Source organism: Ptychodera flava, chromosome 5, assembly GCF_041260155.1.
Source record: "Ptychodera flava strain L36383 chromosome 5, AS_Pfla_20210202, whole genome shotgun sequence".
Classification (NCBI taxonomy): domain Eukaryota; kingdom Metazoa; phylum Hemichordata; class Enteropneusta; family Ptychoderidae; genus Ptychodera; species Ptychodera flava.
The window spans coordinates 42857097-42919420 of NC_091932.1; the positions used below are offsets into that span (position 1 = coordinate 42857097).

Genomic DNA, 62324 nt, shown 5'->3' on the forward strand with positions numbered 1-62324 from the left:
ACAGTTTGAGTAGCATGGGAAACCAATCGGTAGGCCAGTACGGGACTATGGGAGTGGCTTTGCATCGATCTGCCACTATCTTGGCAAATACTTTCCTAGAAGAAGTACTAGAGGGATCATGCTATCGAGAAAATCCCCATCAAGTTCACACCGAGTACTTCACAAAAACTCGGCAGACAATCATAAAGGAGAGGTATGGAGACCTTTTGTTTGCGACTGTCTCAGGTCACAAACAGGTCTATATAGGGTCTGTCCCAAATGGCACAATGTGATCCATAGTGGACTGGCATAACTTTCACTCTATATGGGAAGGAATTTCTCCCTGGGAGGAGCATCTGCAAGACGTTGCGAATGCATGGAAGTGAAGTGCCTAAACCAAATATTGTGAAGTTGGCACCAATTCAAGGTATCCCAAACTAGGTAACACAGGGTGGGTGACCACATGCCACCTAATGTTTGTTGATATATTACACTACCACAGTAGAATTGTTGGAACATATCAAATTTGAGTCTGAAAATATTTCAAGGCGGAAATACCACCATCATTTCCAACCTATTACTATAATGGACAGCGTGACTCTTGGTCCACAAGCCTGAAATAGTTTGATCATCCAGATGCGCGCTCCCCATCCCAGAAGGACGCATAAGTTAAAATTGTGACACTTGCTTCGGAGGACATAGTTTGCCCCTACCCCCTATTAAGCGTATTGTCCCTCGATAGAAACAGCTGGAGTGAAACCTCAGAGTGGTCTGACTCTGCATGCCCCGCAGATGGCCTCCACAGGACAAGTAGATAAAGCTGAACAGGTCTTACACGAAGCCCGCCCGGGGTATAAGATGAGCCACAAAACTCATCAACCACAAGAGACCGAAAAACTCTTTTGCTGTGATATGCATCATCACACATATGTGAAGACGGAGATTTTCATGTTGAGAAGATTTTGAGTTATAGGAAAAACTAAAATCTTCTATCGAATCCGATGTCATACCTGTGAAGTGGATGACTTAAGCCAGAACTAGGATTGACTTGTTCACACTGGAAACCTAAGTCAAGGGCTGTCACCAAGGTAACATGGGTAATGTACAGAGTTGAATGGGGTGACAATGCACGGACCAGTCAACCGTCCAGGTAAGGATTTACCAAGGTTGACAGCCCCTGTCGTTATGCTATCATAGGCACCTAGTGAAAATCTTCAGAGCTATGACCAGACCGGATGGCATAGCCACAAACTGGTATGGTATACTTGCTGGCCTACTGAAAACTTGAAGTAATAAAGTTTGAACACTGAGTGTATGGGTAAATAGAAATCTGCATCCTTGAGGTTTATCATAGTGGCCCACTCCCCTTGTTGGAGAGTGTGTCGTGTAGACTTTATACCCTCCATATGAAAAGTGTCCACCCTGATGTAAGAATTCAGATGACTGGGGGTCTAAAATGGGTCTCCAGCTGGCTGTTTTTTGGTAATCAGGGAAAGTGTCTGTAAAACCCAGTCATTAAATGCGAAGGATGAACCGCCTGAATAGCCCCTTTTAGCAGGAGGGTATTGACTCATCAGCATAGGAGGAGGGGATGAATCTGTGTTCCTACAGAAATTGGCAGGGCGAGCAGTGGCTGGTCACCATAGAGATACGATGAACCTTGTGGGACACAATATCGAGAATAATCGGCTTGTTGTAATTTTCTTCCAACGGTGGGTGAAAATACAGAAGGTACCCCATAAATGGTACTGAAGGAAGCGGTATGGGAGGACACTTGACTTGAGTCACTTCCTTAATTTGCACATCCCTGATCTAGTGAACAATAGACTTGTTCGGAAACACCAGCCCTGACCCGAGGTAAGGGCTGGTTTGTCGAGTGAAAAGTCTGCAGAAGTTACCTGTCTTAGAGAATGTCAGCCACAGTGGCCTGCAACTGCTAATCAGCAAGTTTCTGCTTCAACAACTCCTCATTCTTCCTCCCTAAGAATGGAGTCGAACTAATAATTAAAAACAAGGGAACTGTGCCAGGGTAAAAGATGAGTACGCTGAGCTGCTTCATAGTTTGAAGGGCACGTTCACAAGCATATGATCCTGCACCATGAGCACCTCAGTCGCAATCACGCAGCAAGTCTGCTAAACCAGGAGCTGAGAAATCAAGAGTCCTCAGCTGAGGAAACAACAGACTAGATTTCAATTTTGAAACATAAACTTTTCCACCTTGTCAATATTATGTCTTCAATTGTAGTTCTAACCAACAACATACGGCATCCAGTCGTCTAGCAGAGAAGCAACAGACAGAACCGCTCGACCCAATCCCCACTCTCATAAAGAGTGGTTCATTAACTGGGCTTAAAAAGTTTTTAGAATTTTCTGACTTCGACTTCTCCATACATTGTAGAGTTCGGAAGCACTCACGCTCGCACGCTCAACTATCACACATCGCAGACAAACTTTATCGAAGCAATGAATACATACATTGCTTAAACTGGGCGAAAGATAGCCTCGGCGACACTTCCGTCAACCAGCAGAGCTGTCAACCTAGGGTAAAGAATACATGATGTCTTCAATCGGAGCTCGAACCCACAACATATGGCACCCAGTCGCCTAGCAGTAATGTCAGCTTCAGATTATGGAGTATGCTTTTCACATCTGCTGAGGTACAGTAGAGCTTGTAATTATGTGAAGACTTCTGAGTGAGAGACAGCTTATTAGTAAAAAAGCTGGTGAGGCAAGGATTCTCAGAAAGTAGATTATTTGAATTGTTCATCTAGTTATATGGAACACATTTCCGTTTTTCAAATGATGAGTGACAGCATTTCCTGAGTATTTGTGCTACTGACAAATAATTTGGTGGCTTTGCCAAACAAAACTCCATTTGTCACTTTTGGTAACTCATGATGGGTGTAACATGCCAAACAGGTATGCTCAACGGGTATTCCAGTCACAAAGCAGGTACAACGACTGAGCAAATGAACCTATTGTTATTTCTTTGTTTCTCAGATATAGAAACTGTTTACCTTGAGTGATACTGGTTATTGGATCCCTTTTGATATCATATTTATATCGTCTGGGGAAACTTGTTAATATACCAGATATACTACGGAGTGTTCTGAACAACTGTTGGTACTGCATGGTGACTTCACATGGTACTTTGACAACTATTGCTTCTGGACCATTTTATATGACATACATCTGCCGTATTGGATAATACTGAGTGGTCTTTTTTCATAAAATTTTGGTGAAGATAAGGACTTTCACAACAATAGCAATGGTCACACTTCACATAGAGAAAGTAAAAATGAGGGCATTGGTAAGACATGGTCATCACTTTTATTTGCCATTGTACGCATGATGTTGGGAGAAGTCAGAAAATAATATGTCGGGTTTTCAATGTATTTGTGTGTGTGTGTTCGAATCCCATTAGGGCCGTAGTAAAAATTGAATATTATATGTGTACCAGGCTACCAGTGGGTCCATAGTATAACAATGTTGGTTAAGAAGTTGGTTTTATAAATTTCCGCAAGAGGCAAACCTTATCCAAAATCATACTGGATCACCTTTCTCTCTAACGCACAGCCCTGAGACACAACGCAGAGTTGCAGGCACCATGACAGTCCCAGAATTTCCAGCTGTCTTGGTATAAAGGCAGTCTCAGCAGAACAATGTCATCAAATGTATCATGACAAACACCATTCGCAAGATTTGATTGCTTTACAGAGTAAAAGCATGAATAAATGTTGAGGAGTGCTTGGGTAATTGAAGAGTGCAGGCACTCTGCGCTGTAAATGTATTGTACTGCAACTTAATTAGCCTATGCTAGCCTGTTTTGTGTCTCCATATAGTTTTCCTCAGGTGCAAGTGTCTATAGTTACTGTATTGTCAGTGTTGTTTTTTTTAAATGGACATGCACTAGGTCCACATTTCTGAGCACACTTCTCTCTGTAGTTGCATGATCAGGATGAACTGAACCATGGTAAAGCATGAACGATTTGAGTTGGTGCATAACTGTCATAGTTATTGTTGCTTGACAAAAACGATGTAGCCACCAGGGAGGTGTTCCCTGCCCTTTCATGTGACCTGTTATGGGTAATTTCTAACTACTGGTATATGACTTTGAGGACAAACTTTAAATCATTAACATAAACACCATTGGAAATAATTTGGGATAATTGGGTGGTGAAGTAAAGTCGCTTTAACCTGCAAATGTAACTTTATCTGGGTTTTTTTTCAGTTACACAATTTTTGTCAAGATTAATTTGTAATATTACAACATTCAGCTATATGGCACCTATTACTTTTGAGAATTTTCAAAAATATGAAGATCCATTTATCCAAAATTAGTTCTAATCGTGTTGATAGCAACAAAATGAAATGTTACGACAACCAGAAACCATTAAAATCAGAATTTCACATACACAATGATATTTAAGCCATAAATTGAAAAAGGATATATAAGAAATGCCTCAATATGTGGCAAAACTGGGATGTTCGTTATTTACATATGAAAGAGAAATGTCCCTAACGGAAACTAAAGCCTACGGTAGACGAGAGTAGATCTACGGACGGTCTGCAGTATACTTTATGTAGATCTACATCAGGGTTGAGTAGATGAAGACCCAAAGTAGTTTGTCTACATGAAGCTTTGTCTACAGATATTGTCGACCCAGACATGAATATGTCTACAATTTGCACAATCTTCATCTACACTGATCTACAATCCAATTTAAGGGAGTTTCATCTACAAAGTTCACTTAGGCCAACAAAGACTCATCTACTTCTTCTTCAAAAGCACCATCTTGTTTAAACTAAATCTTAGATAACATCTACAGCACTGTTTCTTGCTGTATGTACTATGTCCAACATCCAATCCCTTCAAATTCTATGATTCGCAAACTGCAACCTCCATGGCAAAAGGCATATCAGTAAAAGACAACACGTTTTACCTTACATTTGAAAACATACTGTACAACATAAGAGAGAAGAAATTAGTGAATTAATTTCCTTTTCAGCAAAAGTCACTCCTGTTTAACTCAAGGAGCACAAATGCAAAATATCACAGGGATCAAAACTACTGTTTTGTGATAAAGTTAAAAATATAAAGATTTACATGTAATTAATCTTTGAAAAAGTGACTTTAAGTGAATCACATTGAAAAAGAATGAAAATCAACATGTTTTCATTGATACTTTCTTCAGATGGGTCAATACAGTCGCATGTAATTTGTTAGTTTAATAACTCATTAACTTTAATTTCCTCGGCTTGATATCCAACAAATAATCAAACGAACCTGTTTGATATCCCAGCTGATTTTAATGACAATTTTTGTTGTAAAACATAACATCAAAACCTTCCTCGTATAAAACTTTCAAAGTATCATTAAGTCACCTCTGAATCGTTTGAAAATCAGTAACCACGAGCTTATCTTTCAGTCAACTTACAAATAATTGTATTGATATTTTTATCATTGCCAACGTAACATGTACAATCCTAGATAAGATTACATGTAGTGTTACTTTAGCAATGGCATTTCAGTACATGCATAACACGAGTCAGCTTTAAAAATTACCAGTACTGCTTTAAGTAATTTCTTCACCTGGACGATGTATTCGGTTGCATTTGCATGGAGAGTTCGCGTTTGGACTGATCTCCCCTACCTCTCGCTCTTTTGTAGTGAGCAAATGACCTTGTAACTTGCTTCGATTTCCGGGTCAACTGTGAGAGTTGACCTTGTGCGCATGCGCAATCAGAAGGCGCCATGTTTTCAATGGTTCAGCATATCAATGCATATCGGGGAGAGAAGCCAGCCTGCTCATCAGTTGTACTTTAACAAAACTTATTTTTCAAGCACATTTTCGTCATCTATACACCTTGGAAACATCCTTTAAGCGACATAAATTCTGATATGCATAGAAAGTGTTCCGATCGAGAATTACATCGGGTAGAGAGATAGGTTGGCAATAATAAGTTGACGGCGGCAGTGCCTCTACACTGTCAGTACTGGTACAGCGGTAACAGTAATGCAACTTAAAGGTAGGCCCGTGAGGATAGGCAAGGTTTGTTGATCGTCTATTTTAATACCACGACGATGTGAAGTTTGATTGTGTAACATGTAGAATATTTCTGTTCTTATTTTTGAATAAAGCGCCATTGAATGTACTGAAATGCTTCAAATTGTATGCAGTATGTTCTTTTATAATCATGTATGTACGTACATTATAACAGTTGAGAAAGATTTTGAAAAATTGAGTGAGCCTGCACGATGTTCTACTTTCTATTTTGAACTGAGTACCACCCATGATCGATCTTTGAATGATTGATTTTTGCAGCGTGAGATCTTTCATGATATGCAAAGGTCCATTGATAGCATGGTCCTCAGTGAAGTTGCCACCAAATTGCATCAAGAGGATGTAGTTGTGATATGCAATATTGTGATACTCATCGTGAACTGTAGCCCTAACCTATGCTACACCATGGCCATTGGTCAATTTTTAATGCCTAAAAATTCATTGACATGTTAACATACTTACATTTTCATTTTCAACACTTTTGCATGATCTCCATGCATCATTAATTTCTTGTTCTTTTTTTCTACGCCACATCTTATATGTAATTTATTCCATCTAGATCTTGTCTGCCTTTCATCTACCTTATATCTACTCTCTAAACTATGACCTGATTAATGTGCACAAAAGACGATGAGGCAGTAGATCAACATCTTGTCTACTATTCATCTACCTGAGATCTAAATTTCATCTAATTTTTCATCCACATTTTGTCTACATTTCATCTACTCTCTGAACTATGACCTCATTAGTATGCACAAAAGTAGATGAAGCAGTAGATCTAATGCCCAATTAAAATAAAGTCTACTGTAGATTTACTGTTGACTAAATTTAGATCCCAATCTTCCGTAAGGAGTATTTCCTGAATTTATTGTCTATAATAGATGCATGGAATATATGAAATATGATGTGCGAGTGAATATTATTTGTCATCGGCAGTGTTTACTGTTTGTTTGCGTCCATTATTGTAACCTCGAAGTATTTCAGTGTACACCAACTTCAGTAATTTTGGACGACACGTCAGTTGTCGCTGACGTCAAACAGGCATTCGATTTCTCTCTCTCTCTCTCTCGCCTGTATATTGCAGGCTGTGAGAAGCCACGATTCAACAAGAAATGAAGCATAGAAAGGAATACTACAAAACGAGTATTGCCAGTGGTACCATTCACAGACCATTCACAGACCAACAAACTGGTAATTTCAATCTTTTACCAGATCGAGAGTTTTTTGGTAAAGAGCGATGATAAACCTGCTGCCAGACGATGATCAAGAAGTCGAATGGTTTTTGAAAATATTCTACGAGGATCTGATAAGATCGAATTTCATAAATCAATGCATTAATGTTACGCATGAGAGTTTACACTCTCAGTGAGTCCGCCACGGGTTAAATTTCCAACGACGAAGTCCATAAACTTGTCGCTGATAACGATCCTCACCCTCTCGATCCCGATGCTGTAGATGAATCCAGCGTTTTCAAAGGAAACAAACCTTGGTGAGTTGTTTCCCAGCTGATTTGACCTCACCACGAGTTAGGACACCATGTCATCATGGACTCATATTACACTTCTGCCCCGTTGTTTGACCATCCCAGCATGCATAATATTGCTGCCACGGGAACCTACAACTTACAAGATGAACGCCTTAGGTTTACCAGATGAAATAAACAATGCTGAGAACTATGATCCACATGTAGCGCCTGATGCTGACGGCAAAGAGTGATGGCCACATGGTAGTTTTCTCAGTATTTCAAGATGGCGCAATGACAGTGTGTGCATTCAAAGACACAAAAATGGTGAAATTTATAAGTACGACTGTCAGTACACGTAGACCAAACAGAGAGTAACTGAGGCGTCAATGTAAAAATAAAAGAACCGGTGCTTTTGAACAAACCGCAGTAACATGCCGTATTGTACAACCAGTACTTTTTGATGTGGATTTGACCGATCAACGGCTGGCTCTTACGACACACAAGTTCAATCATCGCCACGTTAGCATAGAGCATAGAGCTGTGTTTTATTACCTCGAGCTGAACAGGGCACTCATGAACGCTTTCAACAACTGGCCATTAGTTCATGGAGACGTCAAATTGTTTTGCGCTCAAGTGGCAAAACAGCTAGTCAGTAATTTCTCATCAAGCAAACGTCCCCAAAGAGCAACTAGTCTGGCGGCACCAGTCTCATTCCTACCAATTGTTATGTAGGTCATTCCCCCCCCACACTCATCATGACCTGAGTTCAATTAGTCTAGAACATTCTCAAGGTCACTACCCTCAATGACCTCACAACCTTGAATTCAATTAGTCATGTTTGGAATGTTCTGGAAAGTTGATTAGTTGTGTAAGGGAGATAATTTTAGAACAGTAATTAGCATGTCAATAAAAGTTCTAGATTGTTCTTACATGCCTTTATAAAAGGGACGTGCACAGCTTCCAGTCAGACTTTTGGGATCGTGTCTCTTGTGTGTTACTAAACTCCAGCAGTAGTCATTCTCAAGACTTTCAAGACCTTCACTGCCAACGCTGGATTTATACTGTGGACTTTGTGCAGCTTCAAGCCTGCAAGGACTGTTCATTCATCCAACTGACTGTTACAACTCTGAGACTGGAGCTTTGCCATCCCAGCTGAGATAAGTAGTCTGTACACTTTTAAAGCTTGTACTCTATCCCTGACTTAGCAATTAGTTTTATTTTCGTAATAAATTTTGTTTAAACGTTAACTGCTGAGTTCACCTTTTGTTCGTTTCTCTGCACGTAACAAATTGGGGGCTCGTCCGGGAGACGAACATTTTGAGCCGTTTGACAACATTTTGCCAGCCTTTTCAAAACTACTGTATACTGTGAACTCAGCGAAATTTAATCATGGCGGAATTTAAACCAGAGGAAATGGATGACCTTGATCAGGACACATTTGATTCCCTCAGAAAAGACGACCTCATAACACTGGCCAATTTCCTTAAAGTAGAAGTCAAAAGATCTATGCGCAAGAGGGAAATACAGTACCGTATTGCCAAACATCTAGTTGATTTAGGCCAATTTGAGGAATCCACCCTGAAAGATTATGAGCCCGAGTCTACCTCTGAACTCAGAAAATTAGAATTAGAATTGCAGACAAATTTGGAGATCAAGAAACTAGAATTACAAATGGAAAAAGAGAGACAGGCATTAGAAAAAGAAAAAATACAAATGCAATTAGAAATGGAAGAAAGACAGAGAGAGAAAGATAGGCAGGAAAGATTAGAAATGAAACGTTTAGAGCTTGGACAGTCAGGAAAATTCTTCCCTTCAGACAAGTTTGACATCACTAAGCATTTCAGGCTAGTTCCCCCTTTCCAAGAAAAGGATGTTGATAAATATTTCCTTCATTTTGAGAAAATTGCTCAGAGTCTGAGTTGGCCTAAGGAGTCCTGGTCTATGCTTTTGACAGAGTGCTTTGGTGGGTAAAGCCAGAGAAATTTACATTCAGTTGTCAGTAGAGCAGGCTTCAGATTATGATTCTGTGAAGGAATTAATTCTCAAGGGCTATGAATTGGTGCCTGAAGCTTACCGTCAGAAATTTAGGGATTGTGAGAAGGTAAAAGATCAAACTTATGTTGAATTTGCTCGAACAAAAGAACAACTGTTTGATCGTTGGTGTTCTTCTGAAAAGGTAGTCAGAATTATGACAAATTACGACAACTTGTTTTGATTGAGGAATTTAAAAGGTGCATCCGGAGTGACATCAAGACGTTATCAATGAACAAAAGGCAGATACATTAGAGGTTGCTGCACGTTTGGCCGATGATTATTCATTGACCCACAAATCTTCATTTCTCAGCAAACCATCCCAGTCCTTTTCCTACAGAAACAATGCAGGTAAATTTAACTCGTCCTTTTCATCCAAGAATTTTTCAAAGGACAGTAGAAAATCAAATGACAACAGTTCACAGAGTTCAAGTAACACTCCCACATCATCAGATCCCAAGTCTCAATCTCCTTCTGACAAACAGTTCGGTACACTTCTTGTAATTATTGTAAGAAAGACGGCCATTTAATGTCAGAGTGTTTCAAATTGAAAAGAAAACGTGAAGGTCAAAGTGGTCAAAGTGGATCTAAGCCCACCGGCTTTATTTCTTCATCAACTCAATTAGAGTCTAATAATGTGTGTAACACATTTTCTGAGGTTAAATCCCTCTCAACCCCAATTAATGAGGTCAAGGTCAATTCTTCTCAAGATAGCATTATGGGTATTTTCGAACCATTTATTCATGATGGTTTTATATCACTTTCTAGTGATTTCTCTTCCGCTACCCCTGTCAAAATTTAAGAGATACCGGGGCTTCCCAGTCTCTTTTGTTGGCAGATACCCTGCCGTTTTCTGAAAAGTCATTTTCAGGTTCTAAAGTTCTTATTAAGGGGGTAGATTGTCATGACTTTATTCCTGTTCCTCTCCATAATGTCTATTTGTCTTCGGACTTTGTTTCTGGACCTGTGACTTTAGGTATTAGGCCTTTTTTGCCTTTTGAAGGGATTCACCTTCTTCTTGGAAACGACCTTGCTGGGGACAAGGTCATTACTAATCCACTTGTGACTGATAATCCTAGTTTAGATCAGGATCCAGAGCCAATTGAACAAGAGATACCCGATTTATTTCCTTCATGTGCCATTACTCGAGCCATGTCAAAGAAAACTTCTGAGAATCAAAATACTCTCAAAAATAATGTCACAGATGTTGACTTAAATGACACCTTTCTCAGTCAGGTGTTTGACACGGATCATTCCGTTATCCCTCGTGGATTTGAAACTTCCAGTAAAACTTCTGCTGACCAAAGTCAGACATTTTCTAGATCAAATCTCATTGCAGAACAACACAAAGACCCAGATATTTTGTCTTTGTTTGACAGGGTAGATGATGAAGGTAAAACTTCAGATAGCTCTGTTTCCTATTATACACAAAATCTGGTATTCTCATGCGTAAATGGAGACCTCCAGATGTTTTGGTTGATGACGATTGGGCTATAAAACATCAAATTGTGGTTCCAAAGCCCTACCATGCTGAAATATTGCGCCTGGCCCATGAAACCCCCTGGGCTGGTCACTTAGGAGTCAGGAAAACTTATCATAAATTCTCAGTCACTTTTATTGGCCTAATCTCAGGCAGGATGTAGCACATTTCTGTAAAACTTGTCACACATGTCAAATGGTAGAAAGCCAAATCAGACCATTCCAAAGGCCCCTTTACAGCCAATTCCTGCATTTCAAGAACCATTTAGTAGGATACTAATAGACTGTGTTGGGCCCCTACCAAAAACAAGATCAGGAAATGAGTACATGCTGACAATAATGTGTACATCAACTCGGTTCCCAGAAGCCATACCACTGAGAAATATAAAGACAAAGACTATAGTGAAAGCTTTAGTCAAATTTTTCACTTTATTTGGCCTCCCTAAATGTGTCCAGTCCGATCAAGGCTCCAACTTTATGTCTGGAATTTTTCAACAAGTAATGGATCAGCTAGGCATTAAACAGTATAGGTCATCCGCCTATCATCCAGAAAGTCAGGGTGCTCTTGAGCGATTTCATCAAACTTTGAAAAACATGATTAGGACCTACTGTTTTGACACAGAGAAGCAGTGGGATGAAGGAATTCATTTTCTGCTCTTTGCTGTTAGAGAGTCAATTCAAGAGTCTCTTGGTTTTAGCCCATTTGAGCTTGTATTTGGACACACAGTCCGTGGCCCACTTAAGCTCGTTAAAGAGAAATTCCTATCAGACGATGATGATTGTCTGAATATTTTGCAATATGTGCTCAGATTTTCGTACAAACTCTCTAAAGCATGTGAATTAGCCAGAGAAAATCTTGAGTCATCTCAGCAGTCAATGAAAACCAAATATGATAAAAACACCTCAAAACGGAAGTTTGAACCAGGTCAAAGGTTCTTGTTCTACTTCCAATTCCTGGCAAACCACTCCATGCTCGTTACTTTGGGCCATATCTAATTGATAAGAAATTAAGTGATTTAAATTACATCATAATAACACCTGACAGGCGAAAACAAAAACAGCTATGTCACATAAATATGCTTAAGCCATATTTGGATAGGGATAATCCTACTATAACTCAGCCTGTCAGTACCGTCAGTTCTGGCCATTATGAAGATAGTGATACTGAAACTGACTTGAGTGAAAATACTCTAAACTCAAAGCTGGGCTCGGTCAAGCTTCAGAACTCAGAAATCCTGGAGAAGCTGGAGTCTACAAAGTTGGCACACCTCCAGCCAGAACAACAACAGCAGGTGAAAGAACTGCTCCACGAATATAAACACCTGTTTCAAGATGTTCCAACGAGGACAAACGTCATCTATCACGACGTTGATGTTGGGGACAGTAAGCCTGTAAAACAACATCCATACAGACTGAATCCAACAAAAGCAAAATATCTCCAGGAAGAAGTCAAATACCTGCTGGACAATGACTTTATTGAACCCAGTAAAAGTAACTGGAGTTCGCCGTGCATACTTGTTCCCAAATCAGATCACAGTTATCGTATGTGCACGGACTTTAGGAAGGTCAACACTTTAACAAAGACAGACACTTTCCCAATCCCGAGGATTGATGACTGCATCGACCGAGTGGGAAAAGCCAAGTATGTGACGAAATTTGACCTACTGAAGGGATTTTGGCAAGTCCCTCTGACGGATCGTGCTCGTGAAATATCCGCCTTTGTTACACCAGACGGATTGTTCCAGTACAAGGTGATGCCATTCGGAATGAAGAACTCTCCGGCAACGTTCCAACGGATGATCAACGACGTCATATCCGGGCTAGACGGGTGTGCAGCCTACGTTGACGACGTCGTCCTGTATAGTGACACCTGGGAGGAACACATCAAGCTCATGCGGAAGTTCTTTGAGAGACTGAGCAAAGCAATGTTGACTGTCAACCTTGCCAAATCTGAGTTTGGTTGGCAAGGGTAACTTACCTCGGACATACTGTAGGACAGGGTGAGGTAAAACCTGTTGATGCTAAAATCAGTGCCATTTCAAGTTTTCCCATACCAAACTGCAAACGACAACTGATGCGCTTTCTCGGTATGGCTGGTTACTACAGAAAATTCTGTCCAAATTTCTCCACAATTACTGAGCCTTTGACTAACTTACTTAAAAAGAAAGTAAAGTTTGTTTGGTCGAGCAATGCCAACAGGCATTTGATACACTTAAAGCCATACTGCAAAGTGCTCCAGTGTTGTCTGCACCAGATTTCACTTTGCCATTCAAATTAGCTGTGGATGCTAGTGATACGGCTGCTGGTGCTGTTTTATTGCAAGAGGATAGTCATGGTATAGATCATCCTGTTTGCTATTTTTCACGCAAATTTAACAAATCCCAGAGAAACTACTCTACAATTGAAAAAGAGTGTTTATCTTTGATATTAGCTTTACAGCATTTTGAAGTTTATGTTACTTCTTCAAATCAGCCAATAGTGGTTTATATTGATCACAACCCTCTTGTTTTTCTGCAGAAATTCAAAGGCAAAAATCAGAGATTGCTAAGATGGAGTTTAATGTTACAGGAGTTTAATCTTGACATTAGACATATCAAAGGCAGAGACAATTTAATTGCAGACTGTCTCTCTCGTATTTAGAGTTTATTGTTGTTCACTTTCAAGAAATTTTACTTTAGAGTAAAACAAAATTTGAGTACTTAAATCCTTTCAAGATTACATTTGTAAAAGAAAGATTTTTCTTTGAAAAATTTTCTTTTTTTGAAGAGGGGGTGTGTTATGTAGGTCATTTCCCCCCACACTCATCATGACCTGAGTTCAATTAGTCTAGAACATTCTCAAGGTCACTACCCTCAATGACCTCACAACCTTGAATTCAATTAGTCATGTTTGGAATGTTCTGGAAAGTTGATTAGTTGTGTAAGGGAGATAATTTTAGAACAGTAATTAGCATGTCAATAAAAGTTCTAGATTGTTCTTACATGCCTTTATAAAAGGGACGTGCACAGCTTCCAGTCAGACTTTTGGGATCGTGTCTCTTGTGTGTTACTAAACTCCAGCAGTAGTCATTCTCAAGACTTTTCAAGACCTTCACTGCCAACGCTGGATTTATACTGTGGACTTTGTGCAGCTTCAAGCCTGCAAGGACTGTTCATTCATCCAACTGACTGTTACAACTCTGAGACTGGAGCTTGCCATCCCAGCTGAGATAAGTAGTCTGTACACTTTTAAAGCTTGTACTCTATCCCTGACTTAGCAATTAGTTTTATTTTCGTAATAAATTTTGTTTAAACGTTAACTGCTGAGTCACCTTTTGTTCGTTTTCTCTGCACGTAACACAATGTTGAAAGAGTTGGCCATCGAATGGTTCAAATCCGAGGGAGTTGTTGGATGCATGACGTGTCAACGTGCAGGGCGCGATAGTAGGCCATATGGAACGTTCTGATCACGTTCATGAGACAAACAACTGTTGCCTCACTTGCTAGTTAGGGAGCCGTCATTATTTACGGCCTAGGGGGTCGGAAGAATTGCTTTAGAAACTCCAAAATTTTGAGTAACCCCCCTGCCAACCATGACGTGTTTGAGTAACCCCCCTCTCTGCTACAGAAATTTTGAGTGACCCCCCCCCCCCCCCAAAAAAATGGGAAAGTTAAATATCTATACAGTAAAATGGATTGCTGCTGTGACAGGCCCTGTACAGACCCTGATTAAACCCTGTGGTATAGGTCTGTGTTGGAAAGAGTTTCCATTGCTGTGACAGGGGCTGATGACATGCAGTGTTCTCCGTAGGTTTTTTTTACTAGAGGGCGAAGACCACAAGCGGCCCGCGGGGGAGGTCAGGAGGGGGTTGTCCCCCCTCCTGCCCTTGGAGCTTTTAAAAATAGAGATTAAAATGGTACCGGTGTTATTTGGTGGCACTTTGTATTTTTTCAGATTTTTTTCGTATAAAAAACTCAAAGGAACAGAAATCTGAGACAGTATTCCAAAACTTATATTCCAGTTCACTTAACATGAGGCTTGCCACGTCGAATAGCTGATCATTTTCGTCTGAAGATCACAATAACGTGAAACACATAGTGTAATGAGATTTAGTTTCTACTTGAAACCACCTGTATTATAATATATATATATATATATATATATATATATATATATATATATATATATATATATATATATATATATATATATAATATTATATGTGTGTGTGGGTGTGTGTGTACATATACCAGGTATGAACATACATATCTCAAGCATACATATTGTTTCTCTTATTGTAGTATTAATTCATAACTTCACTAAATGCTTCAGTACATATCAACAAAATTGAGTAGCCCCCCTTACTTGTTATCCACTTTTGAGCAACCCCCCTTGTGGCTTTCGATGTTTTGAGTGACCCCCCTCAGATTCCTCCACACCCCCCCAGGCCATAATAATGATGGCTCCCTTACTAATGTGTCGCGCAACCACGTTACAGACAAGCATGTTGGCGAGAGCATAATGTGTGAATGTCTTTGACGGAGGATGACGGGAGAACTTAACAATAAACGGACTGAACTTTTTCCGGTATTCCGACCCTTTATTACGCAGTTTACATGAAATAAATAAGCATTCACTCACAAACTACCGGTGAGTATGATGTACTTTTGTGTATGGCTGTAAAAGTGAGTGTTCCAGTCTAACACGTTTCCATTTAGTGAACAATCAAATTACTACAATGATGCAGCCGACGATTACTAGATGCGATCACAGCCAGAGCACTCCCTTTTTGGCAGAGAGGAGTCAGTGTGTTTGAAGTCATATATGAGTAGCTAACGGTCAATTTCCCCGGTCTTTCATCCATCAAAATCGTGACAAAATTAATTTTAAATTGTGCAAATAGGTATTTGACTTCACATACGGCCCCTCGCTTTACAAACCTCAATATATCAACACAGTAATGATCATATGTCAGCTCAGGATAGTTTCAGTGATAACTGCTCAGCTGACAGTTGCCGACCAACACCACAGTGTTAAGGGGCCACTTGCAAAAGAAAATGCTTGTCCGTCAGAGTGAAATATCATCCTAACAATCATATTTCTATGCAAGCAAGTGTGTAAATTATCAAAATTAAGCATTCATAAATGAAGAAGTGAAAGAAGTAGTGAGAGTACTGAATCATAAAACAACGAATTCCTCATCTGTGTTCAGTATAAAACTCTACACAATCATGCAATTTTTAGCCAGTAGTTGTTTGCCGCTGTTGATGTGATTATGACTTCAACATTTTGCATCAGAATTTTGCATCAGTGTCTACACGAGCGTCTAGCTGGCAACCCTGACAACACGTCAACACAAAGTGACTTCTAACAATTCTCCTACAATGGCTTATCTCTGCCTGGCAATGATCTTACTGGTACAGTGTTTCCAGATGGCTACACAGCAGTCTATATGTAAGTTATACAACAAGACCGTCAATGATTGCTCTGGCAGAAGCTTTAAACAGGTTCCAGAAAAATTTCCAGTGTTTGCGACTCATCTGGATTTGTCAAAGAATCATATCAAAGAAACTGGTTCTGCTTCGTTCCAAGGGCTGAATCAACTGCAACAACTGAATCTATCATATAATGAGATCTCGTTACTCAATGATAAATCTTTCAGCAGACTTTCTTATTTAGAAATCTTAGACCTGCAGAAAAATTCACTGAATCATATTCCTGAAAAACTACTTTTTCATCTCACGAACCTTAAGACTCTAATCCTGTCAAAAAATGATTTGAATAAGTTGTCTCCAACATTGTTCAATGGTCTTGGACTGTTAAATGCATTGTACCTTGATAGAAATGGAATTTCAACTTTACCAAATGGAATATTTCAAGATTTAACAAAGCTGACCGTGATTAACTTGGAAGACAATAAATACGGTGTTTTTCCACAAAGACACTGCAACCATTGGTCAAAATTGAAGAAATTGGTATTTGGAATTGCTTTTTACAACAACTGTAGGGGAATGGATCTGAGACACTTTAATCAACTAGAAGAGCTCAGGCTTACAGATTTGAGAAATCGAAGATTAGAGATTGATGAAATAGACATTTACAATACCGTTCATGGATTAGCCCAAATGTTTCAAGATATCGGTCGGTTCAAAATCAAGTCGCTACATATTCATGGTGTGATGTATCAAAGCAGGGAGATCACTGATACTACCTTTAAAGGGCTTCGAGAAGCAAGCCTTGAGATACTGGATATTTATTCTACCTTCATACTTATACCATCACCTGGAGTATTTCAGTGGCTACGAAATTTAACAACACTCAGCATAATACACTGCAACCTTGTTTCCATTTCCTATGGAGTTTTTGATGGCTTGCAGGGTTTGGTCACACTAATCTTGACATCAAATCATTTATCAAACATAACAGAATTGTCTCAGAGTATTGCTGACCTTCATTAGCTGCAATGTTTATATCTTGACTCAAACAAATTTCCTGACACAATCCCTCAAAATATCTTTGAAGAAGTTCCATCCTTGGTGGAGATAAACCTATCGCACAACGCTTTCACAGCTATCCATCCTGACAGTTTCACTTCCCTTCCAAATCTAATCACTCTAGACCTGTCTTACAATCATATTCAATATCTGCCTCATGCTGTATTTTCCTTACTTCCTTCACTGAACGCACTCTACCTGAAAGGAAATGACATTTGACTTTGAATCAAATCCAGATGGCACTGATTCCCTAAAAGGCCTAAACACGCCTTCAACAATTATCAGTAAATTTTTTACATCCAGCTGTCTTGTACCAACATGTTCCATCACTCCAGTACCTCCATATTGCTGGCCCCACACCTAATAGCATGCAAGACCCCTTGAACATCTACACTCTGCAAAGAGCCAATCTAACAAAGCTTGAGGTAATAGACATTCAGAGTACAAAGATTGATACTTCACCATCTGTCTGACTTACATCTCAATGATGACAATCTCAGCAAAAAAAATTCTGTGCATGTAACATGGAAAAATATGAAGACTCTTAAATTCCATGACTGTACCTGGTCAGAAAATAAGGAAGAACTGACAGCTCTTTTTAAGCTGTTTCCAAATCTTGAGGTTCTGTCTCTTACAGCCTTTGATACACTTCTATCCATTGATGTACTTCCAGATACACTAACAAATCTGCATTCCTTGAATATTAGTTTCAACAAAATAACAAAGATTGACACCAATGTGCTGAAGTCACTACCTAATCTGAAGACTTTGACAGTCTATCAAAATCCCTTCTCTTGCTCAAAATGTGAAATGAAAAGTTTTGTCCAGTGGCTTAAAAATGACAAAACTGTCTTTTTGCCAAAAGCTCCTCAGTGTGCAACACCTGAGGAAATGGAAGGAGTTTCCCTATTTGCATTAGAATTTGGATTAGAATGTGACTTAGTAATAGTGATCTCTGTTCCAATCATATGTTTTGCAGTTGTTTTATCTCTGACAATAGTAGTCGCCATTCGATTTCGATGGCACATACGCTATTTAATATTCATGCTGAAACTACGACATGGTGGTTATCAGCTGCAAGTAAACAATGAAGAAGAACCAAGAAATAAAAAATATGATGCATTTGTGGTCTACAATGAGCATGATGGAGAGTGGGTTATGCAGCAATTGGTTCCTAACTTAGAAAATACGGATCAACAGAACTTCAAGTTGTGTATCCATGAACGGGATTTTATGCCAGGTGATGATATATTTGAAAACATTCTGAACAGTATTGAGAACAGCAACAAAACACTGCTCATACTCTCTCCTCACTTTGCACAAAGTGAGTGGTGCTACTTTGAAATGAGGATGGCACAAACCCAGTTATTTGAAGAGAAGAAGGATGTCATATTGATGGTGATGCTGCAGGAAATCCCAGATGATATGATGCCACGGGTGCTGCGGAAAATACTCATGACAAAAAGTATCTTGAATGGCCTGAGAATGACTTGGGGAGGAGGATGTTTTGGCAGACAACTGAGAATGGCACTGAAGTCTGAGAGTAGAGTTAATAGAATTGCACAAGAGTGAATGCAAGTATTATAGCTGATACAGGTATATTCTAATATTCTTAATAAAATAATAGGTCGATGATAACAGTGGTTCAAAATTAAAGTAAAATACCAGTAGCTCTTGTAGCATGTCAAGGCATAGAATAATCCTGTAAGATGGAAAATCTTTATCCATTGAGGGATCTTTGAATGAAAAGCCAGTCATTGCTGTTCATGACTCACTAATATCATTATCCAATGTCATTATCCAAGATTCATTTAACAGTACTCAAGGATTTGTCAAAATGTGTCGAAGGTCATCTTAAGTCCTCCTAAAGTTTTCATAAATATTACTGGTCAATATACAAAGAGACTAATGTCCAGCCCTGTAGTTGCTGATCTATGAGAAAGTAGGTTAAGCTTATTTTTAGGTCTACCCATTTTTTGCAGAGAAAATTTGGTGCCAAACATCAAACTTCCTGTGCTTGTAGTTGCTTATGTTTGAAAATAGTCAATTTTCATATGCAGCAATCCCAAGATATGGAAAAAATTGTTGCTGTTTTGCAATAATATAGGATGCATATTGGTCAATATGCAAAAAGAAACCAACCTCAAGCCATTTCTCTCCTGCAACCGCTGTCCGGCAGCTTTAATGGTATACGTTACTTTGATGTCTTTTATACTAAATGATTTATGCTATCGTTAAATCTACATTTTTGTTAATCATTAGGGGCCAAAGCTAACTGGGCATTGGCACATATTGCACGGTTTTCATCATTATATAAGTCCACTTCTTCAATTCTTCTTCCGTAAATTCTTTGTTGCCCCTATCTCAAAAACCACTGCTGCTATTAGTAGGAAACTTCACAGCTTGTTTTGTAGAAGGGAGAACTGATGCATGGTATAGTTGAACTTTAATTAGTCACATTACCATGGTGGCCATCTTGAATTTTGTAAAATCGAAAGATTGCTTATCCACAAAATTACATGTCTAATCCACTTCAAGTTTCTCATGTAGAATACTTCCACTTAGTCTACTAAATTTGTACCATGAACATTCGCGTGACCTTGGCTACTATATTGATTTCAAAATTTAAGACTTAGTGTTTGAACTGAATTTTTTCTAATATCATCAACAGCAGGAGTACTTGCAAGTTTGCAAAAGGCATTCAAATTGGCGTAATGCTTTGGCAGCCATACCATTGCTATTTAAAAGAAACTGCGATAACCATGCAATAACATCTAAAGATCTTCATCCGAATCAACAGACCAAATGGACAGGTGCAACACCTAAATATCTTGCCGATTTTTTGTATGACTTTGAATAACCTTTGAGCTACTTTTGAGTCGCCCCATACTGCTAGATGTTTGGTTTTGTTGAATATTGATCAGTACAGTTCTAATTGTTTTTCTCTAAACTGGGGGATCAGCTATGATGACCTTTGACCTTCTTTCATGTAACTGACAAGAACAATTATTTTGTCTCGTTGTATATTAACCATAACGCAACAAAACCAACCTTTTTCAAAAAAATTTGATGACCTTTGACTTACTTTAATATATCTCATCAACTATCAGGCGACAGTTCTTGTTTTAGTTGGATGATAACTAGTAATAGTTGAGCTGTTTTCTCGAAAGTATTGAATGACCTTTGACCTACTTTTGTGTATCTCAGCAATTTTAAGGGTTTAATTCTATAGTTGTGTTTTTGTTGGTTACTACTCTTTGTGAGGCAGGGTTTTTTTCTCTTTAAAAACAGGATGCTGTTTGAGCTATTTTCATGTATCTCAGCAACTACAAACATTAGAAGTTTGGTTTCTGTGTTCTGTTAACAGTTTATGGCTAAAACTACTTCGAAGAATTTTCAAGTGATGTTTAACCTACCTTCCTGTGCCACGGCAACTGCGACAATTACAGATATAGTGTTAATTGACATATGGTACCTACTCTTGCTGTTCACTTTCAGAACAAGTACATTTCATTAATTATGTGTATACTGGTATGTAATTTAAGGCTGACAAATAGAGTTAGACAACTTGTTCTGCTTTCAAATGGAGCAGTACAAACCAAACATTCTGACCTAACAACTCGCCATAAATTGCTTTTGTTGCCAATCGCCACCACCCTTAGCCTTAGCAATGCTGCTTGCAGCTTTAATTTGTTACTGTTTCTAGTGGAGGGTAGTGTTCAGACTGACATATTCGGACTGCGCATAAGCTTTACTCAAGTTGACAAAAATGAGGTAAACACTTTATCAACGGTACTATGCTATATTTGATTGTTTTCTATAGATGTGTAATAATATATTCAGACTGATGTATTTGTATGAATTGAAGCTTAGTGACCAATATCATAAGGTTATTTCCAAAATACCGGGATTTATGTCCGAGTATATCGTGCAGTGGAGGTAAGCTTATTGTCGCGTCTCGGAAAACACCGAAGCGTACGATGTACGAGGCCATAAATTTGGGACATAAATTTGGGAATAACCTTATTATTATACACCTTTTTAGTCCAATTTTACAGGAAGGAGTCGAAATTAAGGCGTCTTTGGATGCTCGTTTCGCACTGTACTGAGCGATCGCGAGCAGACTGGCAATGCGTTGAACGCGTGCACTGCGCAGTGCTCATGGTAGAAACTGTATGTCAGCAGTATAATTTCACTAAAATTCACAGGTTTAGGACTGACCAGGATTTAATTTGTGAAGTACCGAATCCTAAGAAGTATACATTTTTGTGAAAAATGTGAAATTTTCTCTTCTTTTTCCCGTGTTGACGTGGTGTTTTAAGGTCAAAGGTCAAATAGCGTCCAATCACACCTAAAGTTATTGTCTCCGCGTCAAAGTTATTTGGACTCCGCGCTTCTTATACCGAAACTTACTGTACGACGAAACTCCATAGGTTACAGACGCAGGTGTATAATACCAATGATAAAATACTCCCATTCGATTATATATTCTCTTGAATCTTTATGACACAATCAGACTGATACATTTGGACTCCTTTTTAAGTTGATAAATATTGAGGAAAATACTCCATTAATGATACAGCATTTCATCCTATTTTGATGGATGCAGTGTATGATACAACCAGACTAATGTATAGGACTCATACTCAAGTTGAAAAATATCAAAAAATTGCATTAAAGCCCCAGTATTTGTAACTTTTAACAATTTTTTTCATATTTTTGATTAAAATGACATCCTCAGTATGTGAAAGTAGACCATAATTAATACTGAATCGCATGGTTTGCATGCCCAGCCCGCCTCACGATTAACAGTAAAAGGAGTGAAAAATGACTTCTTGTCCGGACCAGAAGTCAGCTTTGTTGACACACGAAACGAAACGTAATCACACCACCGCGCATGCTCAACCACATCTACGCAAGTTTTACTGTGGCGTCCGTAGAAACCATACGCTCTTCAAAAAGGTCTGGTCCATCGAAACTGGAGACTCAGCTAAAAACGCGCGAAAGTTGGGTGAAATACCGGAAAGATATAAATATGTAAGTGTTTACAGATTGTTCCGACTATAATGAGCCTTGCAAACAAACGTCTTGAACAGCTAAACTAACGACGGAGGCAGTCGATTGTAAGCTTCATGCAAGGCACTGCACGTTGTGACCGATGGTACGGAGATCAAGTTTGCTGAATGAATTGAGAGAGAAAAACATATATGAATAAAAATTCAACACTTCACCATTGTAATCATTGAACTAGTCGTTTCTTCCATTATGGAGTATAATGAAAATTTCGTTGAAAATAAATGACGGGACTGATTCTGCTCCGTCTACTCAAACGAAGTTTTGTGTACGGCCAGGCTACGCTGCAGGCAACACAGCCTATCAACTTCGCATATCGTTGCCGTACGGCGTAATTGAAAACGCTCAGAAAGGAAAAATTATATCTTGAATGCAGTACAAAAGTCTTACTTATTAAATTTAAAAGTATTTCAAAATAATATCGAACGTAACGGGTATCTAATCCTCACGGGGACTACAGTCGTACAACAAGTATCGGCTAGCTGCGATGCGATGGAAGTTCGAACACAAGAGAGATCCCGGCCTCACTGCAAAGTCGTCCCCTGCGCACCCGGCCCGACAGCAAACTAACCTCTTGGTTTGATTCTGTTCTTTATATTTTTGTATAAAATTCATGATACATATCTGACTTTCACAACTGTACAATTTGCTCAGGCTGTAGTCTACAGACGATCGGAGGGAGCTAAGGCAGGCCCCAAATTTGCATGGACAATGCCCGGGACAATTATAGACGCGGCGCTCGATGAGAAAGTCATTCACATAAACCTAAATGAAGTGATCAATACAAAACTTTTAAACATCACTGGTTCTGAAAATTTATGATCAACGGTTCTGACCTACGGAATTTACACTGCGACGTTGTTTTTTGTGTGTTTGGCCAGCTACTAGACCTGTAAGGCTGTACTACATGGAGGTAGTAGACTGTTCAAGTGCAGCGGGGTCGGGCCGAGATTGGTGTGGGGCCTGCAGCAAGGTAAAATTGACAGCGTCCATTGCAGAATGCCCGCGTGTTATCCTTTCTCGTTTGGGAGGAAATTTACCGCTGTATTCAGAATGCCTTTTTACCAGTATAAAAGCTCAGTAACTGATGCATCAAGAGCCAAGAGTCTGTAAATTTCTTAGCAGTAGCTCCATTGTTTTTTTCTAAATTTTCGCTGAGATACAGCAGTGCGTATACTGGTCCCGATCGTTCTGACTCAGGCGTTCACAGCTGTTTAGGGAGCCGTCATTATTTACGATCTGGGGGTCGGAGGAATTACATTAGAAACTCCGAAATTTTGAGTCGCACCCCAGCCAACCATGATGACTTTGAGTAACCCCCTCTCTAACAGAAAGTTTGGCTTACCTGAGCCCATGTAATAATATGTAGATATAAAAGCTCACCTAATAAGCAGTCTCCGACCATTTGGATGGGTAGCATGTCAATATGGTATGGTTAAATGTCCAAATGGTTGTTGAACTCAAGTCAAATAAAATATATTTCTGATAATATAAAGGATGAATTCACAACAGTTCAGTTTTGTCCCAGATCCTGTGCACTTATAGTGATATCTGTCGAGAACATTTCTCCATGACCCGGCCTCTCCTTCCAACCCTGGTAACGACTGCAGAAAACTACTGTGTGACATCATCATCACCACTGTTGATCCTCATCTTTAATGTCGCTGGTGCCATTGCGTACATGAACAACGATATCATTCTCATCGTCACTATCTTCTCTTTCATAATAAGTATTGCTAGTAGTAGCACCTACTTGTAGTTTTTTGCCTTGCTTCATCTAGTTGATATTTATTTGTACTGTTAGAGTATTTATTTTCTTTTTATTTAATATGTATCAGAGTAAAATATATATAATCAACTAATCATTATGTCATTGAGGACAGAGTAAGACAAAGAAAAAACATTTTGAGCACCCCCTTATAACTTTCAATTTTTGAATGACCCCCAGGTCGTAAATACTGACGGTTCCCTTACTTGCTGCCAAAGGCCATCGCGTTCACTGCATTCGACAGCCTACCGTACATTGCCAAACTATGTTGCTTCGATTTCGCAATCACCTTGCCGCTAAAGCGACAATCAGCTGAAATTTATTACTTCAAGTTACTCAATTTTGATAGCTATTTGCCTACAGAAGTGAGCCAAGTGTATATAGTGTCGTCTTGATTTTACATCGGTACCCGGAGTGACCAACTGCAGGGTGCGCATCGGTGCACTGCCGACTGCAGTTTGAATAATCCGTATATACCGCACACGGTACCAGAATAGAATGTTAGACTCCTCTGCCAAAGTTCTGTATCCTCTGAAACACAGTAGCAGTACGTATTTGAACGGAGAAGAACAAAATAAAACCATTCGCAGGTCATTCAGCCGGCGACCATGGGCGATTACCCGGGCAGTGTGGCGTGGCATGGCAAGGCCCCAGGAATGTTGCAGGCTCGATGATGTCATCAGTATCGGCGTTCTCGATCACGTGCACAGCCTACAAATTGTCAACAAACCCGCGCGGCAATCCAACTCGATCGGGCAATATTTAGCGTTTGTATGTCACTACAGGAGCACAAATTTGGCTTATTTCTTTACTGAACAACATTTCACGATGGATGTAAGAGAATAATATGTAATTTCGAACATAAAAAAAGGTTAAAGTTACAAATACTGGGGCTTTATGAATGATAATATCCCATTCAATGAGAATTTCTATTGATGTGTAATGATATATTTGTACTCCTACTTAAGTCTACAAATATTGATGATAATACTGTATCAATGATATACAATACTCCCATACATTTTCTTTTCTATAAATTTTATGATATATTGATGAGACTGATATATGACGAATATTGAGGAAAATCCTTCATCAATGATACAATACTCACATTTTGTTTTCTATAGATGTGTATGATGCATTCATACTATTCAGACTCATACTTAAGTGGATAAATATTGAGTAAATGCCACATTAATGATGCAACATTACAATTCATTTTTATTTTCTATAAATGTCTATGATACATTCAGACTGATGTATACAACTCCTACTAAAGTTGATACATATTGAGGAAAATAGTGCATTATGATAAAATACGCAAATTCAATTATAATTTCCATGGATGTACATGATATATCCTGATTCATATATAGCTGGTAGAGAAATACAATATCTCTCTTCGACAAATGATCACTGATGGCATCGGTGACATGGGGCCTTAGTTAGTGACCACTACCTATCTGACTTACAGATTGATATATGGCGGGTGCCACATGTGGGGCAGGATGCGCTTACTATTTTCGAAACACCTGACATCACTTCTTGGTCTTTTGGCCAGAGGTCCATATATCTTTCTTTCATGAATTTGACTTTGTTTGTGTACCGTCTATTTACTGTCTGTTCTGTGCTGTTTTGTGTCTATGTTTACAACTATTGTCTTACAAATTCTGACCTAGTGTTATTGGATTATGGATTGGTATGATTGCGATTATTTTTATACTCCCTCTTAAAGTTGCACAAATATTGAAGAAAAGACTGCATTAATGATACAATACCCCTATTCTATTTTCTATAGATGTGTATGATGTATGTAGACTGATGTATTCAGACGCATGCTCAAGGTAGCAAATATTGAAAAAATGATATGATACAATATTGATTAAAATACTACATCAATGATACAATATTCAGATTTTGATCACGTCTTCTAGAGATGTGTATGATACATTAATTGAGACATTAATTCTGTAAAACCTGTCTAATCGAACATTAAGGGACTGAGAAAAATGTTGGGTTTACGGAGGTGTTTGGTTTATAGAGGTTCCTAAACATGGCATTCTATGTGGATTTGACTAGAAAAGGTGTTCATTATAGACAGGATTCCAGTTCCGACAGAGTTTGGTTTAGACAGGTTTCACTGTATATATATATATATATATATATATATATATATATATATATATATATATATTATATATATAAATTTATATATATAAGTAATTTTGTGTTATTATTTATAACGCTCTGCTTTAGCATCGAGCACTCTAATGTCCCACGAGTACATCTGTATACTTCGAGATATATATATATATATATATATATATATATATATATATATATATATATATATATATATATATATATATATATATATAATATTTTGACAAAGACAAATAGTGAGGAAAATACTGCATCGATGATACAATACTTCCCGTTTTGATTGTATTTTCTCTGGATGTGTATGATATATTTTGACTAATATGCTTTGACCCAGAATAAAGTTGACAAATATAATTCTGCATCGATAATATTATGCTCCCATTTGAATATATTTTCTGGATGTGTATGTTGTATTCAGACCGATTATAGATTTGGACCTATTGATTACTTTCAAGCTGGAATTCATTTTGAATGGTGTTATATGGAATTTTTAATAAGCGGTTATATGAATTTGTAATTGTACTACATCCATTCTCCATATTTCTTTGAGTCTTTTCACTCTTGTGCCATTAAAATACTTTACCATCAAAATTTTAGCAAATTCTTAATTATCTGTTCATGAATGACAAAATTCAATCTGAGTGACATGATGGAGAAGGTATAGCGTTAAATTTTTTTCACACTTAGCATAGTTTAAGAGAGATTATTAACATCGCACACAATGTTTATACAAAAAAATAATCCAGCGAGTAACATGTATAATTTTTTAAGACGGATTTCATACTTTGCTATGATGATGAAACTCTTTTGTTTTCTATCCATGAATGTTTCGAATAAAGTGGTAAATTGTGAACTATTACAGCATGTAATTTTGATGCTAATGAGTTGTCTTAATTCAAACTTTCAGCTAAAGTACATTTTGTTTTAAACCAGATATGAACCGAAAATGACCGCTTTTTAAGTGGATGTTGCAGCTGTCTGTAAATTGAAACTTTTTTCGGCCATTTTGAAAATGCTGTATTTTTGACTGCTGTCTTATTTTTGCGATACCCTTTTATGTTTTGAAAGTTTAACTGCTTTTGTCAAATAATTCAAGTTATATATGCCAAACTGTTAAAGCTCATTAAATATACATATTAAAAATAAACTTACCTGAAAATACAATACATTGTCTCATGTAAACTGTAAATTAGCTTAACTTTAGCTATGTCCTTCCAGTAAATAAAACTTATTTATAAAAGCAAAATTAGTAATTTGATTGACATAAAATGCAAACTGACTTTCAGTACTATTACACATATTGGCAAAGTCATTCGGATACATATCCCTTATTAGAAAAGTTCATTAGATATGAAAATACGTTATTCGCCGATGTGAAAATGGTAAACGATTTTCAATGATGTTATATCACAGTATCTTCAATGTACATAGCAAGTTTCATCAACTTCCGTACGTTCAATCTAAATATATGACCTCAATTTGAAATCATTAAAGATGCAAATGAAAGTTGCTATTGTCATAAACCTTCTACAAGACCTTGAAACTACCATACCGATATGGTTCCTTAATTTACATCTATAAGGAAGATGCATTAGATGATACAGTAATTCTGAGAATATCTGATTACCGAACAAATAATTATGCAAAAAAGTATTATGTAAGCAAAAACTACCAAAAACTATCGGTTACCATTTCCAGCAGAATATATTAGCCAGATTCCATTCCATATTCTTGAGCGACATCGGACATAGACACATACACACACACATGTATGTATAACACGGTAAAATTGATAACAAGTAGAACACAGGACTTAGGCGTTACTCAGAGTTTTCATGCTACATGTGCTCTCTATAGCGATCATTAGACGAATGGTTCAACTTATCTTATCTTCGAATGTTTCCGTTGCTTTACTTCTGTTGTTCCGCGCGTGGTTCTGCGTGTTCCTGACTCTGTTATGGGTGTTTCCACATAGTGCGCTGGATGGTTCTATTGCTAGAGGAGGGGCATGGTAGTTTGGACAGGAGGTATCTGTTCTCATGGCGACACTTCGAGATGAGCTCCGATCGGTTGTTTAGCAGGTTAGGCTTCTCAGCATTGATGATGAACAATTCTCTTTCAGGCAAAGGTTACATCTACTTGTTGCATTAGAGTAAGCAGCAGCATGGCACAAGACACACACATATATATAATAATAATAATAATAATAGTTCTTTATTTCAGACTGAAATGTCATATATGGAAAATACAAAGGAATCACCTGAAAAATTCTCTCAGTCCCTGGGATATATGCTTTTGCTCAAAAGTTTACAATTTGGAAAAAAAAAATACACACCAGAGCAAAAAAATTACAAAAGATACAATTGCTTTCTCCAATGCTTAAAGAATATACTATTTGATACTCTATCTGATGAACAGATCGCAGCAAGTAACACATTTGGTGACTTTTCAAGCCTACACTTAAGACTGTACATATTACGCCTTATAAGTTCACCTAGAGACATGACATGGTTTGTTGCGAACATAGCTGATGCACTACAAAATGGAGGAAGACCGAGAAGTCTTCTCCAGACGTTGTTATAAATAGTTTTAAAGCTGTTCATCATTTTAACTTTGAAGTTCACCCAAAGATTACAACAGTAAATTTTGCTACAATATGCCATAAATAATGTTTTCTTTACATTCGGACTACATACTTTAAATTGTCTGAGTAACATGTTTGCTCTTACACAAAAAGTACGTCTCTGTCTTGCGATATCCTCGTTGTCACACCCATCACAACATATTACATGTCCCAGATAGGTGTGCACAGAAACAAAGTTCAATTTGTTACCATTAAGTTCAATTTGTTACCATTAAGTTTTACTGAGGGTATTCTTGGAATGTTCGTTCTCCTCCCATTGAAAAGCATGCACACAGTCTTATTAGCATTATAAATTATATCATATTCCTTGCCATACACTTCACATATCCTGAGAAGATGGCGTAAGCCCTTCACACTTGGACTGAGTAAAGTCATGTCATCAGCGTAACCTAAAGTGTTAGCACTGACACCACACATAGTACAGCCAACATTGCATTTACAGAGCTCATTGATGAGATCATCAATATAGACATTAAAAAGATACGGAGAGAGTACTCCCCCTTGTCTTACACCGTTAGAAACAGAAAACCACTCTGATATAACATTGCTCCATTTTACAGAAAACAGTTGATTTCTGTACCAATAGTACAATATTCGTACAACATATAAAGAACCTTCCTGTCGATGAGCTTTTTGACCAATTTAAAGTGATTAACTCTGTCAAAAGCTTTAGATGCATCAAGGAAGCAAGTAAACACAGGTCCTCCATTACTGGTGTAATAACTAACGATTTCTTTAAATGCAAATAAACACATGTCAGTGGAATGTTTTCGTTTAAAACCAAATTGTAAATAGTGTGAATTAATAAATTCCTCACAACGTGACAGTAAAATGTGTTCAAAGACTTTCGAGAAAACAGTTGCTAATGCTATCGGACGGTAATTGCCGACATCACTTGTAAGTTTAGTTTTGTCCTTGATAATGGGGACTAAGATTACCTTTATAACCTCACTTGGCAAATAACCATGGACAATCATCGCATTAACACAACGTATCAGAACAGGAATAATAGAGGAATCTGAGAATTTCAAAATGCTCAGCGGCAATTCGTAAACCAAGATGTCTTGCTATCTGGTAAATTTTGTATAGCATAGATATATATATAATATATATATATATATATAATATATATATAATATCATATATATATATATATATATATATATATATATATATTGTTATGTAGGTCATTTCCCCACACTCATCATGACCTGAGTTCAATTAGTCTAGAACATTCTCAAGGTCACTGCCCTTAATGACCTCACAACCTTGAATTCAATTAGTCATGTTTGGAATGTTCTAGAAATTTAATTAGTTGTGTAAGAGAGATAATTTTAGAACAGTAATTAGCATGTCAATAAAAGTTCTAGATTGTTCTTATATGCCTTATGTAACCACATGGGTATAAAAGGGACGTGCACAGCTTCCAGTCAGACTTTTGGGATCGTGTCTCTTGTGTGTTACTAAACTCCAGCAGTAGTCATTCTCAAGACTTTTCAAGACCTTCACTGCCAACGCTGGATTTATACTGTGGACTTTGTGCAACTTCAAGCCTGCAAGCCAAAGGACTGTTCATTCATCCGACAGACTGTTACAACTCTGAGACTGGAGCTTTGCTGTCCCAGCTGAGATAAGTAGTCTGTACACTTTTAAAGCTTGTACTCTATCCCTGACTTAGCAATTAGTTTTATTTTCGTAATAAATTTTGTTTAAACGTTAACTGCTGAGTTCACCCTTTTGTTCGTTTTCTCTGCACGTAACAAAATTGGGGGCTTCGTCCGAGACGAATATTTTGAGCCGTTTGACAACATTTTGCCTGCCTTTTTAAAAACTACTATACTGTGAACTCAGCGAAATTTAATCATGGCGGAATTTAAACCAGAGGAAATGGATGACCTTGATCAGGACACATTTGATTCCCTCAGAAAAGACGACCTCATAACACTGGCCAATTTCCTTAAAGTAGAAGTCAAAAGATCTATGCGCAAGAGGGAAATACAGTACCGTATTGCCAAACATCTAGTTGATTTAGGCCAATTTGAGGAATCCACCCTGAAGATTATGAGCCCGAGTCTAGCCTTTGAACTAAGAAATTAGAAATACAGGCAGATTTAGAGCTTAAAAAATTGGCATTAGAAAAAGAAAAAGAATTACAAATGGAAAAAGAGAGACAGCATTAGAAAAGGAAAATACAAATGGAAGAAAGGGAAAGGCAGGAAAGATTGCAAGTGGAAGAAAGACAGAGAAGAAAAAGAAAGGCAGGAAAGATTAGAAATGGAAGAAAGACAGAGAGAAAAAGAATTGCGATTAGAAGAACAGCGATTACAGGTAGAAATAAAACGTTTAGAGCTTGGACAGTCAGGAAAATTCTTCCCTTCAGACAAGTTTGACATCACTAAGCATTTCAGGTTAGTTCCCCTTTCCAAGAAAAGGATGTTGATAAATATTTCCTTCATTTTGAGAAAATTGCTCAGAGTCTGAATTGGCCTAAGGAGTCCTGGTCTATGCTTTTGCGAGTGCTTTGGTGGGTAAAGCCAGAGAAATTTACATTCAGTTGTCAGTAGAGCAGGCTTCAAATTATGATTCTGTGAAGGAATTAATTCTCAAGGGCTATGAGTTGGTGCCTGAAGCTTACCGTCAGAAATTTAGGGATTGTGAGAAGGGAAGGATCAAACTTATGTTGAATTTGCTCGAACAAAAGAACAACTGTTTGATCGTTGGTGTTCTTCTGAAAAGGTCAGTCAGAATTATGACAAATTACGACAGCTTGTTTTGATTGAGGAATTTAAAAGGTGCATCCGGAGTGACATCAAGACGTTTACAATGAACAAAAGGCAGATACATTGGAGGTTGCTGCACGTTTGGCCGATGATTATTCATTGACCCACAAATCTTCCTTTCTCAGCAAACCATCCCAGTCCTTTTCATACAGAAACAATGCAGGTAAATTTAACTCCTCCTTTTCATCCAAGAATTTTTCAAAGGAGAGTAGGAAATCAAATGACAACAGTTCACAGAGTTCAAGTAACACTCCCACATCATCAGATCCCAAGTCTCAATCTCCTTCTGACAAACAGTTCGGTACACTTTCTTGTAATTATTGTAAGAAAGACGGCCATTTAATGTCAGAGTGTTTCAAATTGAAAAGAAAACGTGAAGGTCAAAGTGGATCTAAGCCCACCGGCTTTATTTCTTCATCAACTCAATTAGAGTCTAATAATGTGTGCAACACATTTTCTGAGGTTAAACCCTCTCATCCCCAATTAATGAGGTCAAGGTCAATTCTTCTCAAGATAGCATTATGGGTATTTTCGAACCATTTATTCATGATGGTTTTATATCACTTTCAAGTGATTTTTCTTCCGCTACCCCTGTCAAAATTTTAAGAGATACCGGGGCTTCCCAGTCTCTTTTGTTGGCAGATACCCTGCCGTTTTCTGAAAAGTCATTTTCAGGTTCTAAAGTTCTTATTAAGGGGGTAGATTGCAATGACTTTATTCCTGTTCCTCTCCATAATGTCTATTTGTCTTCGGACTTTGTTTCTGGACCTGTGACTTTAGGTATTAGGCCTTTTTTGCCTTTTGAAGGGATTCACCTTCTTCTTGGAAACGACCTTGCTGGGGACAAGGTCATTACTAATCCACTTGTGACTGATAATCCTAGTTTAGATCAGAATCCAGAGCCAATAGAGGAAGAAATTCCCGGCTTTTTCCCTTCATGTGCTATTACTCGAGCCATGTCAAAGAAAACTTCCGAGAATCAAAATACTCTCAAAATAATGTCACAGAGTTGACTTAAATGACACCTTTCTCAGTCAGGTGTTTGACACGGATCATTCCGTTATCCCTCGTGGATTTGAAACTTCCAGTAAAACTTCTGCTGACCAAAGTCAGACATTTTCTAGATCAAATCTCATTGCAGAACAACACAAAGACCCAGATATTTTGTCTTTGTTTGACAGGGTAGATGATGAAGGTAAAACTTCAGATAGCTCTGTTTCCTATTATACAAAATCTGGTATTCTCATGCGTAAATGGAGACCTCCAGACGTTTTGGTTGATGACGATTGGGCTATAAAACATCAAATTGTGGTTCCAAAGCCCTACCGTGCTGAAATATTGCGCCTGGCCCATGAAACGCCCTGGGCTGGTCATTTGGGAGTAAGGAAAACTTATCATAAAATTCTCAGTCACTTTTATTGGCCTAATCTCAGGCAGGATGTAACACATTTCTGTAAAACTTGTCACACATGTCAAATGGTAGGAAAGCCAAATCAGACCATTCCAAAGGCCCCTTTACAGCCAATTCCTGCATTTCAAGAACCATTTAGTAGGATACTAATAGACTGTGTTGGGCCCCTACCAAAAACAAGATCAGGAAATGAGTACATGCTGACAATTATGTGTACATCAACTCGGTTCCCAGAAGCCATACCACTGAGAAAACATAAAGCACAAAGACATATAGTGAGAGCTTTAGTCAAATTTTTCACTTTATTTGGCCTCCCTAAATGTGTCCAGTCCGATCAAGGCTCAAACTTTATGTCTGGTATTTTTCAACAAGTAATGGATCAGCTAGGCATTAAACAGTATAGGTCATCCGCCTATCATCCAGAAAGTCAGGGTGCTCTTGAGCGATTTCATCAAACTTTGAAAAACATGATTAGGACCTACTGTTTTGACACAGAGAAGCAGTGGGATGAAGGAATTCATTTTCTGCTCTTTGCTGTTAGAGAGTCAATTCAAGAGTCTCTTGGTTTTAGCCCATTTGAGCTTGTATTTGGACATACAGTCCGTGGCCCACTTAAGCTCGTTAAAGAGAAATTCCTATCTGACGATGATGATTGTCTGAATATTTTGCAATATGTGTCAGATTTTCGTACAAAACTCTCTAAAGCATGTGAATTAGCCAGAGAAAATCTTGAGTCATCTCAGCAGTCAATGAAAACCAAATATGATAAAAACACCTCAAAACGGAAGTTTGAACCAGGTCAAAAAGTTCTTGTTCTACTTCCAATTCCTGGCAAACCACTCCATGCTCGTTACTTTGGGCCATACCTAATTGATAAGAAATTAAGTGATTTAAATTACATCATAATAACACCTGACAGGCGAAAACAAAACAGCTATGTCACATAAATATGCTTAAGTCCATTTGGATAGGGATAATCCTACTAAAACAAAGCCTGTCAGTGCAGTCAGTTCAAACCATTATGAAGATAGTGATACTAAAACTGACTTGAGTGAAAATACTCTAAATTCAAAGCTGGGCTCGGTCAAGCTTCAGAACTCAGAAATCCTGGAGAAGCTGGAGTCTACAAAGTTGGCACACCTCCAGCCAGAACAACAACAACAGGTGAAAGAACTGCTCCATGAATATAAACACCTGTTTCAAGATGTTCCAACGAGGACAAACGTCATCTATCACGACGTTGATGTTGGGGACAGTAAGCCTGTAAAACAACATCCATACAGACTGAATCCAACAAAAGCGAAATATCTCCAGGAAGAAGTCAAATACCTGCTGGACAATGACTTTATTGAACCCAGTAAAAGTAACTGGAGTTCGCCGTGCATACTTGTTCCAAATCAGGTCACAGTTATCGTATGTGCACGGACTACAGGAAAGTGAACACTTTAACAAAGACAGACACTTTCCCAATCCCGAGGATTGATGATTGCATCGATCGAGTGGGAAAAGCCAAGTATGTGACGAAATTTGACCTACTGAAGGGATTTTGGCAAGTCCCTCTGACGGATCGTGCTCGTGAAATATCCGCCTTTGTTACACCAGACGGATTGTTCCAGTACAAGGTGATGCCATTCGGAATGAAGAACTCTCCGGCAACGTTCCAACGGATGATCAATGACGTCATATCCGGGCTCGACGGATGTGCAGCTTACGTCGACGACGTCGTCCTGTATAGTGATACCTGGGAGGAACACATCAAGCTCATGCGGAAGTTCTTGAGAGACTGAGCAAAGCAATGTTGACTGTCAACCTTGCCAAATCTGAGTTTGGTTGGGCGAGGGTGACTTACCTCGGACATACTGTAGGACAGGGTGAGGTAAAACCTGTTGATGCCAAAATCAGTGCCATTTCAAGTTTTCCCATACCAAACTGCAAACGACAACTGATGCGCTTTCTCGGTATGGCTGGTTACTACAGAAAATTCTGTCCAAATTTCTCCACAATTACTGAGCCTTTGACTAACTTACTAAAAAGAAAGTAAAGTTTGTTTGGTCAGAGCAATGCCAACAGGCATTTGATACACTTAAAGCCATACTGCAAAGTGCTCCAGTGTTGTCTGCACCAGATTTCACTTTGCCATTCAAATTAGCTGTAGATGCTAGTGATACGGCTGCTGGTGCTGTTTTATTGCAAGAGGATAGTCATGGTATAGATCATCCTGTTTGCTATTTTTCACGCAAATTTAACAAATCCCAGAGAAACTACTCTACAATTGAAAAAGAGTGTTTATCTTTGATATTAGCTTTACAGCATTTTGAAGTTTATGTTACTTCTTCAAATCAGCCAATAGTGGTTTATATTGATCACAACCCTCTTGTTTTTCTGCAGAAATTTAAAGGCAAAAATCAGAGATTGCTAAGATGGAGTTTAATGTTACAAGAGTTTAATCTTGACATTAGACATATCAAAGGCAGAGACAATTTAATTGCAGACTGTCTCTCTCGTATTTAGAGTTTATTGTTGTTCACACTTTTAAGATAACATTTGTAAAAGAAAGATTTTTCTTTGAAAAATTTTCTTTTTTTGAAGAGGGGTGTGTTATGTAGGTCATTTCCCCACACTCATCATGACCTGAGTTCAATTAGTCTAGAACATTCTCAAGGTCACTGCCCTTAATGACCTCACAACCTTGAATTCAATTAGTCATGTTTGGAATGTTCTAGAAATTTAATTAGTTGTGTAAGAGAGATAATTTTAGAACAGTAATTAGCATGTCAATAAAAGTTCTAGATTGTTCTTATATGCCTTTATGTAAGCACATGGGTATAAAAGGGACGTGCACAGCTTCCAGTCAGACTTTTGGGATCGTGTCTCTTGTGTGTTACTAAACTCCAGCAGTAGTCATTCTCAAGACTTTTCAAGACCTTCACTGCCAACGCTGGATTTATACTGTGGACTTTGTGCAACTTCAAGCCTGCAAGCCAAAGGACTGTTCATTCATCCGACAGACTGTTACAACTCTGAGACTGGAGCTTTGCCGTCCCAGCTGAGATAAGTAGTCTGTACACCTTTAAAGCTTGTACTCTATCCCTGACTTAGCAATTAGTTTTATTTTCGTAATAAATTTGTTTAAACGTTAACTGCTGAGTTCACCCTTTTGTTCGTTTTCTCTGCACGTAACAATATATATATATATATATATATATATATATATATATATATATATATATATATATATATATATATTGTACACAGACACATATTGATGAAAAGATTGCTCACATTTGTGTGAGCTAAAATAAATCAAATATGAAACAAACAAGTCATTTTCAATGAAGCAGTCCCAAATATAATTCAGTGCATGTGCTACAATGAGAATGTAAAAATCTGATTTTAAATGATTTTTTTAAACTTCAGAAGTGACTAATAAGCACAGGAATGATGTGCTTCGGATCAAATGTAACAACAGTTCCTTCATCACCAGCACAATTTCCCGATATAGCACTCTCCTTCTGTTGTAAATAATATCCAATATACCATCCATTAAATCGAAGTATCTTTCAAACTTGTGTTATCCTTTCTCGTGGAATGTTTAACAAATCAATGCTCTATTGATGTGGGTCTGTATAAATGTTGACGCATTAATAAATGTTCAAAGCAAGTGATATATATCATTAGTGCATGGTTACTAATACTGTGCGTTTTGTTTCAAAGGGGTTTCTCTGGTTATGTACAAAGTAAGTGTAGTAAATGAGTATGAAGTCAGTAATTGATGAAGGATGACCAATACGGCTAGTTTTCAATCGGGTTCGAACCCACAACATACGGCATCAGTCGCCTACACACGCGATTGTGCACCACCTTTGTTGAAGGTCGATTCCCTCCAAGGAGGAGGAGCTGGCGTTCATGCTGAAGCGTAGACAAAGCTTTGATTCAAAAAATCAAAGTCAAAGGTTGTATTGCAATCTTGTACAAAGGTTAATGCCCAAAGTTTGAATGAGGTTATTTTCGAAGGTTAAATACAACTTCAGCCTTAGAACCTTCGTCAAATGTTCACAATGAACCTTTCGACAACCTTAGTTTTCCGAAAGGTTAGACAAAGGTTACTTTCACAAGGTTAAATACAGCTTCAGCCTTAGAACCTTAGTCAAATGTTTACAATGAACCTTTCGACAACCATAGTTTTCTGAAAGGTTGGACAAAGGTTACCTTCAGAAGGTTAAATAAAGCTTCGCACCGGGAACATTTGTTGAAGATTTGATTTGAACCTTCAGATAGTTGTTTCTAATAGGTATGTCGCGTGAAGGTTGTTTCCGAAGGTTATATGTTGGGTCAACTTCACTCCCTGGTCTTAGGGTTTTTTTTGCGTTATGTCGCCCCGGAAACAGACAAACCGCAGCTGAGTGTCATGCTGCTGTTCGCATAAAATCGTGATCGTAACTTTCATGTTTTACACTGCACTGAGTGATGTGTGTGTCGTCAGCGCTGGTCATATACCATGTGAAAAGAGGGGTGTCCGTATTACACCTTGAGGGATAAGCAAAAAAGAAGCGACCGAGAAATGCGGAAACTACACTGAAAAGCGTGTTTTACAGGCGATTTCGCTTTTTGAGTAGAAAAATTGCTTCATCATAAAGTTCAATATCATATCATACATTATAATTCTAACGTTATTTTCACTTGCACTTGACCGAGAATCTTTCTCAAAAGTGGTTTCGGCAACATAACCATCGTCCATCTTGAAATGAAAACGAGGTTATATACAAGAATTTGAATGTTGTTTTCGTGCCCGTCCTGGTAATCCGGCTTTGACAAACGATCTGGCAAACATAGTGGACTTCACTATAAGCATGGAGGTAGGAAGAGACGGAGATCTGACTGCTGAACATTTTGCGAGGGCTCCGAAGAGGATTTTATCAAAAGACCAGAATGTTTTCCCGGATCTTACACGCGCCACGTAATGTATGCAGATGACAAAATGTTTCAAAATTACCTTCTGTGAATACTTTACATCGAAAAAATGAAAATGAACGTTGTACCTGGCTAATCTTTAAACAAATGGAGTAATTTCGTGAAAAATATATGGAAAATATCATGACCAACAAAACTAAAGTATCAGCAGTGGGCTTATCGATGATAGTTTGACAAAATCGCACCACGACGCGATGGTCACCAGATCTGCAGAAGGACGCCTTTATCAAAGTGGTTTTGTCTCCCTGAATGTTCTGACACGATCGGTTACAGTCCCAGATTTTGTCACGGTCACTCCTGACCGCTGACTTAGCTGCAGTATAGTAGTGGCTCGAGGTTTAGCTTGGGTATTTGGATCGGATGGCAAAATTTGGTTTTACCGTCCGACCCAAATACCCAGGCAAAACCAGCAGCTGCTCCTGACCGTGATTTTGTGTAATACGTGTTGTCTTCATCAGGTTGTAGCGTCTCAATCTGACAGATGTTCCTATTTGCCAACATTGCATTTGCAGTGTCCCTAAGTGCTAATGTCTCAGTTTAAGTTTGCAACCAATGGGTGCAAAAGAGTAATTGACAGATTTTCTTTTTTCAAATTTTTTCAGTGAAAGTTCTTGAGGGAGGCTGTTATGCCAAATGTTTTGTTATTGGTAATTGGAAAAGAATGACTCTCCTCATAAACTGTCTGTAAGTATTGAATCCTCTCAGTATGTTATTTGTATTCACAGTAATATTTTTTTGTATTTAATACATTTTATTAGGTTTTCTCAAAAGTGTACAAGGTAATATTAATGTACCAAGGTGTACTTATAAATATGTTTTTATCAAATTCTCAACTTGATCAAAGTATGCATTGATTTTCCACTTATGACCAGTGATCTAGTAAATATATAAATTTCCACTCATGAATCAGAAAGGTCTGCCTTCCATAAACATTAAAAGAAAAAAAATAAAATACAAGAACCAGTCAATTTATCTTGAACAGATCTTGAGAAATGTATGGCTAGAGGGTGAAGTTAACATTTTGAAAAGTTTTTGTTATTTTTTTTGCTCTCCTCATCAATGCAGTCAATATGTCAGGATTCCAAATCACGTTGTTCACATAGTGTGTGGCATGTCAGTAAATGAATTCATGTTCAGGTGTAAATTCAATTGTCAAACAATAACAATTCCTGAAACACAAACTCCAAAATCTGTATTGACAAAGTGCAGACAGAATTTAAATTTGGTTTTCCATAACAATGTATGTGATGCAATGTAAAAATACTGGCAAATTGTCATTAATAGAATTACTTTGCTTGTCTTTGCAGATCACTTATCTGAATAACAAGCCAGTGAAGGAAAATCACTGCCATGTACAGCCTGGAAAGGGTTTTGCAACCACATGTCTGCCATGCTGTATCAAATTACACACTACAAAACCATTGGGATCAGAACTGTTCCAGAGATTTAGAGCAACACATCTGTACCACAGTGATGGCATATACCACCCCGGATCCACAGCTTTAAAGCCTGAGACGACTCCTGCAAAAGTTTGTGAAACCAAAGTGTAGCTGTCGTGAAGCATGTGTGAAAAGTACACTTTAACAATCCCATGAACACTGAATTTCGTGATTTTCACTTTATGACACATTTGCAGGAGAGTTTATTGCAACATCACAAGTTTGTACAATTACTCCTAGTGCTTCCAGACAACCTTGAGAACCTAGCTGCCTCTCATTGAAACAGCTCTTGGTAATTTTGTAGTTGGTAGTTGTCTCTAACCCTAGAAATTAAATGTGCCCAAAACAGAAAATGCTCCTATCTTAAATTTGAGCGGGGAATATACAGACTGAGAAAATCTCATTCTCAGGAAAATTAGGTGATTTCAGCTAAACTGTAGACTTGCTGACACTTATCGCCAATATTTATCAAATGACATGTAATTCTGTACCTATACTACAGACAATGAAAGTATAATTAACATTGCATTGATTGTAATTAGAGATATAGGTAATTAATTATCAAAACAGACTACAGTGTAGTATGTTGTGTCATTTAATATGCTGCCTTTTGTTGTTCAAGTTGATTTAAAGGAATTTATTAAAATATTTTTTCACTAAAAATATGTTGTGTACATGATGATATACAAGGGCTTACAATCACTTGAAAAGACAATGATTAATTGGTGTGACAAAAAGGCAATTTGATGTAACGGGCTGGTATGGCTCTGTAACTTTCAATGATTTTTCACTATTTTTGTCCTTAATGTCAACTGCAATTTCTTTTTCTACTCCCTAAGCCATGCTGAGTTACACCGTGTCAAATTTGTAAATTCAACCTGTACATTGACAGACTGCGATATTAGTGTTGACTAATTAAGTGAACACTGGTCTGAATAAGGGTTAAAATGCAAACAATAACTGTGTAGTTTACAAATTCATGTGTTGACCCTGTGTTGACGAGCTAAGTAATGTTTCAATATGCTTCCAGGAGTTACACAAGAACTTATAACTGACATTCAAAACAAAAAAAAATGAAAAAATCATCAAACTGGTCCTTGTGATTCTTGAACAAAGCAAAATGTAAAAAACACATTGGCAAACACAGTTAACAGAAGACCAGTGAGAAGAATTATTCAGTATTTCAGAAGGAAAGAAAAGAGAAATAAAAATAAAACTTTGGGAAAATATACCTAAAAGCAATAAGTCACATTTAATGATACTTACCCGAGATAATTTGTAATTCAACCTGTACATTGACAGACTGCGATATTAGTGTTGATAAATAAGTGAACACTGGTCTGAATAAGGGTTAAAATGCAAACAATAACTGTGTAGTTTACAAATTCATGTGTTGACCCTGTGTTGACGAGCTAAGTAATTGTTTCAATATGCTTCCAGGAGTTACACAAGAATTATAACTGACATTCAAAACAAAAAAAAATGAAAAAATCATCAAACTGGTCCTTGTGATTCTTGAACAAAGCAAAATGTAAAAAACACATTGGCAAACACAGTTAACAGAAGACCAGTGAGAAGAAGAATTATTGAGTATTTCAGAAGGAAAGAAAAGAGAAATAAAAATAAAACTTTGGGAAAATATACCTAAAGCAATAAGTCACATTTAATGATACTTACCCGAGATAAATTACAGCAGATGTAACCTTAACTTTTGATGATTTTTACAGTAATTTTGTTCTGCCTTACAATTAGATTTTCTAGTTCTACCACATACAGCATGAATTGCCAAAATGAATGACTGATATTAAATTTCTGAACAGAACTTGTATAAATGTATTGTGCTTTGCTATTGTTGAGGATTGAATTTCACTCTATTTGTCAACGATATTGTAAGCTATATACACTGTACCTGTAGGTTATGTTGAAAAGCCAAGCACTGGGCATTTCATCATGATGTATCATCTACAGAACAAGAAAGTGCAACTGTAATAAGTTAGTACAAAATTACTTTAAAAATCATCAAAAGTTACCACTACTGTACCTCAAAAGGAATAAACCTTCAGATAATATTGGCAGCACAGAGCTTTGAGAAGGGTTGCATATGACAACATTGGTCAATGGTCAGAAGGTCAATGATTCATTGAAGGTTGGAAGGTCGAAGCTTCAATAATGGTTGATACGCTGAAGCTTCGAACAAGATCAGGAAATCAAAGCTGCAGTACAGGTAGGTAGTTTGAATATTTAACAAAGGTCAGAAAGAGGAAGCTTCGAAAGAGGTTGGAATGTTGAAGCTTCGACAAAGGTCAGAAAGAGGAAGCTAAGAGTCGAAAGAGGTTGGTATGTTGAAGCTTCGACAAAGGTCAGGAGGTCAAAGATTCAACAAAGCTCAGCAGTAAAGCTTTCCCGAAGGTTGGTTCATCAAAGCTTCAACAAATAGGCAAACTTGGTTGAAGGTTAAAATCACAAATCTTCAAACCCAGGCGAAAGTGAACATGGTCAACCAGGAATTAACATGTTAGTTCATGGTCATATGACCATGATGTACCATGTTAGTTCATGGTCATATGACCATGATGTACCATGTTAATTCATGGTCAACCATTGACGACCATGTTTGTTAAATGGCACAAATTACTATGGTCTACCATCGTCAACCATTGCCAAAAAACCATGGTCAGCCATGGCTATATGACCGCGGTCAACCATAGAAGACCATGTTTGTTAAATGGCACAAATTAATATGGTCTAACATGGTCAAACATGGCCAAAACTCATGGTCAATCATGATCAACCACAGCCACCACCGTGGTCAATGACAGGTGACCATGGTTTTAAGAGTGTTATGAACTTTGCACCAAGTTTGGGCAATAGTAAAAAATATATATTTGCACAGAGAAGTAGAAGTTAAATTGTGTTTGTTTGTATGGAGTGTGCATGAAGATTAGGGGGCGGGGTTCATATGAAAGGCATGGTAACTGCTGGCTAAACAACAGCATACACACTACCTGTAATATTTCACGGTATTCAGATTATTGTAAATCCTGACATTGTCTTTTCCACAGCAATTCTGACAGTCAGCATGTGGTACATGACATCATTGTGCTGCTTCTTCCCCTGTATTGTATACAAATGATAGTTTTCTAAAGTGACATATAAATGTACCCAGTACCCAGTAACTCTTTTGATACGTTTACCTTGTGAGCAGCAGATTCTAAAATTCACCTTAGAGTCATGTATACAGATGCCAGAAGGTCTGAACAGCCATGAAAAAGTTGAGAGGATATACTTCCAACACGTCTTCATTCCAGTGGACACATTCAATCACACTTGACTGTAAAAGAAAAACCTCAGGCAATAAATGTTTCATTAAAAAAACAATATATTACTGTACAATAAAACAAATATCTCTTCTATTATGAACATACAATAATTGTAGTTTCAACATGAAATGAGCTGTTAAATATATGTTTTCATTGTAAATATTAGTTAGATACAAAATAAAAACGTTTGTACTTTGATCTATTATACTGGATACTGAATGCAAAATATTAATGTTAGTAGAAAACATATCTATATATGTTGGAAGAATAACCAACATTTTAGGAAATGAATTATACATGAAAGTCTGTTGATAAATTCTGTCTGTTTAAAATGCTTTGACAGATTATACAGATACGTCATCACAAAGTGAAACATCACAAATTTTTAACGAGTACATGTAACTGTTTATAAAAATATATCAATATTGAATTTAGTGTTAGAAGAATAATGATTATAAATTCTTGGTACTTTTGTTGATATCTTTTTTGGATTACACGTACTAAGTGCAATCTGATAATGGAATATACAAAAAAATGCAAAATCTGTCCTTTGAAAGACCTGGAACGGTAAGATCAACAGATCACAATATTTAAAACGTGTATCAAATGGAAACTGATCAGTTAAAAAATCTTATGTTAAATTCACATATATATATATATATAAATTTAACTATGAAAAACTTATTCAAAAACTTTGCAATTTTTGCTACATGTATTTGTTGACAAATAAATTTCACTTTATATATTTCAAAATGCCTTTCCTGAAAATGAAGTGTACATGGAAAACATGAGAACTTTGATTTGATGTTTTATCATTAGATGTTGAGTTTCAGCCAAAATAAACAAGGCATCATGGTAAAACAATGTTCAATTGCTACATGTAAAAATCAGGATCAGGTCTGTGGTGTCCTTTACATGGTAAGAGCTGATGAACAGTAAAACTTGCACAAGAAATGAATCACAGTACAAACCATGCCACCACCCGCACTACTTGGAAAGAGAGTAGTTGTATCAAGTCCGAAAACATTCTTCCATCATTAAGACATCGAATGATCAGCACCTGAGACGAGAATAAAACTGTATCATGTCCGATTTATACTATGTTATTCCTATGAACTGCATGCAGTAGAGTTGCTACCATAAGTACCATACCAATCCATAATCGATATGAACAGAGATCACTTCTTGTCGCCATATGTTCTCAACTTCTCAAAGAACAGTGGTTGGTTGTTTGAAATAGTCCCCTAAGGTGTGGAAAGTGTCGAAGTAGCAAACTCTCAGTTGAAACGTCACGAAAGGCTGGAAAATTCAACATGTCCACGGCCGGCCATACACTGTAAATAACGGACATCCACTGATCGAAGTTTAACTTACATAAACTCTAAGTCTCTAACGCAGGCAACGTCCTTCAATCATTACAGTTGTTCTCCTAAACCTCTTCTGTGTTCCCTTCATCATCGACTGAGAGCAGTAATCGACGATTTCTCCCAAAAACCGTGGCTTAATGGAGTGAATGATTATCCAGACTCACATATTCCAACACTGGAATTCAAAATGGCAACCTTGGCAAAATTGGCCAATCAGAAGTCTTGTTTTACAACGCGTGATGTTGTAAGGTCAAAGTTCGAATACATGATGATCTGTTTGACCTGTGACCTCCTGGCTGCTGCCGCTGCCTTTTCAAACATTAGTTTTGCGAGAATGGGAGAGTATATTACTTTTATGCCAACTTTTATGCACTATAAATCAGTCAGTGTACCTCTATGGCCTTCCGACATGTATGATTATGCAAGTAACTATCGTGAGTAGTCAGATTTTAAGCCAATTACCTTTCTAAATGTGTTTGCATGTATCAACGTAGGACAGTAACACTTTCTGATCGACACATGACTGAGGCAATGGCCTTATTTAGTGCTCGGTGCTACACGGCAACACAGAAAAACCTTGAACAGGGCCTGTGGGCTAATTTGCAGCTATTCAGTGGTATGACTTGTAAACCAAACAAAAAAATTGTAGTTTCTTTTCCTGAAATTCGTCACAGCTTTTTTGAAACTTATCATTTAAAAACATTAATGTCCAGAGAAATAACCTTCATGCATTGATGTTTCTCAGTACATTTATTTCATATTCCAAGGTAATGGTTTGATAAATTTGTGCATTCCACAAATTGACCTATCTAATTTTTTTTTCAAAAAATAGTATTTCTCAAATCATTAATCCTTTGACTTTTCTTTTTCTTAAGGATTATGTGGTATTTACAGTACATACCACCTATAACTTACTTCGATTTTGTTTATTTATTGAGTGATTATGATATTTGGTATCCTGTTGTCTTCATCGTTGGACACGTGTTAAATTCTGCCTGAAAATATTCTTTATGATTTGTTGAAGAGAATTTTGCAATATTACAATTTAACCAAAATAAAAATTTAAAACATGGTCATCAAGAAAATTTGTCATTCTAGGACGATGGTCGCATTGATAACGATGGTCAGAAATATAATCAGTCATCAAATAACATGGTTGACCATGGTTGCCGACAATCATGAACAGATCAGCGATGATAGACCGTAGTCAACTGCGATAGACCAAGGTATTTGACTGCTTACTGTGGTCTCATATCATAGCCAACCAAGGTAGTTCATGGTCAAAAATCAAAAACCATCAAATACCCTGTTGATCATGGTACATCACGGTTGACATTTCGCCGGGGAATAATCTTGGTACGCAAATTGGTGTTTGAAGCTTGGCATGAAGCTTCGTCTGAGCTTGAACAAGCTTTGCCAAAGGTGTTGCACAATCGCGTGTGTAGCGGAGAGGCCACAGAGAGAACCGCTTGGCTAAATATCCACTCCCAAAAAAAGAGTGGTTCAATAGCCGGCTAAGTTGTTACATTTTTCTGACTGAGACCGCTCCACACGTTGTAGAGTTCGTGAAGCACTCACGCACGCATGCTCACTATCACACATCGCACATACAAACTTTATCGAAGCGAAGAAACGAATTCATCGCTTTAACTTGGCGAACGATAACCTCGGGGACAATTCTGTCCACCAGCACAGCTACCAACCCGGGTAGAAAATACGGCTAGTTTTCAATCGGGTTCGAACCCACAACAGACGGCATCATTCGCCTTGTGGCCGAGAACATAACCTTTGTTATCCCTACCCAGAGAATCAAAGACATGCAACAGGCAATTTCATTTTGAATAACGTAATCCCATATATTTTTTAGCTCCACTGTCAGCGACGCAGACCTTATCAAGCACGCTCATTTCCGCCGTCAACGGTAATGGTTCTACTCCGGAATAAAAAGGACGCGATGCGTTCTACATACTCAGTACGCCCAAATAATCACATGATGCCGGTACAAACAAACCTGCATGTGTGCTAGCGCGTATGGAAATACACGTACGTCTACACGCGTTTGCGCACATGGCTTTGTTTGTACCGTGGTCGATTCGAATTCCGGGTTGGCCTATTGTCGTTGGTAATTGTCGTCCATCTCTCCGTCGTCTGTCAACAATTGTCTCCTCCTCTGAAACCATAAAATCCGATTACTTTAAAATTTGATATGCAGTTCACTTGGGAAGACCTAATTTTTTTGGTATTTTTTGCTCTTTGGTAAAAAAGAATTTCTCTGAAACCATATGTTCGTTTTGCTTAGGGTGAGTTCAGTCCGATTTGGCCAAATCATGGTGAAATTTGTATTTTTAAGGTAATTTTGTTCATTTTTGGTCAAAAAATCTTTCAAAATCTTCATTTGGTACACAGGTCCCTAAGACTGATCTATTTCAGATTTCTTTAAATTTTGCAGAAATATGTAAATTTGAATTTTTAGGCAATTTTAGTTATTTTTGGTCAAAAACTTTGTTTCAACCAAATCGCTTGTCTGACAGCTTTTATATTTGGTATAAACGTTCTTAGGGATGAGCGAAATATGAAATACTCAAATTATATTGAAAGCTACAATTTGTAACTTTGATTCAATTTTGACAATTTTTGTTCAATAAATGTGTTTCTCAAAAAGTATTGGTCTGATAGCTTTAACATTTGGTATACAGGTTCCTACAGATGAACTGAATGTGATTAATTGAAATTATGATGAAATCTGCAATTTTGTATTTTTGGGCAATTTTTGCCACTTTTGGTCAAACAATTGTTCACATAAACTGATCGTCTGATAGCTTTGATATTAAGTAAACGGGTTCCAAGGGGTTATTTTAATATGAAATATTGAAATTATCATTGAATCTGCAATTATGTTTTTAGGGGCAATTTTTGTCATATTTGTTAAAAAATTCAAAAATTCAAAAATTCAAAAACATACTCATCTTATAGCTTTTGTTTAACATGTATTTAGGGATGATCTTAATGATGTATGTTAAAATCGTGATTAAATCTTCCATAATTTTTACAGCTATTTTTGCCGTTTTTTGTCGGGCCACTGAAATGAGCTATCAAAGATTTTCACCTTCTTCATCAACACCAGTGACAATTGGTTATTCTCTACATGACTCAGCAGAGGTAAATCGACCATTAGGTCGCTTGTCAATAATAAGAATAGCCTGTGAAGAAATCTCAAAGTTGTCTCAAGTGCTTAGTCTAATTTTTATAAAATGTCATCAGGGCCAGAGACAGTTGGCAGTGTCACCAAGGTATCCAAAAGGGAAAAGCACAGATTACAAGTAAATGATATGACATTTAAAGCGCCCTTCTCAATCCCAGGTTTTCGCATTAGTAAATGTGTCAATAGCCCATTAACAGTTTGTCATTCTTTTGTTTTCCATTGAATATTTCATCAAGTCAATAATATTTATATTAGATAAATCTGATAATTGAGTGGGGGCTTTAAGACAATATCTTTTACAGGAGATAGAGGCATGAATCTTTACAACCTTTGCTTACGTATAGTATGTCATAGAAATGAAAACCATCGGATTTTAATTTGTATAAATAAAAATAACCTTTCAGACAACAACAGCTTTATTGATTCTTACCAAAAGGCGAACCTACAGAAGAATCTTTCACTCACCTGGGCAGTCCTTATGTGCACTATAAAGCAGATGACCCCACCTAGATACTTAATGATACAACCCCATGAGTATAAAACCTACAATGCTGAGGGAGACTTGACAAAGCATGTAAGAATTCACTATGTCTACCTGCAGTAGCCAAAGCCAACAGAAAGACAGAACGTCTTATAAGTGGGGAAAGTAAAGTCAGCTTACCATACAGGCTTAAACGGAGAATGCAATAATGCATTTAGTACCAATGATAAACTCCACTGTGGTACTAAAGAACATGTAGCTGATCTCGCTAAGGACAGATTGTCAATTAAACCTGAGAGAGACTATTGTAATGTGACCATTGTAGCCCCGACAGACTAAAATGTTTCCAAAAGTTGCTCTGAAGCCTTTAATAGTAGACATAGCAGCCTTCTTCTGATGAAACAGAAATAGAATGAAGTCTGCAAAACTGAGGAGGCAAAGGTCTACAAGGATCAATCGACCTAGTCTCACACCAATCACAGTAGGGAGACCACTTGGCATCATATGACTTTGAAGTGGAAGACCTATATGGGAGGCTGCTTCTGCAGAAAAACCTCGCTGACCGAAGGATTGCTTTATAATCTCCATGCGGACAATATTGCTTCATGATGCATCAGAGGGAAGAGCTCAAGTGCCTGATGAGGCAAGACCAATGGTCTCAAGCTCAACAGTTTGAGTAGCATCGGAAACCAACTTCCTTTAGGCAAGCACGTGACTATGAGAATTGCTTTGCAGCTGCCACTATCTTGGCAAATACTTTTCCTAGAAGAGGTACTGGAGGGATCATGTATGAGAAGATCCCCATCTAGTTCACACTGAGTACGTCGCAAAACTCCGCAGATAATCGTAAAGGAGCGGTGTGAAGTCCTTTAGTTTGCGACTGTCATGGGTCACAAACAGGTCTATATAGGGTCTGTCCCAAATGGCAACAATGTGATCCATAGTGGACTGGCATAACTTTCACTCTATATGGGAAGGAATTTCTCCCTGGGAGGAGCATCTGCAAGACGTTGCGAATGCATGGAATGTGAAGTGCCATAAACCAAATAATGTGAAGTTGGCACACTTCAAGATATCCCAAACTAGGTAAAACACAGTGGGTGACCATATGCCACCTTATGTTTGTTGATATTACACTACCACAGTAGAATTGTTGGAACATATCAAATTTGAGTCTGAAAATATTTCAAGGCGGAAATACCACCATCATTTCCAACCTATTACTATAATGGACAGCGTGACTCTTGGTCCACAAGCCTGAAATAGTTTGATCATCCAGATGCGCGCTCCCCATCCCAGAAGGACGCATAAGTTAAAATTGTGACACTTGCTAGGAGGACATAGCCTTACCCCTTAAGCGTATTGTACCTCGATAGAAACAGCTGGAGGTGAAACCTCAGAGTGGGTCTGACTCTGCATGCCCCGCAGATGCCTCCACAGGACAAGTAGATAAAGCTGAACAGGTCTTACACGAAGCCCGCCGGGGTATAAGATGAGCCACAAAACTCATCAACCACAAGAGACCGAAAAACTCTTTTGCTGTGATATGCATCATCACACATATGTGAAGACGGAGATTTTCATGTTGAGAAGATTTTGAGTTATAGGAAAAACTAATTTACCTTCTATCAAATCCGGTATCATACCAATGAAGTGGATGATTTGCGCCGGAACTAGGATTGACTTGTCACACTGGAAACCAAAGTCAAGGGCTATCACCAAGGTAACATGGGTAGAGTACAGAGTTGAATGGCATGACATTTCACAGACCAGTCAATCGTCCAGGTAAGGATTTACCAAGACTGACAGCCTGTGTAGTAATTCCATCACAGGCACCGAGTGAAAATCTTCAGAGCTGTGGCCAGACCAAACGGCACTGAGCCACAAACTAGTATGGTATACTTGCTGGTCTACTGAAAACTGGAAGTAATAAAGTTTGAACTCTGGATGAATGGGTAAATTGAAATCTGCCTCCTTGAGGTCTATTATAGTGGTCCACTCCCCTTGTTGGAGAGTTTGTCTGATAGAATTTATACTCTCCATATGGAAAGTATCCCCCCTGATGTAAGAATTCAGATGACTGGGGTTTAAAAATGGGTCTACAGCCGGCTGCTTTTTTTGGTAATCAGTGTCTGTAAAACCCAGTCATTAAATGCGAAGGATGAACAGCCTGAATAGCCCCTTTTGGCAGGAGGGTATTGACTCAGTCTCCAAGAGAGGAGTGTATTGACTCAGTTACCAAGAGAGGAGAGGATTGATCTGTGTTCTTGAAGAAATGGGCAGGGCGAGCAGTGGCCGATCACCACAGAAATATAACTGAACCTTGTGGGACACAATGTCTAGAATAACCGGCTTGTTAGTAATTTGCTTCCACCGGTGGGTAATATACCAAAGGCGACCCCCAAATAGCCCATTGAAGACTCCGCGGAAGTTACCTGTCTCTGAGTATCAGCCACAGTGGCCTGCGATCGCTGAACGCCAAGTTTCTGCTTCAACAACTCCTCATGCTTCTTTCTTAAGAATGGAGTTGAACTAACCACTGAACACAAGGGAACTGTGCCAGTGTAAAAGGTGAGTAAGGTGAGCTGCTTATTTTTGAAGGGCAGGTTTGCAAGCAGATGATCCTGCACCATAAGCACCTCAGTGGCAATCCTACAGCAGGTCTGTTAAACCAGGAACTCCGAAATCCTCGCAGTCTTTAGACAAAAGGTATAGGCAAAATGCCATGACTTAAAGAGTCCTTGGCTGAGGAAACAGCAGACTGGATTTCAATTTTGAAATCATAAACTTTTATACCTTGTCAAGTAATTTACACTCAGCTTCAGATTATGGAGTATGCATTTCACAACTCCTGAGGTAAGGGATCGTTCAGTGATTACAGCCGGGGGTGGGCCGGCAAAATCCAGGGGGTCACCTTAAATTTGAAAACTGCAAAGAAGGGGGGGGGGGGGTCATGTATTTTCAAACAATTCATGGGGGTCACTTAATTTTCATAAGTATCCGTCCCGTCAAAAGCAGTTTCAGTGTTCAGAAATATTCTGGGAGATAAAAATGATTTGCTGCATGATTTCATTCTCTTAAGTCATTTAACTGTAAATCTGAACAAAAGTATAATTATCTGTCACATGAACATCTTGACTTGGCAACTCTGAGGCATGTCTTATTGTAAATCAAGCTGTCTGAGGGCAATGAACAATTCCTATTACTTACATATTAGAGATATAGCAAGTTTTCTCAGGAAAATATTTAACAGTTACCTGTAGACTACTAGTACCATAAAAAGAGAAATCATACTTTTAGGTGAAATTCCAATATCATAATTGTTGTCAACATCTGAACTTTGAAATACCTTTTTTGAATCAAGAATATTTGTATCAATTATCAAACACCTATAAAAGCACAAATTAATTTAGTTTAGCATTGTAAAAAATTATTCATAGTTTTCTAATAGAATCCAATGTATAGTGAATCATCATTTCGGTGAAATTCTAAAATCCCATTTCTAGCACACATATCCATTTACATTAATGTGAATAATTGAGAGTACATGAATAAACATATTTACCTATTTTTGTATCGGAAAAAAATATTCATACTTTCCTCAAAGACTATCATAAAAAATGTGAATCTACATTTCGGTGAAATTCCAAAATCCAATTTCTGGCGAACACATCCATTTGTTACCACCCTAGTCTAATCAAGTACATTAATATTAATAATCGAGAGTACATAAATACACAGGTTTACCTATTTTTGTCTTGGAAAAAAATTATTCATAGTTTCCTCATAGACTCTGATGTATAGTGGATGAACATTTTCAGTGAAATTCCAAAATCAGATTTCTTGTACACATAATATGCACCTTTAACCATCACATTCTAATCAAGTACAATTATGTTAATTATTCAACGTCTGTATATGCACAAGTATAGCACGTTCTTCATTGGAAAAAAATATTCACAATTTCATCATAGACTCCCATGTATAGTGGATGAACATTTTTGGTGAAATTCTAAAGTCAAATTTTTTGTCCACATACCAGTTGTAACAACCCTATTCCAATTAAATACATTTATTTCATTTATCAAATATCTATAAATGCATAGATACAGTTTTGTATTGAAAAAGTATAACATAATAGTTTTCTCATAGACTACCATGTATAGTGAATCAACATTATCAACAGCTGATTATCAATTAAATCCAAATATCAAAATTTTGTACACACATGGTTGCACAAAAATATTGCAATCCACCTGTAATTTCTGTCCAATCCTTTTGAGAGGTAATTTCAAAAATATAGTTTGTAAAGAGGGTCATTTGAAAAAATCTGATGTTTTTTTAGGAGGGATTCTATCGCCCCCAAGAGATGTTTGTGTGTGCAGCTTTACTCAAGCAATGTGGGGGGGGGGGGGGGGGGAGTCATGAAATTGTTGTCATCTGAAAAGGGGGGGTCATCAATTTTTTGGTGCAATGGGTAGGGGGGTTCACTTATTTTGACTGATGCGCAGGAAGATTTTGCCGGCCCACCCCCGGCCATAATAACTGAACGCTTTCTAAAGTAGAGCTTGTAACTTATGTGTAGACTTCTAAGTGATAGACAGCCTATTAGTAAAAAAGCTGGTGAGGCAAGGATTCTCAGAAAGTAGATTAGTTGCATTGTTTATCAAATTCTATGGAAACTACTGAGATGGAGTATCAGAATATGACACATTTTGTTTCTCAAATGATGAGTGACAGCATTCCTAGCTTTATCTAATGACAGTAATTTTGTGGCTTTGCCAAATAAAATTCAACTTGTCACTTTTGGAACTCATGATGGTGTAACATGTCAGCAGTGTATGCTTACCGGATATTCCAGTCACAAGGTACGTACAACCACTGAACAGAGGTTAAAAATACCGTCAATGACGCTGTAGCTTCTCTAATGTGTGGCCAGGTGTCAGATAATTGGTTGTTGGCATGAAGTTGTTGGCAAATAGTTGATGATGTAGCGACATGAGGTGAATGTGGACCCAAAGAACCCAAAAGATGATGAAATATAGAAATCAAAAATTCTAAGCTACAGTATAAACTGCCGAAAGATAGTTCAATGTGGAAAGAAGTTATTATATAATTCAGAAATAAGAAATAACAATCCTGAAATAGTAATGACGCACTTCCCTGTTGACCTGAGTGCATGTGAAATAATCTGGCATCTGTAAATTAAACGTATACCAAATGAACATTTTAAGTCGCTATTAACTGTTTTTAATGCAATTTCCAAAGTGTCCTTTGAAAATGATGAAAAATGCTTGTTTGGTTTTGTGTTCGTAAACGTACCTCATGGCCAATAATTGTCGTAGTACAGATGTAACCCAGGTAGTTAAAGTGTCAGTCAACTAAACCTGGACCAAGTTCATATTATCCAATCAACAACAAGGGAAAGAATGATTATCGTACAATTTGAGTTGCAGTTTATGTTGAGGGTTATTTCACTCACACGCTAATGAATATAAAAAAGTCTACAATGATTAGCCGGCAATACTGTTTAAAACAGACAGAAACTCTAGACACGCCCCTATCCAACTTCATATCAATTACAGTGTTCACTCAATAGACACTCTCAAGAATTGTTCAGGGTTCAGAGTCCCCGTCGATCCTGTTGCTACGGTTACGAATTCCTTGATGTAACCTCTTCCAGTTCGGTTGGGAAACTGATTCACACAAAACGTCCTCCACACAGTTCTCCTTTGGGATTAACTCATTAGCAGTCCAAACACTTCCGTCAATGGGTTGGTATGTCGGGAAACTAGAAGTTCATAAGCCATGCAAAAAGAAAAAAAGGCACTTAAAAGTTACATAAGCTCTTTGAGTCAGCAGATCGTGATATCAGCTGTATCTTAATCCATGGCATGGCAATGCCATTCTAGTCACTATATGTCAAGGTAAGCAAGTTCATTTTCTCTCGAACTATTGGCATTCACAAATCAAAACAAAAGGTACAAAACTACTAAGCAAATCAATCTATTACTATGGAAGTTTGAGATTCAGAATATCTCACACTCCAATTGTGAAAGCACATGGCCCCTCCAATCTGCCTCACAATAGGTGTGGTCACAAACTTCAAATAATACACCATAAAAACGTGTTACAAATCCAGTATTGCAACAAATGTGAAAACCTACCTAGAAGTTCATAAGCCATGCAAAAAGACCAACCACGTCGTCTTGGTTACTGGCAAGAAGAACTAATTCTTGGATAATGGATTGGTATGATTGCGATTATTTTACTACGACCAGGTCGATGCTCCTGCTTGTGGACATATTGTCTCCGAGGGCATCATCCACCTGGTACTTGTACATGATAATGAAGGACTGTATAAGAGATATATTCATACCGGCTGGGACGTCGCCTGGCGCCAATGAGGAGACAATCCCTGTTTAACCATCAGGTCAAGACCACAACCAGACACAGGATGTCGGAGATAAACGTCGAACTTTATTACGACTAGAACAAGACTAACACGACTACAACATGGCGATGCAGAGAGAGAGCCTGCGCAGAACAACTACTCCAACAAAGTGCCCATCGCGAGAGGGCGATATAACAATGCAACAACACATAGTGGCGTGACCACTTTTTCCTCAAAATAAGAAGTCCGCAAGCCTGGAAAAGAACAAAGAACTAAACTACTAACAACATCGGTCAACTGTCTCAGAACGCAAGAGGGGCACGCAAAGACTATTGCCTCAAACTGTCTAAAAGTTCAGAATAAAGTCACTTAAGTGTCTTGGGAGCTTGCGCTCACGGGAAGATCGTCTACTGTCCTTGGCATCACTGGAAGCGTTAGCACTGGGACTGTCAACTGGATGTGGCCGTGGAACACTGTCGACACAGGCTGGCTCTGATGAGGAAAGAGGTGGGTCTCCGACAGGCTGACTCTGAGGTTGGCAAGTTTCATGTAGGTCTGGAGGTCTACCCTGCAAAGAGAGAACTTGTGGAATGCAGGGAGGCTCAGGAGGATTCTGGGCTGGACATGGTGGGGTTTCCTCGTCCGACGACAAATCTTCCGTAGTGTCACGTCTAAGATGAGGAGGAGGGCCTGTAGCCTGTGGTACTTTATAACACTCACATTCTTTAACATGGTACGATGTCCGACGAAGCTGGTCACCACGGAACTTTCGGATATTACACCATTGGCCGTCAACACTGGTAATTAAGTAACGGTCATGGGCTGATGACTTATTGCGGTCTGCATGTAAGTAAACAAGATCACCAACTTGTAGAGGGGGAGGAGTTACAGTCTTACCTCTTGGAGCTTTGGACTGTTCACTAGCACAGTGGTTAGCCAGGCGCTGAGCATGCTGTGCGATAATAAGATTGTGATCGTTTATTGGTAGCTGGGCGCTGGTGAACTGGTCTCTTTGCAACCACATTTCACGGGCGGAGAGGCCCCTGGACCGGATGCGGGAATTAACATGAGCAACAGCTATTGCGAGTGATAGTGGCGTGATAGTCGCGCACAGTGGATCTTGGCGGAGAAGTTCATCTTCCACTTCTTGGATCGCTCTGTCAACAACTGGGTTTTTATTACGATTCTTGATGCGGCCTATCTCAACTGAAAGTCTGTGCTGCTTGAGTAGAGCATCATTACGGAGAGCAGTGAATCCTGGGGCAGGGTCGGTGCGGATGACGGCGGGGGGACCATCTAGTGGTCGCATCTCAATACACAGTCGCACAAGAGCATCACGGAGTGAAGTATGGCGTTCATCCTCCACAAGGCAAGCTGTGGTGAAAGAGGTGACGCATTCACGAAGAACGAGGACAAGTTGGCGTTCTCTTTTGATAACATCAGCAGCGAAGGAAATACCAACAACCTCAGGTGGATCCGTGGTAGACTGTTCGGCAAGTGATCGTGGAACCTTGCGCAGGGAGGCGCACTGGTGACATGATGAGCATACCTGCTGAATGGACTTATCTAAGTCAAGGGCATAGAAGTAGCAACGTATGATCTGTTTCATCTGATGACAAGATGGGTGGCTTAATCTGATGTGCATCGCTGTCAGGAAACCATCCAGAACCTGGCGCGGGATTACGATGCATTCACGGGAAGGTACAAATGGGTCGGAGCGTTTAACAACTAGTAATCCATCTTTGCAATGGTCACAGCTAGTGTTTAAATAGCGCTTGATATCCTTGATGTCAGTCATCTTTTTGGATGGACGAGTTCCTTGGGTCAAGTGTGCATGCGTTCTGCGTAGATCGGAGCACTCTGACTGTAAGTCGTGCCATGCACCCCTATTCGTGAAAGGAAGTCGAGCATTGCCTGAGACAACATCCTGGATTGACAGGGATCTGACAGTGCTGTCCTCAATGCGTTCCACAAAGGAGCAAACCTGACAGGACGGGTGGAGCATGGTTGTGCGTTGCGACTGGCAAAGTCCGAAGGAATATTCTCAGTGCCTGAGAGATGGCGAACCGACGCTTGGTATCTGCTCGCAGCCGATAAGAATGTAGTCACTCGCGGACTGGCAGAAAACTCTCCACGGCACAACTTCTCATAGGCTTGCACGCAGGGCTTGCTGTCTGTGAGGACACAAGGCTTGTGGTGAGACTGGATAATGTATGGGCTGAAGTGCGTCACAGAGACAGCGATACAGAGGGCTTCGACTTCACATGGAAGCCATGTTGCCTGGCGTCCGCGTAATTTGCGCTGAAGAAACCTGCAAGGTGTAGTTTGTTGCGACGTGAAATATACAGAGTAGAACCAATACCATGGCTTTTGACGGCTGCGTCAGTAACAATCCATAGTTGGTCAGAAGGTCTGGGAAGTGTTATTGCCCGATTGGTTGACAACGCTGATTGCGCTGCATGGAAGGCGTCATAGAGGGTATCAGTCCACACAATGTTGTCAGTTGACTGGAGGCCGGCAGTTGCGTTTTCAAGTGGGGTGAGGAGTGAGGCACATCCTGGTATAACCCTTGCTAACACTTTATAGGCACCAATAAATGAGCGAAGACCGCGGACTGACTTCGGAGGTTGGCAAGACGACAGAGTTGCGATGCTATGCCGGCTCGCTGAGAGAGTGCCTTTGTGCCAAATCCAACCGAGTATTGTTGCAGTAGCGGGACATATGGTGGTCTTGGTAGCTGAAAGACATAGGTTGTTCAGGTGTAAGGCCTGTAATACACGCTTCCAGTGACTAAAAGCTCTTCAACGAATTAGCGCCACAGTAGAGGTCATCTGCTATCTTGGCTACGATGCCATCGGCAAGAAGGTCACCTAAAACTCGGCACATTAGCTCTTCCAGGGCTGTTTCGGAGCCTGGCATCCCCATGGCAGACCGTGTATACACTCGAACACCGCGAAATGGGGTGGCTACACCACAATACTTAAGAGATTCGCGGGAAAGGGGGATCTGGTAGAATGCCTTGGTGAGGTCGGTGGCAATGATATACTCCCATTGTGCTATCTGGTTCAGTGTACTGTCCACACTAGGTAGAACGATGGTTGTGGCTTACTATAGCGCCCTACATCAGCAAAGGCAGTGACAAGTCTCGAACCACCACTGGGTTTCTTGACTAGGAACGACGGGTTGATATATTCAACATTAACCTGGATATCCTCCGGGCGAGCAAAAACACCCATTTCCTCTAGCTCATCGAATTTTTGTTGCAACTCGATAAGCTTGTTGCGAGAGTATTGAGGAAGACGGCCCTTGCGTTGCGGCGGCTGGACTGGACCCATGTTGACGACCGCCTGAAATGGACCGGATGCGCCGTTATAACCTTTGATACAAGGGTTGAAAACGTCATCAAAGTCCTGGTGTATCTTGCGAAACTCAGCTAGCTGGCTGTGCGAGAGTTGGTTATCCGGGTCTAGTCTGATGAAGGCAGAGTGGGTAACATCTGTGCGTGTGTTCCTTGGTTGGGTAGGTGGACTGGTCACACTACAGTCATCTGTGGCTGGGATGAACACCGGGCGGATAGTGCAAAAGTGTTCACTGCGCTTAAGTGACTGAGGAGTACTGGACAAATTCGGTATGCGAATTTTCCCGGACAGACTTTGGTATACGTCTGGCAATGGCCATACTTCTTGTGTACCACGAGTCTGTGGGCTTCTATGAGGCTCAAGAGCAAAGGTTTCATCAGATCGGTGAAAATCGCCAGTAATGTCCATTTCAATGAAGTCTCCTGGCCAGATAGTAGTGGGTTGGGTAGGAGCTCGTAAGACACAGGCACGACGAATGGTGTTGAGTGTAGTCTGAGGGTTCGAGCCATAAGTGTAGGTCGAGCCATCGCCGAGAGTAACTTGTCGTCTTGCAGGACGAATGCTGATGTCGTTAGCTTCCATAAACGGCGTACCTGCTAAAATGTCCACATCGAGGTTTTCGACAACAAGACCTTCGAACGTAAATTTGACACCATTGCGGGTTAGAAGAAACTTTGTCTCTGCAGTGACATTTAGGGGTGATGAACCGTCAGCTTGGTGGGCAGACTGGGAACTTGCTTTGGTTGGGTACACCCAGTCTCTGGCAGCAGCCAGGCATATCATATTACCTGTAGCACCACTATCAATGGTTAGTCGGGCTGTCTGATGGCCATAGAATACATCAAGATAAGGAGACTGACGAACCTGGACCCTCATGGCAGTTGGGGTGTCGCCAGATGGGGCGATGTCATTGTCCACTTCGTCAAAGGCATCGGGTTGACAGTCAAACTCAGTATCGTCATCTATGATATTGACAATCTGCCTCGCCTTGGCCATATATTTACGGTCTTTGGCTGGTAAGAAGTTGCACTCGCTAAGAAAGTGGACATCAGGACGGCCTGCTTGTTTACATAGAGGACAGGAGCGGGACGATCGCTGGTCTCTGGAGCGTGTCCTTTGTTTGGCACGTCTATTGTGGCTGGCATCTTGGTGTCGTGAGGACGTGGTGCGCATCACAGCAGCATCCTCCATGGAACGGATTTCATCCAGAAGGGAAGTGAGGGCTTGAGATATTTCGGGTTTTATTGACGCTAGTGTGCGTGTGCGGAGCTCTGTTCCGTATCGTTGTTTTACAAGCCGTGGCAGGTCCTTATGGACCAACTGCAACCATGTCAATACAATATAGTTCTCAAGGGAGGAGACAGCTCCTCATCGTCGACAATTTTCTCGCCGTTATGAGTAATGCCACAGTCCTTACGAAGCAGGTTGTCTTCGACAAATGCTGTCAAGCGTTGGAAAAGGTCCTCTGGGCGCTCGTCAGGTTCAAGATGAATGTCACAGAAGTCCAGAAGGTGTGCTCCAGTGGACTGAAAACCATAGTGGAGACGTATGGTTTGCCAGATATGGTCCACTGATGTTGACTTTCTAACTATCGTATTACGGGAAATGATTGGGCAATTATGTTAGCGATCTGACCTAGCATGAGTTCAAGAGCGTTGACCTTTTGTTGTGCTGTACGGCGTTTGGCAGCGGGGGTGTCTTCGCCATCGTCAGTAAATCCTCTAAGAGGGGAAGACTTGGTTTTGGCTTTCCATGTGGTGCCCTCACTCAAGAACAGTTCAAAGTTAGGGTCTGGTGACAAAGTGTAGCTGAGATTTTGGTGCCAGCTCTCAAAGGAAGTAATGGTTTCTGACTTACTTAAGCACCATTGCTTTGGTGCGCGGTGAAGGTTCCCCATGTTGAGTGTAGCTTGAGAGTGTCCGAACGTCCGTGATACCCAGTAATATTATAGTTACTGACGGCTGCTGGTATGGGAAGGTCTGTTCGTAAAGCTTCGTTATTTCGTAAATGGGGTTTAGGTCCGTAAATCACTGCCACCACGCCAATGAGGAGACAATCCCTGTTTAACCATCAGGTCAAGACCACAACCAGACACAGGATGTCGGAGATAAACGTCGAACTTTATTACGACTGGAACAAGACTAACACGACTACAACATGGCGATGCAGAGAGAGAGGAGAGTATGCGCAGAACAACTACTCCAACAAAGTGCCCATCGCGAGAGGGCGATATAACAATGCAACAACACATAGTGGCGCGGGTTAACAAGGTCCCGACCAGCTACATGGACACAGTAGCTCAAAATCCGTGTGTCCCTCGGTTATCCTTCGGGATGTTACTAAGACATCATACGTGCAATCAGAGGGCAATTTTTATCACAGAAATGGAGAAAGCTACCAGATAATTAAACCATGCAAATTGCTACTGACGGACTGTTTAAAGTCATCTCCAGCTTGTGATTATACAGGTTCTATCACAAAGTGTGGTATTAAAAACTGCAAAACTTGTAGTATGCTCATCACTACAGAACAGTTCAGTAGTAGTTTGACAGGGAAGACCTATTCTAGTAGTAGTTTGACAGGGAAGACCTATTCTACCAAATGTCTGGAACCTCTGAATTGCACAACCAAAAACGTAATCTATGGAATTGAGTGTTCATTGTGTGGGCTCATTTATGTTGGTGAAACAGGAAACAGCTTACGATCTAGAATAAACGGACATCGCAGTGGAGTGAATCGATCTTTGGATGTGCAACTTTATAAGCATTTTAACCAGGACGAACACTCCACTTTGTCTATGCATGTCCGTCTTCTTGAAAAAAATATACCATCCAACCAACAGCCCCACACTTAGTTCACCATTCCGTAGACAGAGAGAATACCACTGGATTAGACAGTTAGGTACCGCAATGCCTTATGGTTGTAATGACAACATCAAAGATATAGGCAATCTCTCAAGTCCTGGTTGTACTCCAGTTGGCCATGTCATCACTGGTGATCTGAACTTGATTGAACATCACCACCTTCGTAAGATATTATCTTGTGGACCAAAGTTCACAGAACCTCGCAGGATCAACTGGAACCATAATTTTAAGATCATTATGGACTCTGTTGAAGAATATGCCAGGAAATGGGCTAAAAGGGAGGATGTAGAGCTGGACACACTGTCAGAATGGGTCAAATCTGTGAGGAAAATAGTGCGTGACCGTATTGGTCGACTAAGATCACATGTTTGCAGAAGACCCTCAAAGATATAGGCAATCTCTCAAGTCCTGGTTGTACTCCAGTTGGCCATGTCATCACTGGTGATCTGAACTTGATTGAACATCACCACCTTCGTAAGATATTATCTTGTGGACCAAAGTTCAGAGAACCTCGCAGGATCAACTGGAACCATAATTTTAAGATCATTATGGACTCTGTTGAAGAATATGCCAGGAAATGGGCTAAAAGGGAGGATGTAGAGCTGGACACACTGTCAGAATGGGTCAAATCTGTGAGGAAAATAGTGCGTGGCCGTATTGGTCGACTAAGATCACATGTTTGCAGAAGACCCTATTCTGTATTTAAAGATCCTGATGCTGTTAAGTGTTTGAATGATATCCATGACAAATATGTTGTCGTCCCTGCTGATAAAGCTGCCAATAACATTGTATTTGTCTGTAAGAAGTATTATTTTGAATGTCTTATAGACGAACTTGGTGTAACTAAGACCTCAACCAACTCCACTTACAGACAATCAATGTTCAACAAATCTGAAATTTTGGCAAACCATAAGTCATTCATGGATAATTTTAATATTACAACAAAGGATGACCATAATAAGTTGCCTAGCTTATACTGGATACCAAAGCTCCACAAAACACCTTACAAAGCTAGGTTTATCGCAGGATCTTCAAAATGTTCAACAACAGAGTTATCAAAGATACTGACTTCTGTTCTTTGTACTGTTAAACGGGGACTTCAAGCATACTGTGATGTTGTCTTTTCTCGGAGTGGTATAAATCAAATGTGGATATTAAAAAATTCGAAGGAACTCTTGGAAAATTTGAAATCAAGATCTGTTTCAAAAATAACATCTATTAAAACTTTCGATTTTTCCACATTGTATACCACAATACCACATGATAAATTGAAAGAACGCTTGAAAAACATCATCAACCAAGCATTTTTCTACAAAAACGGTTCACGCCGTTACAAATATGTGGTATTAGGGTATAATTCTACATATTTTGTTAAAAATATTACTAACGCTAAAGTGTTTAATACCGAGAAAGACATTATCAGTATGCTTGATTTCCTCATTGACAACATATTTGTTGAATTTGGAGGACACATTTTCCAACAGTGTATAGGAATTCCTATGGGCACTAACTGTGCTCCCTTACTTGCCGACTTATTTCTGTTCTCATACGAGGCAGAATTTATCCAGAACCTTATCGAGCAGAAAAAGGTCTCTG

General features: G+C 38.9%; 1 protein-coding gene and 1 long non-coding RNA gene across 2 annotated transcripts; both read left to right on the forward strand.

Annotated features, from left to right (window-relative positions):
* Positions 1 to 18536: 18536 nt before the first annotated feature.
* On the forward strand, positions 18537 to 19064 carry LOC139133755 (toll-like receptor 6). The gene has a single exon (XM_070700522.1). The coding sequence runs from the start codon at positions 18537 to 18539 to the stop codon at positions 19062 to 19064; it is 528 nt and encodes a 175-aa protein (XP_070556623.1).
* A 19247-nt stretch (positions 19065 to 38311) lies between these two features.
* Positions 38312 to 40087, forward strand: LOC139134018 (uncharacterized). The gene is made up of 2 exons (XR_011552692.1): positions 38312 to 38986; positions 39610 to 40087. It is a non-coding gene; the product is annotated as an uncharacterized lncRNA (long non-coding RNA).
* Positions 40088 to 62324: the final 22237 nt, after the last annotated feature.

Excerpts from the sequence above, each read along its gene's own strand:
- LOC139133755 (XM_070700522.1), top strand. The coding sequence starts at position 18,537 with ATGCTGAAACTACGACATGGTGGTTATCAGCTGCAAGTAAACAATGAA.